At 46.1% G+C, this 72,089-nt stretch overlaps 1 long non-coding RNA gene across 1 annotated transcript; it reads right to left on the minus strand.

Annotated features, from left to right (window-relative positions):
- Positions 1-3,990: 3,990 nt before the first annotated feature.
- On the minus strand, positions 3,991-53,230 carry LOC138801710 (uncharacterized). Its single transcript, XR_011364648.1, has 3 exons — positions 53,166-53,230; positions 39,009-39,129; positions 3,991-4,103 (listed from the first exon to the last, which is right to left on the minus strand). It is a non-coding gene; the product is annotated as an uncharacterized lncRNA (long non-coding RNA).
- Between the last annotated feature and the right edge of the window lie 18,859 nt (positions 53,231-72,089).

The raw sequence follows: 72,089 nt of genomic DNA on the forward strand, positions 1-72,089 counted from the left end.
TGATCTGCAACGTGTTCACAAGAGGGAAGGATCTCTGTTCATATTAACCTAGAAATAAGACGATCCTGGGGACGTGGACCTCTCCTACCATCTCAGTCCCTCATCTTCTCATCTAGAATCAGGACCACCTATTGCTTATAGCTCCTTTGTTGGGAAACAATGATCCCAGTCCATGCAAATCACTTGGATTTTTGGAGAAAGGAGGCCACCCCTCCCCCATCATTTACATAAGAAGAGAAAGAGGCAAAAAGTTCCAGAGGACTACGGATAGTTTCTCGACAGTCCCTGTGATTGAGTTGGAATCCATTAACTTGTTAATAGTCCAATAACTTGTTTTCATAAATTGAGGACAGATGAGCGAACCGAACTTCACCAACTGAGATTCGCTACAAACTTTGCAAAAAGTTTGGTTTGTTACAGAAATTAACTTTTTCCATAGTTACAGGTAAGTTGTAATAAGCGAACTTGCTGATCATTTAGCTGTTTTTGTGCAGTTGGATTAAAGGGGCACTCCACTTAAACATAACCTTTGATATGTAGCTGCCCATGGTGAGACTATGAATTCCTCTCATACTTGTTATTATCTATTCAGTCTCCTTCCCCCAGTTCTCAGCTGCTGCTTTTTGCTGAGGACACAAAAATCTGTGTGTGAGCTTTTCTCTCCATCTCCCCCTCCTTCCCCCTCCCTTCTGAGATAGGTGATGTAAATAAGTCCCTGGCAGGCTTTATCTGCAACATTGTAGCTTCTCTGTAATGCTGTGAGGGTTATTCTGAGGTCAAGTTGCTGATAAACTCACTGTCATTAATCCTCCCAGCATTACAAAGAAACTGATTGATCGACAATAATATCAGGGACATAAAGTAGTAAAAACCCAACATATGGCTCGGCCCAAGTCTAGATGGGGTTTTTAGGGTTCCTGGCCATGTAGCTGTTGCCCATATAGTCAAGAACTATACAGGACACAGTTTTACTGCTGCAATTTCCAGCTGACAGTCCGTACACATGAAGCACATTGAATCCATCTTCATCCGTCCATGTCGAGCCGCACAGATTGTCTGAAATAACAGGAAAACCAGAAACAGTAATGAAAATAGTTCTACATGTACAAGCGACCTAATGCTTGAAATACCCATCCTGTGTAATGTAAGGCAGCCACAGCTCTGTGATATCTAATATAGCGCCAACCTATTCCACAGCGCTGTACAGAGATCACCATCAGTCACATCGGTCCCCATCACCACTAGGGGGCACCATGTTAGATACACACACTAATCTAATCACACTACCCATGCAAGGGGACTGTTGAGTCTAGACCCTTGAGTTTTCTGTCCTCTGACGTTCATACTGGTTAGCTCCCAGTGGGTGACTGGAGTTGTAGCGCTCACTATGGCTGAGCTGCAGTGTCATATCACAGGATGCAGGTCTGAGACATGAGTTGATAGTCATGAGTTGTGGTCCTGGCCTGAAGGCTGTGCAGGTCCCAGGAGCTATGAGGTCCTTGGGGAGCTTACTCTTGAGGCCTTGATTGATGCTGGTCCCCTTGAGATAGAGGCCACGATTGATGCTGGTCGTTATCTGCAAAAATCCTTCGGACAGGAGTCAGGTGGATATTTCATTTCACCTTGAATGGATGATGTGTCTTGATTCTCCTCTGTCCTCTGTGACAATTGATCTGGTTCTAACTCCGACTTAACTCAAAAATTTAATACCACAAGATCCAACACGGCTGGCTTTTTATGGACTTTTCCTCTTCTCCAGAACTTTTTGTAATGTTCTATATGTAATATATATATATATATATATGTAACCGTATTCACTTAAGTATAGGTGGTTCTGCTTTAAGCGGAAGGAATATATGCCTAGTGTATTGCTATGAGGAGGGTTGGATATATATATATATATATATATATATATATACAGTGGTGCCTTGGATTACTGCAGGGAGCATAAAGGAATAAGCAGGGCAGATGTGGGCACATACATGCAGCACTCTCTGTCCTGGGAGAGAGGGGATACAGCTATGGAAAGATTACCCCCCACAGTCCTGTCCCCTGATGCAAGCCCCAGCCTGAAGTGGATCTGCTATGATTTGGAAGGTGAGGGAGACTTCCTGGGTCAGAGTACAGCGCTGTAGACCCCACTATACAGGCCATGCCCCTCCTCCACTTCCGCTGTCACCCAGAACATGGAGCTCTTAAACCAAAGCAATGCTCTTAAACCAAGTCACAATTTTGAAAAACTGTGAGCTCTTAAACCAAAACGCTCTTAAACCAAGTTACTCTTAAACCAAGGTACCACTGTATATATACTATAAGGGGGGTGGAGTAAAATCACTATATATATATATATATATATATATATATATATATATATATATATTGTCTATTACTATGAGGAGGGTGGGGTGTGTATATATAGTGTATTACTATGAGGAGGGTGGGGGTACCTTCAGCCATGGTTTCTTAGAGGTTTCCTCCACAGGGTTTTTTTCCTCTCCTGAATGCTGGAGGATACCTTGAGAGTTAGCTTTCTTTTGCACAACTTTCATACTTTTTGCCTGGACTTGAAGTTCTAAGTTATATGTTCATAACACTGAATAAGGTGTGCAAAAAATGCAAAAATGTGTAAAAGATTTTTTTATTTTTTTTAAGGTAATTAATATACATCAGCCTTGGTTTGGTGGTTTAGGAGTCAGGTAGAAGTTATTTATTAATAACACAGGTTGTGCTACACCAAACCAACCATAAGTAACGTGGCAATGGACATTGCAGGAGGAACGGAGAGAATACTGGGAGAACATACTGACTCCTCACAGACGTGGCCCCTTGGATGGAATCAAACACAGGGCCCCAGCGCAGCAAGTCAGCACTGCTAACCTCTGAGCCGCCCGGGAGAAGAGCGAATCTTATCTCATATATAGCAATGTATAAAACTAATCTGTTCTCAGCCCTGACTAATCCGCGCAGCTCATCCCTGTACTGCATCATATTTACTGCTATGTTCTCTAAAACCCACATTTATTACATGTTCCTGGCCGTTCTCTCAGCCGCTGTTGTTGTTGCCGACCCCAATGACATTTCTAGAAGGTCAGATCTCTCTGTGACAGAAGTCTATGAGGAGTAGAGGAAATGTTTAATCTAGAAACAGGATCCATGGTCGTTTCCTGCAGCCGCCTCACTTGTTCTGATTTGTTGGGTTTTTAGCCCTTTCGAGGACTTCGAGGACAGTTTTTAATACTTTTATACTCTTTTTATACTTTAGGTTGGTGAAGGTTTATAAAGCAAACAATAACAATAGTGCACACCGGAGTTCATGCACTAGTAGTCGTCCTGGAGGACCGCGCCAAAGATGCAAAGACACTCAGCCGGCTACATGAAGAACAGAAGACGTCCGGGACAATTCCAGTGTGAAATCTCTCATCTGATCTCCCTATCGCCCACACAGAGCCTGGCAGCAGTAGGAGCAGTGGGACCACCATTAAGTTGCTACTGCCCTGTCTTATTATGGGCACCACAACAAAGGACAAGTCAAGAGTATCTACTTGAACTGTGTAGATGGACTGTACAGCAATGGTGGCACGGGCTCAGAAGGACGCTGTCCCCACAAGAGTAACGGTCTGAGTGCAGCTACACGGGAGTGCCGGGGTTTATTTTAGAGATTTTTCACAGTCAAGATTAGGATAGAGCTAACTATATAAACCTGCAACCCCCAGGGGTGCTTAGTGGTCAGTGCAATAGTCCCTGGGGTCTGGTGGTTATACAGTATGTAACGATCCCTGGTGTCTGGTGGTTAGATATAGTTGTGTCTGGTGGTTAGATATAGTGATCCCTGGTGTCTCGTGGCTACATGTTAGGATCTCTGGTGTCTGGTGGTTACATATAGTGATACATCGTAATGAAAGAATGTCCGAGTGCACTCACCAATTCTGCAGAAAAGTGTTCCTTTATTCAGATCTTGTGCTTATAATAGCATAGTGCGAGCAGGTGGAGGACGCCAACACCTTCCACTAATGATGACAGCTGTTTCTGACTACTGATCGGCGCTTCCTCAGATCCCGCCCCTTCAGTCACGTCACATCATATAGTCGTAGATCGTGAAATGTCTGGATAGTGGGTGTTACAATGTGAGTTAAAACAAGAAAACATTACATTCATAAAAAGATATATCTAAGACAGGTATTTACAAGAACATGCTTAGGTCAGTACGGTCATTTAGACCCATGTGACCCTGTGCTTTTGTAGCGAGTATCCAGCGCGATCCACATTGGAGTAACTGCCGATTGGCATCTCCATTGCCCTTGCAATAAACACGCTGCAGCCCCATGAATTTGAGATCTTTTATATTACCTCTATGTTTATTGTAAACATGTTCTATTAATCGCGGGGCTCCCTCTTTCTAAGCTTTGTCTGATTGATGCACCACAGATAGCAGTATTTTCTATAGAGCACAGCTATATGCATGCGGCACGTGAGGCTAATTGTAGCCAGAGAAGCTTGAGTAGTGCCGACCCCCATTGCCTATTCATTGACTTTGTTAGATATAGTGATCCCTGGTGTCTGGTGGTTACATGTTAGGATCCTTGGTGTCTGGTGGTTAGATATAGTGATCCCTGGGGTCTGGTGGTTAGATATAGTGATCCCTGGTGTCTGGTGGTTACATGTTAGGATCCCTGGTGTCTGGTGGTTAGATATAGTGATCCCTGGGGTCTGGTGGTTAGATATAGTGATCCCTGGGGTCTGGTGGTTAGATATAGTGATCCCTGGTGTCTGGTGGTTAGATATAGTGATCCCTGGTGTCTGGTGGTTACATGTTAGGATCCCTGGTGTCTGGTGGTTAGATATAGTGATCCCTGGGGTCTGATGGTTAGATATAGTGATCCCTGGGGTCTGGTGGTTAGATATAGTGATCCCTGGTGTCTGGTGGTTACATGTTAGGATCCCTGGTGTCTGGTGGTTAGATACAGTGATCCCTGGGGTCTGGTGGTTAGATATAGTGATCCCTGGGGTCTGGTGGTTAGATATAGTGATCCCTGGGGTCTGGTGGTTAGATATAGTGATCCCTGGTGTCTGGTGGTTAGATATAGTGATCCCTGGGGTCTGGTGGTTAGATATAGTGATCTCTGGGGTCTGGTGGTTAGATATAGTGATCTCTGGGGTCTGGTGGTTAGATATAGTGATCCCTGGGGTCTGGTGGTTAGATATAGTGATCCCTGGTGTCTGGTGGTTAGATATAGTGATCTCTGGTGTCTGGTGGTTACATGTAATGATCTCTGTGTCTGGTGGTTATATGAAACGATCCCTGGTGTCTAGTGGTTACATGTTAGGATCCCTGTGTCTGGTGGTTAGATACAGTGATCCCTGGTGTCTGGTGGTTACATGTTAGGATCCCTGGTGTCTGGTGGTTACATGTAATGATCTCTGGTGTCTGGTGGTTACATAAAAAGTCTGTTGTGGTCACATTCAACACCTCCTGATGTCTACTGGGTACATGCAACAGTCCCTTGTGTTTGGTCTTTACAATTACAGTCCCTGGTGTCCGGTCAATACACTCAGTCATGCTGTCGGATGGTTACATGCAAAAATGTATTTTGTTTGGTGGTTATATGCAGCAGTCTTTGGTTTATGCTAGTTACACACTGCAGTATCTTGTGCATGCTAGTTATGTGCAACAGTCTCTGATGTCTTGTTACAATATATACTGCCATCTCTGGTGCATGCTGGTTACATACTGCAGTCCCTGGCGCATGCTGGTTGCATACTGCTATCTCTGGTGCATGCTGGTTACATACTTCAGTCTCTTGTGCATGCTGGTTGCATACTGCAGTTTTTGGTGCATGCTGGTTACATACTGCAGTCTCTGGTGCATGCTAGTTACATACTGCAGCCTCTGGTGCATGCTGATTTCATACTGCAGTCTCTGGTGCATGCTAGTTACAGTACATACTGCAGTCTCTGGTGAATGCTAGTTATGTGCAATAGTCTCTGATGTCTTGTCGTTACAATATATACTGCCATCTCTGGTGCATGCTGGTTACAAACTGCAGTCCCTAGTGCATGCTGGTTGCATACTTCAGTCTCTTGTGAATGCTGGTTACATACTTCAGTCTCTGGTGCATGCTGGTTACACACTGCAGTGTCTGGTGCATGTTGGTTATATACTGCAGTCTCTGGTGCATGCTGGTTACATACTGCAGTCTCTGGTGCATGCTGGTTACATACTGCAGTCTCTTGTGTCTGCTGGTTAAATACTGCCATCTTGGGTGCATGCTGGTTTCATACTGCCCTCTCTGGTGCATGCTAGTTACATACAGCAGTCTCCAGTGTTTGCTGGTTACATACTGCAGCCTCAGGTGCATGCTGGTTTCATACTGCCATCTTGGGTGCATGCTGGTTAAATACTGCCATGTCTGGTGCATGCTAGTTACATACTGCAGTCTGCGGTGTTTGCTAGTTACATACTGCAGCCTCAGGTGCATGCTGGTTACATACTGCAGCCTTAGGTGCATGCTGGTTACATACTGCAGTCTGCGGTGTTTGCTGGTTACATACTGCAGCGTTAGGTGCATGCTGGTTACATACTGCCATGTCTGGTGCATGCTAGTTACATACTGCAGTCTGAGGTGTTTGCTAGTTACATACTGCAGCCTCAGGTGCATGCTGGTTACATACTGCAGCCTTAGGTGCATGCTGGTTACATACTGCAGTCTGCGGTGTTTGCTGGTTACATACTGCAGCCTTAGGTGCATGCTGGTTACATACTGCCATGTCTGGTGCATGCTGGTTACATACTGCCATGTCTGGTGCATGCTGGTTACATACTGCATTCTGCGGTGTTTGCTGGTTACATACTGCAGCCTTAGGTGCATGCTGGTTACATACTGCAGTCTGCGGGGTTTGCTGGTTACATACTGTAGCCTTAGGTGCATGCTGGTTACATACTGCCATGTCTGGTGCATGCTGGTTACATACTGCAGTCTCCGGTGTTTGCTGGTTACATACTGCAGCCTCCGGTGTTTGCTGGTTACATACTGCCCTGTCTGGTGCATGCTGGTTACATACTGCAGTCTCTGGTGTTTCTGGTTACATACTGCAGCCTCAGGTGCATGCTGGTTACATACTGCCATGTCTGGTGCATGCTGGTTACATACTGCAGTCTCCGGTGTTTGCTGGTTACATACTGCAGCCACTGGTTGTGCCCAATGTCACGTAGAGTATTCCTTTTGTCTAGTTATTTTTAACTTTCCATTAAGATTTTGTTTCAGTGTTCTGATCTTCTGATCGGCCAAGTGTTTAGGTGATCCGACGGAACGATCCAATGGCCCCATGTCCCTGGTGTAAGTTATGGTGCACATAACATGAGTCCCTGTTGGCCGTTGGGTTACACACAATCAGAGCGATGAAGTACTGTTGGAGTGACATTTACATCTTATGACGACTTTGGGCATCTTCAGTCGTCGCCCTCTTTCCAGTCTTTTCGATCACGACCCAGAATAATCGTACAAAATATTAAAGATGATTTAGAGATGTAAAATATTACATTGCTGTGACACAAAGACTCTGCGGTGACTTTCATGTGCCCCTCTCCTTGGGGACAAAGTTCCATCAATCTTTATTCACCACTCACAGATGGTCGTGTTTCATGGGACCGGCGGCTCGTATCTTTTCCAATACAAGCGCTAATCAGCAAAAACTTTACCAAACAACAATCTGCGCCGGATTAATTAGGCGCCTTGTTTTCCTATGCATGAAATGTCTTGGTTTGTGTTCATAGGAAGAACATACTTCTCCATAATTCAGCGGGGAGTTCCCTTAGGATGTGATTGTGCATAATCAATGTGGTTAGTGAAGTGTTTCTCTAGAACTCGGCTCTCGAAACAATCCAAAGGCTGCTGCACCGTCTGAATCCATCAATGCCGGGTAAATGGATCAGACTTTATGCAGCTCTTCAAGGTCTATCGAAATATAACAGGCGCCGACGCATGAACTGGTATCCGCCTGTGTCTGGTGAATAACAGACCGTATTAGAGGGCAATGGAGTCCCTGATGGGTGTGATAGGGTTGATAGGGCATAGGACTAGTAGCATTGGGGTCAGAGATAAACAAATCAATAAAAAAATCTGTCAAACCCATTCAGAATTTCCCCTAAAATTTGGATTCATTCAGAAAAATCGCTCAAATATGGCGGCTACTATGTTAGTCATTAGAAGAAGGTGCTGACTAGTGTTTGGTGGACTTGCCAAAGTGTCAACGTTCTCCGAACCCAAAGACTCAGTGTTTGAGGAAGACTCAGCAGAGAGGAGGATGTCGTGAGAGTCCCAACCCAAGTAGTACTGTGCTCTCCTGGGAGGTTGGAGGATGAGGTAGAGGAATACTTAGAAGAAGAAGAAGAATACTAAGGCTGGGTTAACACTGAGTTTTTGCAATCCGTTTTTTTTTTTTTTTCAAAAAACGAATGAAAAACGGATTGCAAAAAACGGATGCATGTGCATTTGTGTGCATCCGTTTTGATCCGTTTTTCCATTGACTTCCATTATAAAAAAAAAAAAAAACGGATCCGTTTTTTTGACGGACACTATTGACACTATTTTTTTGTCCGTTAAAAAAAACGGATCCGTTAAACATATGCTGAAAACGCAGTGTGAACCCAGCCTTACAGAGGCGGAGAGGAGAAGAAATACATGATGTCACAATATACAACAATACCAACCAAAGATTCCCCTATAAAAAATAGGCCCCCTTCACAAAACTATGTCTAACAGTCACAGGGTTTATATACTGTTTATTCGTTTTTCTACTCTCGGATCCTCAGCCTTCTGACTAGTATCGTGGTTTATAGCAGCGCTTCTCAAACTGTGACGCGTGCCTCACTGGTGAGGCGCAGCTCGCAGTCTGGTGAGGCGCAGCTCGCAGTCTGGTGAGGCGCAGCTCGCAGTCTGGTGAGGCGCAGCTCGCAGTCTGGTGAGGCGCAGGGTCCCGGTCTGTGTCCGACATCGGCACACAGCAGGGACTCCAGGATTTATGACCTGCTGATTAAATACTTTTGTTTAGGGTGCCGGGACACTGCAATCACTCAGCAATGTCCCGGCACCTATCCCCGCCGCTGCGCTCACATCCTTCCCCCAGCAGCAGCTCACCAGCAATCTGAGGGGTAGGGGACTTGGTGAGGCTGCTGGAGGAAGGATGAAGTCGGAGGATCGGGCTGCCGGAACGGGGGCTCAAGGAGGATTTGCGGCAGCCTGGGGAGTCTCAGGCAGGCTGGCTGAGGTGACCGGCACTGGCGGAGAGGAGCTGCCGCGGCAGCAGGCTGCTATCCCCGCAGTTGACCGCCGGACCAGCAGGGCCTTCAAGAAAGTCAGTGGCTAAGGGGAGGTTGTGGTGCGCGAGGCTACCCCGCCGGCTCCTGCATTGGATTGTGGACCGGGGGATGGGGCCCCCCACGTCCTACGGCTGCCGGTGGAAGTGTGGTGCCACATCTGCCGGTCCACAATCCACTGCAGGAGCCGGCAGGGTAGCCTCGCGCACCACAACCCCCTCGCTGACCTGCTTCCCTTACCGGAAGCTGGCCAGACCCCTCTCAGTAATAGCACATCCCCCTGCCTCCCAACTCAAAATCCACCCCCCTCCACCTCTTCTCTAGCTCCTCTTTACCCCCGTCATCTCCTCTCTCCCCCTCCTCTCTACCCCCATCATCTCCTGTCTACCCCTATCATCTCCTCTCTACCCCCCATCATCTCCTCTCTCCACCTCCTCTCTATCCCCATCATCTCCTCTGTACCCCTATCATCTCTCTCCACCTCCTCTCTACCCCCCATCATCTCCTCTGTACCCCTATCATCTCCTCTGTACCCCTATCATCTCCTCTGTACCCCTATCATCTCTCTCCACCTCCTCTCTACCCCCATCATCTCCTATCTACCCCCCATCATCTCCTCTCTACCCCTATCATCTCCTCTCTACCCCTATCATCTCTCTCCACCTCCTCTCTACCTCCCATCATCTCCTCTCTACCCCCATCATCTCCTCTCTACCCCCATCATCTCCTCTCTACCCCCATCATCTCCTCTCTACCCCCATCATCTCCTCTCTACCCCTCCATCTCCTCTCTACCCCATCATCTTCTCTGTACACCCATCATCTCCTCTGTACCCCCAACATCTCGTCTCTCCCCCTCCTCTGTACCCCGTCATATCTTCTCTACCCCCATCATCTCCTCTCTCCCCCTCCTCTCTACCCCCTTTACTTCCTCTCTCCCCATCATCTCTTCTTTCCCTCCTCCCTCCCCCTCACCCCCTTCTTACCTCCTCTCTTTATCTCCCCCTTTACCTCCTCCCCCCCCTCACCTCCATTACCTTTCCCCCATCACCTCCTTTTTCCCTTCTCTCTCCCCCCCACCCTTTCTCTTGTCCTCTCCCCATCACCTCCTCTTTCCCTTCTCTCTCCCCCACACCCCCTTTATCTCCTCTCTCTTCATCTCCCCCTTTACCTCCTCTCTCCCCCTTAACCTCCTTTTTCCATCCTCCTCTCCTCCATAACCTCCATTTTCCTCCCCCTTTTACCCCCTTCACCTCATCTACCCCTTTACCTCCTTTCTCTTCATCTTCCCCTTCACTTTCTGTGGCTCAGAAGCTGGAGAAGAGAGGAAGACCAGCTCCCTGCCCAGATTAGGCGAGTATGACTTTTTTGTGTTATGGTGGGGGAAGTGGAACAGTGGGTATTGCTATGGGGGCACAGTAGGGCAGGGGGCATTCACTATGGGGCCACAGCAGGACACATTATTACTATATGGAGGCACAGCAGGGGGACATTATTACTATATGGAGGACACGGCAGGAGACATTATTGCTGTATGGAGGCACAGCAGGAGACATTATTACTATATGGAGGACACAGCAGGGGGACATTATTACTATATGGAGGACACAGCAAGAGACATTATTGCTGTATGGAGGCACAGCAGGGGGACATTATTACTATATGGAGGACACAGCAGGAGGTATTATTACTATATGGAGACACAGCAGGAGACATTATTACTATATGGAGGACACAGCAGGAGACATTATTGCTGTATGGAGGCACAGCAGGGGGACATTATTACTATATGGAGGACACAGCAGGGGGACATTATTACTATATGGAGGACACAGCAGGGGGACATTATTACTATATGGAGGACACAGCAGGGGGACATTATTACTATATGGAGGACACAGCAGGGGGACATTATTACTATATGGAGGGCAAAGCAGGAGACATAATTACTATATAAGGGTATAGCAGCGGGCATTATTATTGTATGAGTGTCACAGTCGGGGAATTATTAGTATATGGGGAAAAGCAGGGAGCTATTATGGGAATACCTACTACTTTGACAGTGCCAGGAACACTGCACATGCCAAATGTACAGAAATGGAGAAATGAGGGGAAAGGGAGCTACCCGAGAAGAGGAGGTTAAGAGTACAAATCATGCTAGTGTGTGTGTGTAAGCTGCCAGGTGGGTTATGGAGAAAGAAATGCTGCATTGTGGGGCTGGTATACAGGTGGAGCAGTATGTGGTGATGGGTTACTGCAGGTGGAGCAGTATGTATTTTCTGCACTGTGCCGATAGTTTACAAAAGGTGAAGCAACATTAATTTCTGCAGTTGGTGTTGTTTTGACGCTGCTCTGAGATATTATGTGCACTACATGGCGGTATCTGGTGCTTCACAGTTGTATATGTTTGTTGGTGAGGCCTGAGCATCAACATGGATTGCCGGGTGAGGCCCGAGAACAAGAAGTTTGAGAAGCACTGGTTTATAGCATATATCTCATAGGTGAATGATCATTGTAGAATCCCAGCTCTCCGCTAATCCAAACCGTTCTGCATCACAGATGTCTGTCTGTCGCCCATAGAGAAATGGTTTCCGCGTTGCTGTCATGTTACATACATGGCTGATCTCACATACAGGGTTCAGGCTCCGGCTCGGGGGGATTTGAAATATTTATTCCTGGTCAGAAGAGGCCGGGGAGCGAGGCGCCAAAGGGCAAATGGAGGCGAGATGGTTCAGCAGCCATGTGGAACCGTGTTAACCCCGAATCACAATTCACCGGAACGACATCTGCAACAACGTGACACCAAATATATGTGAGGAAGGATAGACGTCTGCAACAACGTGACACCAAATATATGGAAAGATAGACGACTGCAACAACGTGACACCAAATATACGGAAAGATAGACGACTGCAACAACGTGACACCAAATATACGGAAAGATAGACGACTGCAACAACGTGACATCAAATATATGGAGGAAGGATAGACGTCTGCAACAACGTGACACCAAATATATGTGAGGAAGGATAGACGTCTGCAACAACGTGACACCAAATATACGGAAAGATAGACGTCTGCAACAACGTGGCACCAAATATACGGAAAGATAGACGTCTGCAACAACGTGACACCAAATATACGGAAAGATAGACGTCTGCAACAACGTGACACCAAATACATGTGAGGAAGGATAGACGTCTGTAACAACGTGACACCAAATATACGGAAAGATAGACGTCTGCAACAACGTGACACCAAATATATGTGAGGAAGGATAGACATCTGCAACAACGTGACATCAAATATACGGAAAGATAGACGTCTGCAACAACGTGACATCAAATATATGGAGGAAGGATAGACGTCTGCAACAACGTGACACCAAATATATGTGAGGAAGGATAGACGTCTGCAACAACGTGACACCAAATATACGGAAAAATAGACGTCTGCAACAATGTGACATCAAATATACGGAAAGATAGACGACTGCAACAACGTGACACCAAATATATGTGAGGAAGGATAGACGTCTGCAACAACGTGACACCAAATATATGTGAGGAAGGATAGACGTCTGCAACAACGTGACACCAAATATACGGAAAAATAGACGTCTGCAACAATGTGACATCAAATATACGGAAAGATAGACGACTGCAACAACGTGACACCAAATATATGTGAGGAAGGATAGATGTCTGCAACAACGTGACACCAAATATATGGAAAGATAGACGTCTGCAACAACGTGACACCAAATATACGGAAAGATAGACGTCTGCAACAACGTGACACCAAATATACGGAAAGATAGACGTCTGCAACAACGTGACACCAAATATACGGAAAGATAGACGTCTGCAACAACGTGACACCAAATATATGTGAGGAAGGATAGACGTCTGCAACAACGTGGCACCAAATATATGTGAGGAAGGATAGACGTCTGCAACAACGTGGCACCAAATATATGTGAGGAAGGATAGACGTCTGCAACAACGTGACACCAAATATACGGAAAGATAGACGTCTGCACCAACGTGACACCAAATATACGGAAAGATAGACGTCTGCAACAACCTGACACCAAATATATGGAAAGATAGACGTCTGCAACAACGTGACACCAAATATACGGAAAGATAGACGTCTGCAACAACGTGACACCAAATATACGGAAAGATAGACGTCTGCAACAACGTGACACCAAATATACGGAAAGATAGACGTCTGTAACAACGTGACACCAAATATATGGAAAGATAGACGTCTGCAACAACGTGACACCAAATATACGGAAAGATAGACGTCTGCAACAACGTGACACCAAATATATGGAAAGATAGACGTCTGCAACAACGTGACACCAAATATACGGAAAGATAGACGTCTGCACCAACGTGGCACCAAATATACGGAAAGATAGACGTCTGCAACAACCTGACACCAAATATATGGAAAGATAGACGTCTGCAACAACGTGACACCAAATATACGGAAAGATAGACGTCTGCAACAACGTGACACCAAATATACGGAAAGATAGACGTCTGTAACAACGTGACACCAAATATATGGAAAGATAGACGTCTGCAACAACGTGACACCAAATATATGTGAGGAAGGATAGACGTCTGCAACAATTTGCATTAAACATTAAAACATCCTAAAATTCTGCAGTTTTTACTAAGATCAGTTATTAGCAAAGATAACACAGGTTCCCTAGCTGATAATAAGCAGTGATCAGAGCTTAGCTCCCTGCACTCTAATCTCTGCACAGGTCACAGAGCATGCACACTACACTCTCCGATAGAGGTCAGCAGGTGATGCTATAGCTCACCCCCTCTTGCCTGCACACTGATCTCTACACAGGTCACAGAGCATGCATACTACACTCTACGATAGAGGTCAGCAGGTGATGCTATAGCTCACCCCCTCTTGCCTGCACACTGATCTCTACACAGGTCACAGAGCATGCATACTACTTTCTCCGACAGAGGTCAGCAGGTGATGCTATAGCTCACCTTCTCTTGCCTGCACACTGATCTCTACACAGGTCACAGAGCATGCATACTACACTCTCTGATAGAGGTCAGCAGGTGATGCTATAGCTCACCCCCTCTTGCCTGCCCACTGATCTCTGCACAGGTCATAGAGCATGCACACTACACTTTCCCTTACTAAGTAAAAGATAACATTGTCAGAGAGGCTGTTTTGTCCCTGATTATTTCCCCACCTCCACCCTATATAATAAAGTTACTATGCAGCGGCCGGCTATGCTGGTATCATGTATTAAAGCTAAATCTTTGCTTTATACAAGTCTATTGATTCCTATTTCTTCCCGATTGGCTTTTGTTTCCATGTCAACCAATTCCACGAGTTCTCCGATCCTGGCAGAGGATTACAGAGAGGAGCTGATTATGATACGAGACATCACAACATGCGCCACATCAATCTCCATAAACGGTAACCGTATTGGGGGGACGGTAAGCGGCAGCCAGGACCCTATAGGATACGGCCCGATGACTAGAGAGCTCCGGTAGAAATTGATGGGCGATCCTCCATCCGACCTCCGGTCATTTGCATATATATAGCTTTTAAGATTCGCTCTAATTTGCCATTTGTTTTCTCTCTGAATAATACTTAATGCCCAGACATAAATCACAGAAATATGACACGCAGATATATTAACGTCCGTCCGGCCAGAAAGTATGCTTTCCCGTGTCGCCGCAGAACGCGCCACGCAGCTAAAAATAAACGGTTAAAGGTCCGGGCTAAACATTATGTACAAATGATTCATTTCCATAATTTCATGTAACAGTTTGTGCCCTATAAACCTACAATCTATTCTCCGAGACTGAGAGAATGTAGGATACAATGTATCAGCAAATATGGAGCAACATCTGCGGAGCCTCATTACTTCACCACCGAAAGGACGCTGAATTATTTCTGATATCGAGAAGTGGAGAGGAGGACGAGGGGAGACGCTCCATGGAGACGGCCAAGACTGCCGGCCCCGGGAAGAGATCAATCCATCTCCTCCATGGATGGCGGCAACATGTGCAAAGCTTCGGCTCTGCAAGGATCTCAGCAGCTGAGGACCACAAGTCTCTTAAAGGGGCACTCCGACTAAAATCTTTTTTTTTTTTTTTTATTAACTTTCAATTTTTCAATATATAGATTTGTAATTTACTTTTGTTTACAAATCTCTAATCTTCCAGTACTTATCAGCTGATGTATGTCCTGCAGGAAGTGGTGTATTCTCTCCAGTCTGACACAGTGCTCTCTGCTGCCACCCCTGTCCATGTCAGGAACTGTCCAGAGCAGGAGAGAGTTTCTATGGGGATTTGCTGCTGTTTTGGACATGGAAACAAATGCCTGGCAGGCTGTATCTGTAACAATGTAGTTTCTTTGCAATGTCAGGAGGAATAACCACATTTTCTAACATGGACAGAGCTGGCAGCAGAGACCACTGTGTCAGACTGGAGAGAATACACCACTTCCTGCAGGACATACAGCAGCTGATAAGTCTTGTAAGACTGGAGATTTTTAAATAGAAGTAAATTACAAATTGAGATAACTTTCTGAAACCAGTTGATTTGACAGAAAAAGATGTTCGCCAGTGTTCCCCTTTAATGTTGTAGGAGATGTATAGAAGGATTGATGCCTCCCAGCAGCTATGTCACCAAGAGGAGGACCTCCATTTATATCTATGGGGCGCTCTCCTCTATGTCTACAAAGAAGCCGAGTCCTTCAAACACGGCGGCAAAGCGACTGGAAGAAAGGTAAAGTTTATCTAACGTTCGCCCAGACATCAAACTTCCCATTTATTTCATCTTGTGCAAACATTTTGGCATTTAGGAAAGGATTACACGTCCCAAGGCAAACAGGGTTCAGACTGCGAACGTGTTTGGCTCAAGCTTTTCTCTTATGTCAAGATGTTTTACCAAGATGAAGGACGAGAGAAGATTTACTTCTGCAGGATTTCTGTGGAGCTGCTTCTCTTTAAGCTTCTCCGGTGGATTGTCTGTGCCCAGAGAGCCGGAGAAGTCGTAATAGTAACATTGGTGCGTGCCATCAACTGATAAGCACCGGGACATCTGGAAGATGTGGTGGAGATGGATGGAGGGAAGAGCTGGGGGTATGAGAGGTGACTGGGCGAGGGCATCACCAGCTGTGAGACTGGCAGAGGGAAAGAGAGTTGTGATTTAGGAGTCTCACTCTAGACTGGGAAGAAGCGCGGTCAGATGGAGAGAACAAGGGTGGAGTCTTCCTCCTGGCGGATCGCCATTTTATAGAACAAGAGCAGAGAGAAGTTGGTGCGAGGACTATTGGGTGAGCACATGCTGAGAGGTCGCCTATGGACATGGTGCAGTGTCCCACTACAAAACCTGCCTCCAGGATGGATGGTGGCAGTCAGGTCATAATGTAGTGTGGTCTCTCTGGCCTATGGGTAATGTATACATTGTGCTGAGTGCTCCTCTACTGTGCTGCCATCTAGTGGAGTTACTGAGGGTCTCTTTTCGTGGACGACCTGCCTCTTTCTGCCTAGGGGCTTATTCACAACTCCCGTGAAGCTGCGGATTCGTGATCAAGGACGATTTTAGGACCCGTTGAACCTTATTTGTCTATTCAGATGAACCGTTCCTCAAAAAAACAAGATATGTCCTAGTGAGGAGTGGGATTGCTGCACAGATTCCCCAATAGAAGTCTGCTGGAGAAGTGTAGCATCCGTGGAATCCCGGGAAAACACTGATGTCATGGCACCAGTAGGAAATTGGGTGGGTGCGGGTGGTGGCAGCTGCCCCCGAGCCCCCACAGGCAGGGGCCCCCTGGTTATTAGCAGCCTGTGACTCCCTGGCTCCCCTATTCTGCCGCACCTCACAGGGGCCCCCGTTGCTGCACTGACAGCCTGCTCAGGGGTCAGCTGACCCAAGGTGTTGGCCATGACAATTATTCTTGTGTCCAGAAGCGTTCTACTTCTAGCCACAAGAAGCCCCTCCCTTCCCCTGCGTCATGGCATACACGTGATGTCACGCACACGCAAAGCGGGGAGAGAGACGACACCGGAGGCCTACAGTACCGAGCACTAGGCTAGCTAGCCGACCTAAATCACAGTCCTTAAAAATCACTGGACATGTGACTGAAGCCTAACAGACACTGTGGATAGACACCATGTAATGCTTCATCTCGCCTGTGGTGGCGCTATGGAAACTGTAATCTTACTGCCAAGCTTGCCTGCAGCTCCAAACTGACCATAGAGGAGAAGGACGTGTGAGATCTGCTTGTTGTTCCCTTTCAGAGAGCAGAGACCCCTTGGATGTGGAGCCGTGCTCGCGGGGGCTCGACGTGACTATTTCATGATGAATCCGTAAACCAGATACAACAACAATGCGTGGAGTATTTGCTTTACTTATCTCCATTATGAAGTCCTTCATTCTCCCTCCTCTATAATCCTTTCTATTCTTTCCCAGTAATCAGCACAATACGTAAACGGCACGCCGCGCTCCTCTAATTAACAATGTGCCGCGCCGTCGTGTTTACCTGAGAACGTTATATAACAAAGTAACAATGGATCCGGAACATGGAGACAATGAGAAAAAAATCCCCATCCAAAGAACAGGTGTAAAATAAGCCGCTAAGCCAAGCATCTGTCACCTTGTAATTACGGGGAAAGGTTTCGCTAACTACGGTAAGACGGCTGATAAACTCCTCCATAAACACTGTGGAGATGGGGAACGCTGTGCGCAAATATCACAAGGCAACGAGGCGTACTGAAAGGTGGAAAGATTATAACTGTAGGGGAGCTCGAAGCAGGTCCCGTATCCAGAAGCCAAACCAAAACCCAGAAGGAAGCAAAACCTCCCCCGACTATGTGCTGCTCATAATAATGGAGAGGTCGCCGGGCTCCGGTAGGTTTTAGGGCCCGGTTGCAGCTGCCACTTCTGCTTCTTTGCCCAAATCTACTGTAGTTTGTGTAAAGGCCCTATTACATGGAACGATCAATAATCAATGTATTAGTTTAGCTCCTAGAACGCTGCTATATACTATGGGCCACCCAGACGATCTAGCAATCACCCGGGCAGGCCCCCCACCCTGTAGATTGTTCCCCTTTAAATGCGGTGAATATTTATAAGGTCAGGATGTATAATCTGAGCCGGAACAGAACATTGGCTCTTTGTTTCAGATACAATGAATCACATCTAATACATTGATTTTTACACGGCTTCGTGGTGGTGCCAGCGAGCGCTGAACCAGCTGCTTATCTCACTTGAGTAAATTTACTATAAAGAGTCTCAGCAAACAATGGTCCCTGTCAGTGTGCGGCGACGTCCATGTAACGGCCCCTCATAGAGCGCACAGATCCTGCTCGCTGAGCTGTGTATGATCAGTCAGTGACCGCCATTCATCCAGACCAGACATTTAATGGGACATTAATTCACCCTGCGACACAAATTATTTCTGTTGGGACAATAGAGTCTTGTGCCGTAATGAGACTTATATGAGACAACGAAGCAGAAAGAAATCCCCTCCGCTCCTTCTGCTCCTTCCTCCCAGATATTAGGTAATCGGTCAAAGTCACTGAAACAAAACAATCTTCTTGGTTACAATTCTCAGTAGAGGCACAAAAACTTAGTGGTTACATTCACACCAGGTGGCGCTAGACTCTGAATATTTTCCAGAAATACAATATTAAAGGGGTATTCCACTCAAAAAAAAACTTCTGATATGTTGCTGCCCATGGTGAGACTAACAATTCCTTCCATACTTATTATCTATTCAGTATCCTTCTCCCAGTTCTCAGCTGCTGCTTTCTACTGCAGACACAAAAACCTGTGTGTGAGCTTTTCTCTCTGTCTCTCCCTCCTCCTGAGACAGCTGATGTAAACAAGTCCCTGGCAGGCTGTATCTGCAACATTGTAGCTTCTTTGTAATGCTGGGAGGGTTAATCACAGTGAGTTCATTATCAATTTGACCTCAGAAAAACCCTCAGCATTACAAAGAAGCTACAATGTTGCAGATACAGCCTTCCAGGGACTTGTTTATATCATCGGGGGGATGAGGGGAAGACAAATTTTTGTGAGTGAGGGCCCGGCTTTAACAACTAGAGTTGTACCAACGCTAGCAATGGTGTAAGCCACACCAGGGAGCGGAGTCTATGGGGCCGCTGGTCTTCACCAGTGCCTGCCACAAGGCGGCACTGGCTTGCTGCGGCAGGCGACCATCGGGTCGCTACCCCTGGCTAGGCTTGCTAACGGCGGTGGGCGAGGTGCAACTGGAGACACGTGGGCAGGCTGTAACACAGCATGGCTGGAAGCGCAGGCAGCAGGAACACAGCGGGGTTCAGGGCTGGTACCTCAGACCGCAGGGAACCACTGGCAGGGGTCACAGGGAGGAATCACAACCAGGGGACCACAGCCAGGAATAACGGGCAGGAATCACAGAGAGCTGGGACCACACTTTGGGAAGCATGCAAAGTCTTCAACACTAGAGTCAGGACAGGACAGGAGTGTATAGGGAAGGTGCGTAGGGGCATAACCAATTAGGGATGTACTGTCCCTTTAAATCTCACGGGGCCAGCACACACACCCTGGAAGTCGGGGACGTGCGTTCCGGCGACAAGGGGCAAGAGAGTGGTCAGGTCAGTTAGACTGCGGGGGAGCCAGCGTGCAGGCAGAACCGCACCCCGGCATTAATGAGCGGTGTCCACCGCACGAGGGGCAGGAGAGGAGCAGGGGCGGCCGCGGCTTGTAACACAAGTCACAGCTGCATCTGTGACACCGGCTGCCCTCACCCTTCATGACGGACTGCAGCGATCGCAGCATTTTTGCCCAATTATTAATTTATTTCTGGGATTCCGTCATACATTTTTGGTAGATTAAAAGGCCCCATTAGGAAGTACACCTGTCCCTGAAATAAAGCAAGCCCTTACATAGCCCTGTAGATGGAGAAATAAAGGTGAGGAGGAAAACAACAAAAGTGAAAAAAAAAAGAAAATTGGAGCGGTCATTTAGGGCTGGGTCATGAAGGGGTTAACTGGGACTGTGTGATTACTGGAGTGCACCTATACACTACAGGGACACAGGCCTCCTTTAACAGGCGATTGTTTGGGTCCCAGGGACGGCATATCCCACTCTGAGCCCGGTGACAAGTCCCGCAGCCCCAGCTAACACCCCCCATGGGAGACCACACGACTATAATACAGTATAATGAAGGGAATGAGGCTCCCGGCTCGGGGATCACTGCCCTCCACTAATTATACTGCTATAGGTTCCTCATATATTTGCCGGTAATTGCCGGAATTCCAGATAATTAAAGATATTGATTCCAATTCACGGAGCTAAATGTTGATCATTACGGGAGAGTTCAGGGTCGGGGCCGTTTCTTGACCTCAGTCAAATGAGCGTGAGAAATTATAGTCGCCAATCGTGATGGTGACACGTAATAACGGGAAATCTTTACTTCTAATGGTTTAACCTTTCAGCAGAAAACAAAAGACGACGACACTGTCTATCTAGTTGACCTTAACATTGTTATTATTATATATTTTTTTTACACCGTGTGTCCGTCCCAGGCAGGTTTACATCCACTTACTAAGGATTTACCAACCACATCTGCTGGGAGCTTTATCATGTATTGTAGTGTTAGAATTTAGTTTTTTAGAATATTTTTGATGTTTTTTTTAATAATGTGGGCATGCTTTACAACTAACAGTCTATACAAGCCTGCCCGATCCCTGCAGCTGGCGTTATGGTGTCTCCTGGGCCCCAGTGACCCCTCAGCCCGTGATGACCCACCTCTGCCAGTGATTGGTTTTGTGGGCATCTCCTGCAGGGTAAACACCATGGAGGACATTCATTAGGTCCGTCCTTTTCTGCGCCAGGGGGTAAAAATCTCCCTGCAGCGCCGACAGTACGGAGATTTATGTACAGACGCACTGTGTGCGCCAGGAAACCAGCTCAGGGCTGGCGCAGGTTTCCTTATCATTTGTCGGCGAGAAAAATGATAAATGAAGCGGACCCCGAGTTCGCACCCCCCGTTCCACTCCCCTTCCTGCGCCCCCTAGCAAAGCTGGCGTAAAACGGCCAGATGCAAATATTTATTCGCAAAACGGACATTTGCGAAAAAATGTATTCACATTTGCCCATTTTAGGCAAAAAAATACAACTTTTTCCTCCATGACTTGACACAAAGTCACATGGTTCTGAAGTGGCCATTGAAGTGAATGAAGCTAAATTGCAATACCACACACAACCTGAGGGCAGGGGGGCACTGTTTTTGCAAGAAAGTAGCATCGGCTATTAAAGAAGAATGGCCGCTTCGTCCCATATGTTCCATTGAAAGCAAATATTAACAAACTGAGACTTTATCTCATTCTTCACAGATTCTATGAAATCCTCAATCATTGGAGAAGACAATCATGGTGGAATAGATGATGGAAAAAGAGAAAGAGGCTCCGCAAACACCAAGATGGATGGAGGTGATCAGTGGATTCAGGATGGGTTGTAGCTATACATCACCCCTTAGGTAGCAGAGTAACCCCCTGCCGTGGAATGATAGAAGATATAGGTCCAATTGCCTCAGGACTCCCAAGACAGTGATCTATGGAATAAGGAATGATCAAGATGACAAGACATCCTGGAGCAATAGTCTGCATACAGTCAGGGTTGTGATGGCTGCATATAATGATCCATGGATGAGGGGTCAGGATAGCAGCCTGCGCGCATTGTGGGGAGACGTCGCTGTTCATCTTCCTTTTTATTATGTGCATTAACATTGTTTGTTACATTGGCATCAGCATCATAGGAACTAACCAGCTAAGAGCTTCAGCAAGTTTACTGCAGGTTAAGTAAAACACCCGCCCTGTCATCTCCGTCAATTTAGCGCAGCCTGTTATCCCTGAAGAATGGTAGCGGTTCTAGTAGGGACGGCTGAGGACGCCGCTCACTTAGCCATTATTTTCCATTACTCGGCATTAATGTGAAGCCGCAGTGTGTTTTTATTCCAGGAAATTGCTGTGTTTTCTTTTTAGCCGCGTAATAAATGTCATCGGTAATTAGTAAAAGCTGAAGAGCTCTAATTCCTAACAAAGAATTATTAAGTGAGAATACGCAGAGCCATCCGACTGCGGCTCAGGTCCTCAGCAACAAACCGAGGCAATAAAAGGAGGAGAAAGAGAAGAAGGAGAACAGCGACGGGTAATAGAAGGAGGGAGAAGGAGAACAGGGACAGGTAATAGAAGGAGGGAGAAGGAGAACAGGGACAGGTAATAGAAGGAGGGAGAAGGAGAACAGGGACGGGTAATAGAAGGAGGGAGAAGAGAAGGAGAACAGGGACGGGTAATAGAAGGAGGGAGAAGGAGAACAGGGACGGCTAATAGAAGGAGGGAGAAGAGAAGGAGAACAGGGACGGGTAATAAAAGGAGGGAGAAGGAGAACAGGGACGGCTAATAGAAGGAGGGAGAAGAGAAGGAGAACAGGGACGGGTAATAGAAGGAGGGAGAAGAGAAGGAGAACAGGGACAGGTAATAGAAGGAGGGAGAAGGAGAACAGGGACAGGTAATAGAAGGAGGGAGAAGGAGAACAGGGACAGGTAATAGAAGGAGGGAGAAGGAGAACAGGGACAGGTAATAGAAGGAGGGAGAAGAGAAGGAGAACAGGGACGGGTAATAAAAGGAGGGAGAAGGAGAACAGGGACGGCTAATAGAAGGAGGGAGAAGAGAAGGAGAACAGGGACAGGTAATAGAAGGAGGAAGAAGGAGAACAGGGACAGGTAATAGAAGGAGGGAGAAGGAGAACAGGGACAGGTAATAGAAGGAGGGAGAAGGAGAACAGGGACAGGTAATAGAAGGAGGGAGAAGGAGAACAGGGACAGGTAATAGAAGGAGGGAGAAGAGAAGGAGAACAGGGACAGGTAATAGAAGGAGGGAGAAGGAGAAGAAGGAGAACAGGGACGGGTAATAGAAGGAGGGAGAAGAGAACAGGGACTGGTAAAAGAAGGAGGGAGAAGAGAAGGAGAACAGGGACGGGTAATAGAAGGAGGGAGAAGAAAAGGAGAACAGGGACAGGTAATAGAAGGAGGGAGAAGAGAAGGAGAACAGGGACAGGTAATAGAAGGAGGGAGAAGAGAAGGAGAACAGGGACAGGTAATAGAAGGAGGGAGAAGGAGAACAGGGACGGCTAATAGAAGGAGGGAGGAGAGAAGGAGAACAGGGACGGGTAATAGAAGGAGGGAGAAGAGAAGGAGAACAGGGACAGGTAATAGAAGGAGGGAGAAGAGAAGGAGAACAGGGACGGGTAATAGAAGGAGGGAGAAGAGAAGGAGAACAGGGACGGGTAATAGAAGGAGGGAGAAGAGAAGGAGAACAGGGACAGGTAATAGAAGGAGGGAGAAGAGAAGGAGAACAGGGACAGGTAATAGAAGGAGGGAGAAGGAGAAGAAGGAGAACAGGGACAGGTAATAGAAGGAGGGAGAAGGAGAAGAAGGAGAACAGGGACAGGTAATAGAAGGAGGGAGAAGAGAAGGAGAACAGGGACAGGTAATAGAAGGAGGGAGAAGAGAAGGAGAACAGGGACAGGTAATAGAAGGAGGGAGAAGAGAAGGAGAACAGGGACAGGTAATAGAAGGAGGGAGAAGGAGAAGAAGGAGAACAGGGACGGGTAATAGAAGGAGGGAGAAGGAGAAGAGGGACAGGTAATAGAAGGAGGGAGAAGAGAAGGAGAACAGGGACAGGTAATAGAAGGAGGGAGAAGAGAAGGAGAACAGGGACAGGTAATAGAAGGAGGGAGAAGGAGAAGAAGGAGAACAGGGACGGGTAATAGAAGGAGGGAGAAGGAGAAGAAGGAGAACAGGGACAGGTAATAGAAGGAGGGAGAAGAAGAATAAGGAGAACAAGGACAGGTAATAGAAGGAGGGAGAAGAGAAGGAGAACAGGGACAGGTAATAGAAGGAGGGAGAAGGAGAAGAAGGAGAACAGGGACAGGTAATAGAAGGAGGGAGAAGAGAAGGAGAACAGGGACAGGTAATAGAAGGAGGGAGAAGGAGAAGAAGGAGAACAGGGACAGGTAATAGAAGGAGGGAGAAGAGAAGGAGAACAGGGACAGGTAATAGAAGGAGGGAGAAGAGAAGGAGAACAGGGACAGGTAATAGAAGGAGGGAGAAGGAGAAGAAGGAGAACAGGGACGGGTAATAGAAGGAGGGAGAAGGAGAAGAAGGAGAACAGGGACAGGTAATAGAAGGAGGGAGAAGAGAAGGAGAACAGGGACAGGTAATAGAAGGAGGGAGAAGAGAAGGAGAACAGGGACAGGTAATAGAAGGAGGGAGAAGGAGAAGAAGGAGAACAGGGACAGGTAATAGAAGGAGGGAGAAGGAGAAGAAGGAGAACAGGGACAGGTAATAGAAGAAGGGAGAAGAGAAGGAGAACAGGGACAGGTAATAGAAGAAGGAGGAAGAAGGAGAAGAAGGAGAACAGGGACAGGTAATAGAAGGAGGGAGAAGAGAAGGAGAACAGGGACAGGAAATAGAAGGAGGGAGAAGGAGAAGAAGGAGAACAGGGACGGGTAATAGAAGGAGGGAGAAGGAGAAGAAGGAGAACAGGGACGGGTAATAGAAGGAGGGAGAAGAGAAGGAGAACAGGGACAGGTAATAGAAGAAGGAGGAAAAGGGAGAAGAAGGAGAACAGGGACAGGTAATAGAAGGAGGGAGAAGAGAAGGAGAAGGAGGAGAACAGGGACAGGTAATAGAAGGAGGGAGAAGAGAAGGAGAAGGAGAACAGGGACAGGTAATAGAAGGAGAGAGAAGAAGGAGAAGAAGGAGAACAGGGACGGGTAATAGAAGGAGGGAGAAGAGAAGGAGAAGGAGAACAAGGACATGTAATAGTAGGAGGGAGAAGGAGAAGAAGGAGAACAGGGACAGGTAATAGAAGGAGGGAGAAGGAGAAGAAGGAGAACAGGGACAGGTAATAGAAGGAGGGAGAAGGAGAAGAAGGAGAACAGGGACAGGTAATAGAAGAAGGAGGAAGAAGGAGAAGAAGGAGAACAGGGACAGGTAATAGAAGGAGGAAGAAGGAGAAGAAAAACAGGGACAGGTAATAGAAGGAGGGAGAAGGAGATGAAGAACAGGGACAGGTAATAGAAGGAGGGAGAAGGAGAAGAAGAAGAACAGGGACAGGTAATAGAAATAGGGAGAGGGAGAAGAAGAAGAACAGGGACGGGTAATAGAAGGAAGGAGAAGAAGGAGAACAGGGATGGGTAATAGAAAGAAGGAGAAGAAAGAGAAGAAGGAGAACAGGGACAGGTAATAGAAGGAGGGAGAAGGAGAAGAAGAAGAACAGTGACAGGTAATAGAAATAGGGAGAGGGAGAAGAAGAAGAACAGGGACGGGTAATAGAAGGAAGGAGAAGAAGGAGAACAGGGATGGGTAATAGAAAGAAGGAGAAGAAAGAGAAGAAGGAGAACAGGGACGGGTAATAGAAGGAGGGAAAAGGAGAAGAAGAACAGGGATGGGTAATAGAAGGAGGGAGAAGGAGAAGAAGAACAGGGACGGGAAATAGAAGGAGGGAGAAAGAAGGAGGGACAGGAGGAAAGAAAGAGAAGAAGAAGAAGAAGAACAGGGACGGGTAATAGAATGAGGGAGAAGGACAAGAAGGAGAACAGGGACGGGTAATAAAAGGAGGGAGAAAGAAGGAGGGACAGGAGGAAAGAAAGAGAAGAAGAACAGGGACGGGTAATAGAATGAGGGAGAAGGACAAGAAGGAGAACAGGGACGGGTAATAAAAGGAGGGAGAAGAAAGAGAAGAAGAACAGGGACAGGTAATAGAAGGAGAGAGAAGAAAAAGAAGGAGAAGAACAGGGACAGGTAATAAAAGAAGGGAGAAGAAAGAGAAGAACAGGGACAGGTAATAAAAGGAGGGAGAAGAAAGAGAAGAAGAACAGAGACAGGAAATAAAAGAAGTGGAGAGAAGAAGGAGAAGAAGGGTATTGGGTCTGTATCTTGCCATTAGTTGTGAGCTGTTACATTTTTTGTGTTTTTGTGTGTTTGTAGTTATAAGCCATAGCAATGTGCTCCTGCCTAGTGTGAATGGCTGACCAAATTTGTTTTTTTATCTTTATAAGTTCAGGCCATCTATTGGTTGGTTTACTTTACAAAGTTTTGGGGCAATATTTTAGCACAATGTAAGTCACAGCCCGTTGTCTATTTCATTGTGGCCAACAAGGGAGGATATAAAAGGCCCTATTACACCAAGCGGTTATCGGTCATATTAAAGATCATCTGGGCCGCCCCTCCCGCAGCTGCCCACCCACCCCCACAATCTTACCCACTCGCTGTCAGCACGTGTAATATATATATCAATCTGCTCAGCTCCTCCTGCTCTATAACAAGATGGCGTTAGATTAGATATCATTGTCTTGGTGACAGGTTCCCTTTAACATGAGGGGGAGGTTTCTATCAGTCTTCCACTTTGCCTATACACAGGATCTTGCTAGCTCTTCACTAAAAGTTGCTCGGCACTTCATAAGTTTGATTCTTTTTAAAGGAGTTATCCAGAAGTAAACTTGGCCGCTTTCTTCAGACAGGTCATCCCAGTTTGAATGTAGTTTTGCAACTTTAGGTTTAGGTGAATGGAACCGAATTTTACTAGCACACAGTGTACAGAAGAGAAGCCATATTGGTAGAGGGAGATTGGGGCCACCACCACACAACATCGTTTTTTTTTGGCTGTCTGACTTCCAATTTTTTGGACTGCCAAAATTTTGGACCAAATTAATGGCTGCTATTTGGGTGGTGGTGGCCCATGAGCCCTGAGTGCTCCCCCTGCCTCTTTTCCTTCCCTTTAAGCTCTGTGGGGAGGGGTCCTTGTACAGGTTCTCCGTTCCTCCTATAACTTCATACACCTGAGCAGCAGACAATAATCCACCCTACGAGCCCCGGCGCTGAGTTTGCAGTTAATGTTGTTTTTCACCAGCTGCTTCTAATGAGATTTCACCTAAATTCTCACATTTTTAATTAACTTGTTTCTTCTTCTACGTTTCCACCTTCAACGACCTACTTAACCGCAGCCTGCGAATGACAAAAGTTTCGCTAAATGTTTCTGCCAAGTAAAAAGGCTTAGACGACAAGAAATATAAATCCTCTCCCTGACAATGAGTCTCCATGCAGACAAAAGAGCAAAAGGGAAAATTGCAGGGAAATCTGTCAAACAAAAGACTCGAAACTGCGGTTCTGTGATAATCCTGAACTAGATTCAAAAAGTCACTCTGTAGCCCAAAAATCCAAGACTTTGGCATCGGAAAAACTTTGTGAACCAGAATGGACTAAATTGACAAGATAATAGAATTGTACGCGTCTTGAATCTGTTTTTTCAAAAGAATTTGATTGATGGGTCAATGAGTCTAAGGGGTGGAGCTATCTCTAAATGAGTCTAAGGGGTGGAGCTATCTCTAAATGAGTCTAAAGGGTAGGCCTACCTCTAAAGGAGCCTAAGGAGTGTGCATATCTCTAAATGAGTCTGAGGTATGGGATTATTTCTAAATGAGTCTAAGGGGTGTGCCTATCTCTAAGTGAGTCTAAGGGGTGTGCCCATCTCTAAGCGAGTCTAAGGGGTGTGCCTATCTCTAAGTGAGTCTAAGAGGTGTGCCTATCTCTAAATGAGTCTAAGGGGTGGGCCTATCTATAAATGAGTCTAAGGTATGGGATTATCTCTAAATGAGTCTAAGGGATGGGCCTATCTCTAAGTGAGTCTAAGGGGTGTGCCTATCTCTAAGTGAGTCTAAGGGGTGGGCCTATCTCTAAATGAGTCTGAGGTATGGGATTATCTCTAAATGAGTCTAAGGGGTGGGCCTATCTCTAAGTGAGTCTGAAGTATGGGATTATCTCTAAATGAGCCTAAGGAGTGGGATTATTTCTAAATGAGTCTAAGGGGTGGGCCTATCTCTACGTGAGTCTAAGGGGTGTGCTTATATCTAAGTGAGTCTAAGAGGTGTTCCTATCTCTAAGTGAGTCTAAGGGGTGGGCCTATCTCTAAATGAGTCTAAGGGTTGAGACTATTTCTAAATGAGTCTAGGGGGTGGGCCTATCTGTAAATAAGTCTGATGTGTGGGCCTAAGGGGTGGGACTATCTCTAAATGAGTCTAAGGGGTGGGGCTAGGGGTGGGCTTATCTCTAAATGAGTCCATGGGGTTTTATAACTTTGTGTTAATGTGTGTAATTAAGGGAGGGGGGTACCACGCTTCTCAGGATTACCTAGAGCAACATCTAACCTCTGCAGCCGATGGGAGTCAAATGATGAGCGCTCTGGTTCGGAGAATGTTGCTGAACTTGATCAGTTCATCCTCTCTGCTCAACACTAGTTCTGAGTATTGGTTTGTGTCAGTCATCTGCTCTTTTTCTTCTAGTATTCATCCCAAATGGACCAAACCACATCAGAAGAGACCCACAGATTGCTGATCAGAGATGTTGATTCATCCTTTCTCAGTTCCATCTGAGAAGGGAGAGCGTGCTGCCTCCATTATCTGCAATGGCTTCAGTAAGTCTATGCATAATCAGCCCAAGCGTCTTCTCACCCATCAGAGAGGAATAGACATTCGCATTGTAACATTTTTTTTCCCACATTCTTCAGAAGAAATCCTTAAAGGAGAAGTCCAAGGTCCCCGGGAGGAGGTGGCTGAACATAACAACATGCACCTACCTCCCCGGCTCCAGCACTGGGGTCCGCTGTCCTCCGCTCACACTCCCGGTTCACACTCCCTGGTCTGTGGGGAGGTAAGTCCATGATATTATATCCAGCCACCTCCTCCCTGGCTCTTTTGGGGAAAAAACGTCCAACCCTGGAGACACATGACTTGTAGTAGAAAGAATATGGGGGGAAAAACGCTGCTCACAAAGTGCCCATAGCCCCAAAAAATCTGGAGAGAAGAGACTCAAGGGCACTAACATTAATAGGTTTCACCAACATGGAGTCACATTAGGAACCTGTATGAACCTGTGTGAATGTGTATGAAGCTGTATAAATCTATATGAACGAGTATGAACCTAAATGAACGTGTATGAACCTAAATGAACGTGTATGAACCTAAATGAACGAGTATGAACCTAAATGAACGTGTATGAACCTGTAAGAACCTGCATGAACGTGTTGTTCTCTCAGCGAGGAGCGAGGAGACTGCGGTCCATTCGGACAATCTGTTTCTAATTGTCAGTTTTTAACAGTTTTGTAAATGACTGTGACATTTGTGTGCGGAGGCCGCGTTCTTCCCGCCGGGGTCACAGCGACATGGCTGTTATTTATTCTTTTGAGGACGGAGCGCTGAAAACAATTTAGAGACCAAAGGTTCTTCATACTGAAATAAACATTGTACGATTTGTTACATTTTATTGTGAAAAAAATATGGGGGGGGGGGAATGCTGCTTAAAAAAATACCCATAACCCCACAAATCTGGAGAGAGAAGAGACTTAAGGCCATGAACATTCATAAGTTTCATCAACACGGACCTGTATGAACGTGTATGAATGTGTATGAATGTGTATGAAGGTATATTAGCCTGCATGAATGTGTATAAACCTATATAAGGCTATGTTCACACAACATATTTTTTCATATTTTTACAGCCGTTGTTGCCGATTGCAACAGCGGCCGTAGTTAATACGAAAAAATATGTTGCCTATTTGTCTATGGGATCCCGGCTGCAGTTCTGGCTGGGATGATCTTTTCAGAGACCGGCCGCTCCGTGTCCCAGCTGGGTCACGGAACGCCGGTCTCTTACGCCATGTGAACATGGCCTAAATGTGAATGATCCTGTATGAATGTGTATCAAACTGTATAAGGCTAAGTTCACACAACGTAAATTTTCTATTAATCACAGTAGTTGTTTCTGATTTGCAACAACATCAGCCATTAATAGAGAATTTACGTTGTACTGCAGTCAATGGAATCCACATAGTTTACACTCCGGCCGGGATCCCTAGCGGCTGCAGGAAAAACTGACATGTCAGTTTTGTGTGGGCGCTATTCATTGAATAGCGGCCGCACAACACTCACAGCAAACACAATGGAAAGTGCAGCTCCGGCTGCATGCTCCATTGTGTGATATGGTGAAATGGGATGCGGGTGCGCATGGATGCCCAATTAAGCATGAATGAAGTTTATCCGGACGATATTGCAGTACTGGCTAGGATGATCTTCACGGATGTGTGAACTTTAACTAAGGCTATGTTCACACTACGTAAAAGTACGGTCGTTGTTGCCGATGGCCGGGTCACGCAGTTGAATACCGGCAGCCATGTTTTTCAGGACTCTCTAGGGCTGCATCCACCTTCTTCAAATGCCAAACCATCGGACTGGAGCACGCCCGTCTCTAGCTTTACTCTATGGGTTCCCTTTGGCGTGCATCCCCAGCGGGAGTGATGTCACTAACAGGATGTCATGTTCTTGTTGGTTGGGGCATGGGATACTAGATTTAGGCTACTAATATGGTATAATGACATAAGTGCTGATCAGCAGGATCGGCAATCGTTTGCACAGCCCTTACAAGGCTTGAATGATGGTGTGGCCCATGGTAAGTGACACTGTGTGCTTTATATAGACTTTAATAGGAATGTTCTGATTGTCATTGCTGTGTGTAGGGCGTGTTTTTTTTTTGTTTGTTTGTTTTTTGTGGCCCAGCAGCTCGGTCATGTGTTGGCAGAGGAAAAGATCATTCACACAAAGTCAAAAATGCCAGGAAAAAGCACAAATGCATGAAAAAAAGAGCCATGCCACATTGGCGTTTTTACTGGCTTTTTTTTTTTGGTCTGCAAAATGCCAGAGAAAAAGTGTGTGTGACGGCACCCGAAGGCATTTCTTTAAAAGTGTACCTGTCATGGTTGGCCCATTTCATCCTCTGCTAATCTAAGGCTGGGTCTTCATGGATACGGAGATTCAATCAGATGATAATCCATGGAGATTCGATGAGATCCTTCGCTAATCTAAGTGTATGGGGGGATAATACTTACCTCTCTGGTCTTCTATCTGTCTTCACTGTTACCGCTCAGCTCCAATCAGCAGCTGAGGCGGGACACCACTGCAGTCCCTGATTGGCTGCACAAAGATAGAAGACCAGAGCGGTCAGTATACACCCCACCAGCAGAACACAGTCTGGCCCCCAGGGGGGTTAACTTAACCCATTGGGGGCCAGACTCTCACTTTTAGATTAAGCAGGTACCCTCCGCTCTGCCAAGTGTGGAGGGGGACACCTGGTTAAATACCCAAGTCTCCCATTGTTTTAATTACTCGAGTCAAGCATTTAAGCATTTTTGTGCTCGCTGAACTTTAGTCCCGTGAAAAATCCCTTTAAATGATATGTCCGAATGTTTTATATAATGCTGGTACACTGGCCCTTTTTTTTAAATAATCTTTAGTTTTCTTTTTACTATTAGAAATGGGAGGATTGATTCATTTACAATCAGGTTAGCTCAGAATTTTTGAAATAATTTAGATTCGTCCGAATCCAATTTCTTTTTTGCATTCAGGTGAGGGAACCTATCAAAAGCGTCCTGTACACTGAGCAGGGCGGCCCAGCGGAGGGTAAGGGCCCTATTACACGGGAGGATTATCGTGCAAAAAATCGTTATATCGTTCGAATTCAAACGATAATCGTTCTGTGTAATTGCAGGCAACGATCGAAAAATCATTCATATGTTGTTGATTTAGATCTGAACCTAAAATTATCGTTAATCGTTCGCTGTAATTCCGCATTTTTTCACTAATCGTTCAGTGTAATTGCACATTGCCCATTATTTTCCTTAGATCAGAAGGAATAAATAATCAATTGCAATAACGATCGTAATAACGATCGTAATAACGATCATATCTAACAACCATCGTTCTGTGTAATATGGTGCACAATTTCAGGTTAACGATAAACAATCTTGTTTGCAATCGTTTATGGTTAGTCGTTAATCGTTAAAAATCGCTCTGTGTAATAGGACCCTAACTGAGCAGAGAGGCGTCAGTGCTCAGTGTGCCGGAGCAGGGACTTCTGTCATCAACATCAAATCCCATAATCCCATAGCCGACGGAGCAAATCCTCCCAAATAGAAATTATTTCTTATTTACTGATATTATTTAATAAATTATTATTATTATTGTATTTAATTATTATTATTTTTTTTTTGCATATTATTTCATTTTTTATTATTATTATTATTATTATTATTTTTTTATTATTATTATTTCGCAGCTCTTTAAGACCTTTCCAATCTCTTAGAATACTACTTTACATTTTGGATTTGCTTTCCTCTAAGGAATCCTTCTATAAATATTGTGCCCCGACTCCTAAAAACATTTGCCGACAATTCCCTGTCCGCCATCAGGAAATTGCGCAGCGCGGCAGGAATTCCCGCTCTCTCCATGATTGTCCGAGACCCTCGGGCTCCCACATCTTATGGGATCGGCCGCTGGGACAAGAAACAAATCTGAAGCCTAAAAATGTGAAAAGTTATTTTATCAAGGACGCGTCAGACAGGCCCCCAGGGGGCAGCGCAGGGGCAGCGCGGGGGCAGCGCGGGGGCAGCCAGGGGCAGGCGGGAATTCAGACATTTTTCTCATGTCAAGGTGAGATGTGTGAGATGAGCCGGGAAAGATGAAGACGCTACGAGAGGAATCCGAGATAAGTGCTGAGAAATGAGCAGTAGGTGGTGACGTGGTGTGACAATGGCGACTCATGTCAGGCGGACGCTGCTCCACGATGTTTAGCCTCTAGAAACACAAGTTATGGGGCCGGAGAAGGGATTAACTCTAAAGATGCCGATACAGACTCGCTCCTCACTCCAGGCACACAGGTTATCATGCACTGGGGTAAGCTGCAATAAACATTGTAGCTTGTGTAAGCCTACCCGCAGGATAGGAAATAGAGCCTACCCGCAGGATAGGAAACAGAGCCTACCCGCAGGATAGGAAACAGAGCCTACCCGCAGGATAGGAAACAGAGCCTACCCGCAGGATAGGAAATAGAGCATACCCGCAGAATAGGGGACAGAGCATACCCGCAGGATAGGAAATAGAGCATACCCGCAGGATAGGGGACAGAGCCTACCCGCAGGATAGGGGACAGAGCCTACCCACAGGATAGGAAACAGAGCCTACCCGCAGGATAGGAAACAGAGCCTACCCGCAGGATAGGAAACAGAGCATACCCGCAGGATAGGAAACAGAGCATACCCGCAGGATAGGAAATAGAGCATACCCGCAGGATAGGGGACAGAGCCTACCCGCAGGATAGGGGACAGAGCCTACCCACAGGATAGGAAACAGAGCCTACCCGCAGGATAGGAAACAGAGCCTACCCGCAGGATAGGAAACAGAGCATACCCGCAGGATAGGAAACAGAGCATACCCGCAGGATAGGAAACAGAGCATACCCGCAGGATAGGAAATAGAGCATACCTGCAGGATAGGGGACAGAGCCTACCCACAGGATAGGAAACAGAGCATACCTGCAGGATAGGAAACAGAGCCTACCCACAGGATAGGAAACAGAGTATACCTGCAGGATAGGGGACAGAGCCTACCCGCAGGATAGGAAACAGAGCATACCTGCAGGATAGGAAACAGAGCCTACCCACAGGATAGGAAACAGAGCATACCTGCAGGATAGGAAACAGAGCCTACCCGCAGGATAGGAAACAGAGCATACCTGCAGGATAGGAAACAGAGCCTACCCACAGGATAGGAAACAGAGCCTACCCACAGGATAGGGGACAGAGCCTACCCACAGGATAGGAAACAGAGCCTACCCACAGGATAGGAAACAGAGCCTACCCACAGGATAGGAAACAGAGCCTACCCGCAGGATAGGAAACAGAGCCTACCCGCAGGATAGGAAACAGAGCCTACCCACAGGATAGGAAACAGAGCATTCCCGCAGGATAGGAAATAGAGCATACCCGCAGGATAGGAAACAGAGCATACCCGCAGGATAGGAAACAGAGCATACCCGCAGGATAGAGGACAGAGCCTACCCACAGGATAGGGGACAGAGCCTACCCACAGGATAGGAAACAGAGCATACCCGCAGGATAGGAAACAGAGCCTACCCGCAGGATAGGGGACAGAGCCTACCCACAGGATAGGAAACAGAGCCTACCTGCAGGATAGGAAACAGAGCCTACCCACAGGATAGGAAACAGAGCCTACCCGCAGGATAGGAAACAGAGCATACCCGCAGGATAGGAAACAGAGCATACCCGCAGGATAGGAAACAGAGCATACCTGCAGGATAGGGGACAGAGCCTACCCACAGGATAGAGGACAGAGCATACCCGCAGGATAGGAAACAGAGCCTACCCGCAGGATAGGAAACAGAGCATACCTGCAGGATAGGAAGCAGAGCCTACCCACAGGATAGAGGACAGAGCCTACCCGCAGGATAGGAAACAGAGCATACCCGCAGGATAGGAAACAGAGCTTACCCGCAGGATAGGGGACAGAGCCTACCCGCAGGATAGGAAACAGAGCATACCCGCAGGATAGGGGACAGAGCCTACCCACAGGATAGGAAACAGAGCCTACCCGCAGGATAGGGGACAGAGCCTACCCACAGGATAGGAAACAGAGCCTACCCACAGGATAGGAAACAGAGCCTACCCACAGGATAGGAAACAGAGCCTACCTGCTGGATAGGAAACAGAGCTTACCCGCAGGATAGGAAACAGAGCCTACCCGCAGGATAGGAAACAGAGCATACCTGCAGGATAGGGGACAGAGCCTACCCACAGGATAGGGGACAGAGCCTACCCGCAGGATAGGAAACAGAGCATACCAGCAGGATAGGAAACAGAGCTTACCCGCAGGATAGGGGACAGAGCCTACCCGCAGGATAGGAAACAGAGCCTACCCGCAGGATAGGGGACAGAGCATACCCGCAGGATAGGGGACAGAGCCTACCCACAGGATAGGAAACAGAGCATACCCGCAGGATAGGGGACAGAGCCTACCTGCAGGATAGGGGACAGAGCCTACCCGCAGGATAGAGGACAGAGCATACCTGCAGGATAGGAAACAGAGCCTACCCGCAGGATAGGAAACAGAGCATACCTGCAGGATAGGAAGCAGAGCCTACCCACAGGATAGAGGACAGAGCCTACCCGCAGGATAGGAAACAGAGCATACCCGCAGGATAGGAAACAGAGCTTACCCGCAGGATAGGGGACAGAGCCTTCCCGCAGGATAGGAAACAGAGCATACCCGCAGGATAGGGGACAGAGCCTACCCACAGGATAGGAAACAGAGCCTACCCGCAGGATAGGGGACAGAGCCTACCCACAGGATAGGAAACAGAGCATACCTGCTGGATAGGAAACAGAGCTTACCCGCAGGATAGGAAACAGAGCCTACCCGCAGGATAGGAAACAGAGCATACCTGCAGGATAGGGGACAGAGCCTACCCACAGGATAGGGGACAGAGCCTACCCGCAGGATAGGAAACAGAGCATACCAGCAGGATAGGAAACAGAGCTTACCCGCAGGATAGGAAACAGAGCATACCCGCAGGATAGGGGACAGAGCATACCCGCAGGATAGGGGACAGAGCCTACCCACAGGATAGGAAACAGAGCATACCCGCAGGATAGGGGACAGAGCCTACCTGCAGGATAGGGGACAGAGCCTACCCGCAGGATAGAGAACAGAGCCTACCCACAGGATAGGGGACAGAGCCTACCCAAAGCATAGGGGACAGAGCCTACCCACAGCATAGCATACAGAGACTACCCACAGGATAGGGGAAAGAGCCTACCCACAGGATAGGGGACAGAGCCTACCCACAGGATAGGGGACAGAGCCTACAAACAGGATAGGGCACAGAGCCTACCCACAGCATAGGGGACAGAGCTTACCCGCAGGATAGAGAACAGAGCCTACCCACAGGATAGGGGACAGAGCCTACAAACAGGATAGGGGACAGAGCCTACCCACAGCATAGGGGACAGAGCCTACCCGCAGGATAGGAGACAAATATGAGAGTGCAGGGGCCGACTTCCATGCCCCATAGAGAATGATTGGAGTTGCAGGTCAAGCACCGACCCATGGTTCCATTCATAACAAAGAGATGTGGGGGTCGATCTAGAGATCCCTGGGGGGGGGGGGGGGGCATGGAGGTCGGACCCCTCCTGTGGCTAGGGGACAAGTAAGTTTCAATTGGAAAACCCCTTTAATTCCATGAGCCAAGTGCAAAATGCCAAACCCAGTGACTGACTCTATATTGTCAGAGTAATCAGCAATCTGTAATCGGCAATGTATAGTAGATCTCTGCTTACTGTACAGAGCTGGGACTCCTTTTATGATGAAAGGTCTCCCTGCTCTCTGTGTAGTTACTGTGACGTCCTATGCTAGGGCACCATGGGAACAACGTGCAGTGTCTCAGTACAGATCCTGCTGCTAAAACTGTATTGGTTATAGAATGGTTGCAGTGTCTATTATTGAAGGTACTGGATGTCCGTAATATGTAAAAAAATTTATGTTTTTTATAGTATGCAACATATGGCGGTATTCAATAGACATTGTATGATAATATTGTGTAGATAGAGCATGCTTGTTTGGACATCATAATATAATAATAGAGATGAGCTATACCGTATCTTAATAGTAAAAATACACATTATTGTTATTATTTGTATACATTTTATTCTAGTATAACACTCTACTGTATATTCCTGTTATCATAGGCACAGTATGGTGCTATTATGTGTGCACCATATGGCAGTATTACATGAACATAATATATCTTGGGAATAAATGGCAGTAGTGTGTTGTGCTAATACTGTACAGGAGTTTTTAGCATTGGTCTATAGGTATTGGATGATGCTATTATGTAGGCCTTGCATTGTGGTTATATAGGAGCACCATATGTTACTATTATGTAGGCTCTGTATGGCGGTACTATGTGTAGGTGATGTATTGCTATTTGTATGACACTATAAGGCAGTAGTATATTGTGGTATTATCTTAGCACTGTATGGCGGTACTATGTGTAGATGATGTATTGCTATTTGTATAGACACTATAGGGCAGTAGTATATTGTGGCATTATATTAGCACTGTATGGCGGTACTATGTGTAGATGATGTATTGCTATTTGTATAGACACTATAGGGCAGTAGTATATTGTAGCATTATATAAGCACTGTATGGCTGTATTATGTGTAGATGTATTACTATTTGTATAGACACTATAGGGCAATAGTATATTGTGGCATTATATTAGCACTGTATGGCGGTACTATGTGTAGATGATGTATTGCTATTTGTACAGACACTATAGGGCAGTAGTATATTGTGGCATTATATTAGCACTGTATGGTGATATTCTCTCACTATTATAGTTGGTGGGGTTGATCTACACGCTGTCCCCTGGGGCCCTGACAGCAGTACATGACGATAAGCACAAATCTATCTCCAGAGTCTGGGATGAGAGGCGTCGGGTGCGGCAGCGGGGAGAGAAATCTAACCGGGAAACATGCAAATTATTGCCCTTTTAAAATGGAATTTGTTAATACAATGTCATTCTGATTGAATTTCTATTTATAGCCCCAATCTGACTACAGACTCCGCCATCGCCGCATTCCGCTAAGTAAACGCAACCACTTTCATTTGCTAAATTTAATTTCCCTGGATCGCGTTAATGGAACTGAACAAATAGATTCTAATAGGACAGAAATTAAGCGTCTTTATGTTTCTTGTTTTTATTCATATTCTCTAACAATTTACCCGTTTCTTCACCGATTGCAGAGACGGGAAACAGCGCTGAGCGGGATTCTGTATGATCAGTACCAGCCAGAAGGTGTGAAGACAGGAGAATGAGGGGCGGGGGACCCCAGAGTGGATTAAAGTACAGCTTAAAGGGGCACTGAAAGTTATACAGATCTGTAAATTACTTCAATTTAAGAATTTCCAGTCTTCCAGGACTTATCAGCTACTGTACGTCCTGCAGGAAGTGGACTATTCTCTCCAGTCTGACACAGTGCTCTCTGCTGCCACCTCTGTCCATGTCAGGAACTGTCCAGAGCAGCAGAGGTTTTCTATGGGGAATTGCTGCTGCTCTGGACAGTTCCTGACATGGACAGAGGGGGCAGCAGAGAGCACTGTGTCACACTGGAGAGAATACACCACTTCCTGCAGGACAAACAGCAGTTGCAACACTATGACACCAGATCAATTAAATACATCACTTTCTTTCTCAGGAGTACCCCTTTAAGACCGCTCCTTTGTATATTGCAACAGGAACACTAGGACACTGGTCATAGAACAGGAGAGAGGGGTGTAGGGGCAGCATGGTGGACGGACCAGCAAAGCCCCCAGCTCTGATACTACACTGATCTATAGGCAGTCCCATAACTGTCCGTACACTGGCGCCAAACTGCCGCCATCGCTGTATCTGCCTGTCCTCCATCTAATTTTACAGCATCTCCCCCATTCTAATGCTTGTCCCAGTGACAGATCCCCGGTAATTGCTGTAATATAATTCTCAGATTCGCACATTCTGCCATCAAGCGTCTCTCTCCTCAGCCACTCATGTCCTAAGATTAACCCCACAGATTTCCCGCACCTTCATGTTGTCTCACAATAGACATACAGAGCACGATCAATACTTTTATTCTATAGAAGGCGGCAAAAAGCTGATTGGTGTCACATTGACTTCTCCTCAAGAGCTCTTACCTGAGATATAATGCAATCAGAAGCCATCACTGATATCAATGAACTGCACACAGAGCGAGCGGGAGGCGGATGGAGCAGAGCCCAACATGGCCGCTTATTCCTGTAACAGGTTCCCCAGCGACTGTACAGAAAATAAGAGGGCAAAATAATAACTATAAACCGATATATACTGATGGAAAGTATTATAGTAGTATATTCCTGTATATAGGGGGCAGTATTATAGTAGTTATATTCCTGTATATAGGGGGCAGTATTATAGTAGTTATATCCCTGTATATAGGGGCAGTATTATAGTAGTTATATCCCTGTATATAGGAGCAGTATTATAGTAGTATATTCCTGTATATAGGGAGCAGTATTATAGTAGTTATATTCTTGTATATAGGAGCAGTATTATAGTAGTTATATTCCTGTATATAGGAGCAGTATTATAGTAGTTATATCCCTGTGTATAGGAGCAGTATTACAGTAGTTATATTCCTGTATAGAGGGGGCAGTATTATAGTAGTTATATTCCTGTATATAGGAGCAGTATTATAGTAGTTATATTCCTGTATATAGGGGGCAGTATTATAGTAGTTATATTCTTGTATATAGGAACAGTATTATAGTAGTATATTCCTGTATATAGGGGCAGTATTATAGTAGTTATATTCCTGTATATAGGGGCAGTATTATAGTAGTTATATTCCTGTATATAGGGGGCAGTATTATAGTAGTTATATCCCTGTATATAGGAGCAGTATTATAGTAGTTATATTCCTGTACATAGGAGCAGTATTATAGTAGTTATATTCCTGTATATAGGAGCAGTATTATAGTAATTATATTCCTGTATATAGGAGCAGTAATATAGTAGTTATATTCCTGTATATAGGAGCAGTATTATAGTAGTTATATTCCTGTATATAGGAGCAGTATTATAGTAGTTATATTCCTGTATATAGGAGCAGTATTATAGTGGTTATATTCCTGTATATAGGAGGAGTATTATAGTAGTTATATTTGTGTATATAGGGAGCAGTATTACTATAGTTATATTCTTGTACAATACATAGGGGGCAGTATTATAGGTATATGTAATACAACACATAGTGAATGTGAATTTCCCCCTAGATAATGACTATAAATCTTTGCTCCATCCTCAGTCATAGGTACAGGGACGTTCCGTATTATATTCTCAGTTTTTTTATATGTTTTTTGCTGTGTTAGGCCTCAGATCTACGCACATCAAACACTTTCTGTGAAGTGAACACCTATTGAAATGCTAATGTTACAACCCTTTATCTGCTGCATAAATATCTAATCTTTCTATAGTTGGAGATTCCAGGTGGTCTGCGGATACTCGGATCCCCTACAGCGGGAGCAGAAAGACTGGAGATGATAATAACTGCTGGATCGGCAGGACGCCGTCTATCTCTGGGATTATTAATAACAGTTGGTTATGTGGATATTGAATATTAGATTTAATACAATTAATTTTCCAAATAAGCCCTTAAAGGATAATAATGGGAAATCTCATCTCAAACAATTCATTATGTGCAAATATACCACGAATATAATGGAATAAAGAATCGCCATAATGCAAAATTTCTGTCTATTATAACACACAGTAGCCAGGATAAATCATAAAGACGTTGCATGTAGTGGGCGGCCATTGTTATGGGGCCGAATCCTTCCCATATGCTGTTCATCATCTCTGACACTGACGCTTATAAATTTTTCTCCACCTCTACCCCTTTATATGCTACCAACGGGGGAAGTGGTGGTTGACCATGGCCGTGCAGTGGAAGGAGGAAGAAGTGGGGGGGGTTAAAAAATCCTTCTTCCTCTCCAGTTAAAGGTGTTGTTAACCAAAAAAAAATCAATTAGTGCCAATTATCGGACATTTACATGGCTTTCATTACTACACTAAGAATAAACCCACCAGCTTGTCTTGGCGTCTTGGTTCTACGATCCCCTCCCCGACGCTTTCCTAGAAATGCCAAGATGTAATCCTGACCTCTAATCACACATCCTAGGAGTCAGCAGCCGCCTGGAGATCAGCGAAACGCATTGAGTCACAGATCTCGCCTCTTAAGTGTGAAGCATCTTTCTACCTTCTTGAAGGATAATGAGGGGCTGGTGTCTCTCCGGGGCCCCCCACCGCTGCTCATTAGTGGCCCCGCCGTCTCCATTGTCACCCATCCGCTTGGAGAGTTATTGAGTCGTTTTATCGCTGATTTAACGTGTGAATTATCTCGTTCTCGCTCCGTATGGGATCACAGGTTCCTACTCACATGTGACCGCTGACTTTCACATAGCTGAGCAGTTATTATTGTGTTCCTCATTCCCAATGCAGGAGGCAATTATCGTGGCCCATGGTTTATTTAGGATGGAGAATACTAATAGAGACAACTCTACTCTATGCAATGGATCCGAGGGAGCAGGTGAGACCCAAATGGATAGGTTTGGCATCCCATTATCCATAGGCACCATGAGATTGGTGGGGGAAGAAGGAGCCAGCGGCAGGTCATACGTGTACTGGTGAGCGGAGATCATACAGGCTTAGAGCACGGTATGTGGCGGATTTAAAGGTGAACTACAGTCAAATTCTTTTTCTTTCGAATCAACTGGTGTCAGAAGGTTATAGAGATTAGTAATTTACTTCTATTAAAAATCTCCAGTCTTCCAGTACTTATCAGCTACTGTATGTCCTGCAGGAAGTGGTGTATTCTCTCCAGTCTGACAAACTAATTTTCTGATGTTTCACTATGTCCTACCCTATCACATGTATGAGAGTCTGTAGGTCTGGCCACCAACCCTCCCATCACTTACTCTCATAGTCACCTCATGTCTCTTGCTGTATCACTATGGCAGACCCTGTCACATGTATGAGAGTCTGTCAGTCTGGTCACCACCCCTCCAGATATATTACTGTCATAGTCACCTCATGTCTCTTACTGTATCACTATGGCACACCCTGTCACATGTATGAGAGTCTGTCAGTCTGGTCACCACCCCTTTCTATAATATTACTCTCATAGTCACCTCATGTCTCTTACTGTATCACTATGGCACACCCTGTCACATGTATGAGAGTCTGTCAGTCTGGTCACCACCCCTCCCATCACCTCATTTACACAGATGACAGAAGTCGGTTCCGGTTCCTTACAAACAACTAGAAAGCTAAAATTTTCCCTTTTTTTCCCCTTTCTTACTTTTTCAGTAATTGATGTTATGTTCAATATTATATTATACCACAATGTTGATCGGGACAGAGATACTTACATACTGGTCTGAACCAGTGCTGCATGGACTCCCGTTATCGGTCATATGTCTATTGGAAGCAGGCGAGGCTCCGCACAACGGACGGATTTACGAGAGCTCAGAAAACCATCCTTTTTGGTCCATTTTGCTGTTTCAGGCTCCTTCATCCTAAACACAAGTTCTTGTACAAGTGGCAGATCCCTCGGAACACATATTTATCTCGGAGAGGTCAGAGACAGCTCGGCCCTTCCAGGAAATGTGTTTGTCACACTCCGCCTGCTCCGCGCTGGCTGGAAAGTGAATTCTTCAAGTAGTTCATAAGTTAGCAGCAGAACAGATGATGAAATATGGCCGGTCACAGCTGAGGCGGCGGCGCTGAATGATCTGTCACTCCCGGCTCACTCTACCAGTTACAGCACTTTTCTCCATTTCTCACAGCATGAATTTATGTCACAGAAAGCTGAATAAATGCACGGTGATATGTGACACCGGCTTCACCTGGTTGCCGCCTTGCACCATTTTGTGGACTATAGAAGCCGTGAGACGCTATGAGAATAACATTAACATAATGCAGGGAGACAGTAAGGTCAATGGAGACGTAAGGGCGAGTGGAGGGCTCAAGCTCATGGAGGAACTTGGCTGGACGGGCCACACCACAATGGTAGACCACAAAAACAATCTATTGCCTCCACAAGAGGAACACGTTTCAAGGTGTTAAAAGGGATTTACTGGATATTGACAATTGGGGATTTAGGGTACAAACACACACACCGTATACGCAGCAGATACGCAGCAGATTTGATGGTGCAGATTTGATGCTGTGTTCAGTTATTTAGATCTAATCTGCTGCGTATTTGCTGCGTATCGCAGCAGTAAATACGCTGCGTATACGGTGTGTGTGTTTATACCCTCACAATTCTCAGCCCCCTCATGTGCGCTCTGTGTTCCCGTCCGTGTTCTATTTCAGGTCTATAAACCAAGCTGCAGTACTGAGAATAGCCACAACTAGGTGTATGGCACTGTGCTGCAGCTAGAGGAGTGCTGAGGGCTGGAGGTTATAACTATATATATACTGCAGCCATCTGTCACTATTTCAGTTGTATGAACCAAGCTGCAGTACTGAGAATAGCCACAACTAGGTGTATGGCACTGTGCTGCAGCTAGAGGAGTGCTGAGGGCTGGAGGTTATAACTATATATACTGCAGCCATCTGTCACTATTTCAGGTCTATAAACCAAGCTGCAGTACTGAGAATAGCCACAACTAGGTGTATGGCACTGTGCTGCAGCTAGAGGAGTGCTGAGGGCTGGAGGTTATAACTATATATATACTGCAGCCATCTGTCACTATTTCAGTTGTATGAACCAAGCTGCAGTACTGAGAATAGCCACAACTAGGCGTATGGCACTGTGCTGCAGCTAGAGGAGTGCTGAGGGCTGGAGGTTATAACTATATATATACTGCAGCCATCTGTCACTATTTCAGTTGTATGAACCAAGCTGCAGTACTGAGAATAGCCACAACTATGTGTATGGCACTGTGCTGCAGCTAGAGGAGTGCTGAGGGCTGGAGGTTATAACTATATATACTGCAGCCATCTGTCACTATTTCAGTTGTATGAACCAAGCTGCAGTACTGAGAATAGCCACAACTATGTGTATGGCACTGTGCTGCAGCTAGAGGAGTGCTGAGGGCTGGAGGTTATAACTATATATACTGCAGCCATCTGTCACTATTTCAGTTGTATGAACCAAGCTGCAGTACTGAGAATAGCCACAACTATGTGTATGGCACTGTGCTGCAGCTAGAGGAGTGCTGAGGGCTGGAGGTTATAACTATATATATACTGCAGCCATCTGTCACTATTTCAGTTGTATGAACCAAGCTGCAGTACTGAGAATAGCCACAACTATGTGTATGGCACTGTGCTGCAGCTAGAGGAGTGCTGAGGGCTGGAGGTTATAACTATATATACTGCAGCCATCTGTCACTATTTCAGTTGTATGAACCAAGCTGCAGTACTGAGAATAGCCACAACTATGTGTATGGCACTGTGCAGCAGCTAGAGGAGTGCTGAGGGCTGGAGGTTATAACTATATATACTGCAGCCATCTGTCACTATTTCAGGTCTATAAACCAAGCTGCAGTACTGAGAATAGCCACAACTATGTGTATGGCACTGTGCTGCAACTAGAGGAGTGCTGAGGGCTGGAGGTTATAACTATATATACTGCAGCCATCTGTCACTATTTCAGGTCTATAAACCAAGCTGCAGTACTGAGAATAGCCACAACTATGTGTATGGCACTGTGCAGCAGCTAGAGGAGTGCTGAGAGCTGGACTCCCATCCATCAAAATAATGATGTTTCCTAATATAGTGGGAGGTTTTCTCCACTCACGTGCAATAAATGCAGCTGTCAGGGAAAACAATGGTCCACAGCTCGGTTTCATATGATAATAGGTAGACCAAATCATCCACACACCCAGGCACATCCAGTGCGGCCACCATTGATCCAGTGTGGGTGATAAGTCCCAATCTATGCCGCTTCTGTCCATGTCAGGAACTGCCCAGAGCAGGAGAGGTTTTCTATGGGGATTTGCTGCTGCTCTGGACAGTTCCTGACATGGACAGAGGTGGCAGCAGAGAGCACTGTGTCAGACTGGAGAGAATACACCACTTCCTGCAGGACATACAGCAGCTGATAAGTACTGGAAGGCTGGAGATTTCTAATAGAAGAAATTTACAAATTTGTATAACTTTTTGTCACCAGCTGATTTAAAAAATAAATCTCTGGAGTACCCCTTTAAGGTTGTGATGTATATACGGCGATAGATCGACAACTAGTTGATATGTACCTGATTACAGCAGCAGATGGGATTACGGATGTGTCAGAAGTTTAGGGCCATTTGCATTTCTATCACTCCAGAGAAAATTCACAGGCAATAGCTCTTGGGATGGCTTCCCATCATCCAGGAGACAGAGATGGAGCAGGGTGATGGGGAGATGTCAGGTCACCTTGTCTATTACCCACAAATGTTTGAAACACTTCATCCCAAAGGACGAGTTCCACAACACTGATGGAGAGGCCGTCTGTATAACCGTCCCAGGAAGCCCCTCAATGTGTGGGAAGATGGGGTGGGTGGTCGGAAATGCTTTATTACATCATTGGAGACAGGCTGATCTTGTGGAGATCCAGCAGGAGATACAGACAATGCACCCTGGGAAAAATGTATGCAAATGAGCTCATCTCTAAAAGGAAGAAAGTTGTCTCTCTAGCGCCACCTGGAGGTAACTACTCTGTTACTACCGATTGACCCACAGGGTAACTGCCTATAGGTGGCACAAGAGAGACAGGTTTATAGCTTATGAAGAATTTACAGACTGGATTCTATCTGCATTATCTGATTCCTCTACAGAGTTGGTTCTCTCACTTTAACATAATTAACCTAATAATAAACTATAATTTATGGGGCATGGGAGGCAAACGTCAGATCAGACTCACTGTAAGGCGACAGAGTGAAGCACGATCCCTTTCCCGCTGCAGCATCTTCTAGTGGGAGACAAGCCATGATAAGCCCCACCCCTCAGTGAAGCCACGCCTCCTCTAAAATGAACATCTTTTTGAAACTTGCCCCTTTAAATCTTTTTCAATAAGAGCAGTAAATGCAGCACGATGCAGACCTGTAAGTCTATAGCAATAGCTGACAATTCCAGTCATGGCAGCCATGTTGGTTCTGTGGGCAACATCCCAGAACAGGGGTACATTGCTGTTCTGTATGTCTGTGTAGGTTGGTACTACCTGGGCTAAAGGTGTAGTGCTGCACTTCCACCACTAGATGTCTCAGCTGAAGGGAAAGGTAGTAAAGGTGGCTTAAAGGTGGCTAAAGTCGAGTACGGTGTACATTTTTGCCCCCAGAGAGTGGTCTGAGATGCAATCCCTGGCGAGGTTACCTAACACTAGTTCTTACTCTTTTAGTTAAATTACCACAGGTCAGACCGGCAGTCCTCCTATGGCTTCTCCACCGAGTTAGCTCCCTGAGGCCTTTCTATAGTGGTGGAGTAGATTGTTCTGGGTCTTTCAGTCAATTTCCTGTCAGTGTCAGAGAACAAGATCATTTGGGTCCTGCTGAGAAGCTCTTCAGAGCCCACCTGTAGGATACTACTGCACCTTGAGTCAGAGAGTGTGTGCAGATCCTTGCTTAAATAATATTAAAGGGGTTGTTCACAAAAAAAGATCTTTCAGATGAACTGGTCCCAGAAATTGCCAGAGATTTGTAATTTACTTCTATTAAAAATTTCCAGTACTTATCAGCTGCTGTATGTCCTGCAGGAAGTGGTGTTTTCCCCCCAGTCTGACACAGCGCTCTCTGCTGCCACCTCTGTCCATGTCAGATACTGCCCAGAGCAGGAGAGGTTTTCTATGGGGACTTGCTGCTGCTCTGGACAGTTCCTGACATGGACAGAGGTGGCAGCAGAGAGCACTGTGTCAGACTGGAGAGAATACACCACTTCCTGCAGGACATCCAGCAGCTGATAAGTACTGGAAGACTGGAGAGAATATACCACTTCCTGCAGGACATACAGCAACTAATAAGTATTGGAAGACTGGAAGTTTAAAAAAAAAAAAAAAGAAGTACATTAGAGTTGATTTGAGATAAAAAATATTTTTTGTTGAACAACCCCTTTAAGAACTTGACAGAAGAAAACAACCTTGAGATTTATATTTACTGTATTTATAAAAAAAAAAAAAAAAAAAAACAAAAAAAAACTTAATTTTAATGTTCAAGGGAGATGCCCTTTAAGGCTGGCGGCCCCATGTCTATGCACTGGAGTGTGGTGTTGCGGCTCAGCGCTCCTGACTCGCCGCCGCCCCTTACAAGCTCATTGAAGGCGTCCGTTCGGCTTAATTTCATGTTTGGCCAAGGAGCTGATGTCTGAGGATGCGCCATCTGCGAGGAATATTGTGGACTCCAAGGAGGTGTCATGCTTGATAAAGCTGCTAATGATGACGACTGTCTGAGGAGCTCAGGAATATTTCACATCCCGAGCAACAGAGACGAAGGAAGAGAAGAAAGAAGTCCTGGGAGAGCGGAGAAGGCGAGGCAGCACCACCGATAAGAAGTGATGAGCGGCACCGGCGCCTCCTATCACAAGGTTTCTTCTCAAGCCGGTGTTTACGAAGAAGAAGAGGGGCCCCGGCTGTGTGCTAAAAATACTCCTCGTCTCGGGGCTCCTCATGGAGGATTAAGAGGCGCTGGAGATCTCAAATACATTTAACCATTTAAAGGGGAAAAAAACTCCAGTACTTATCAGCTGCTGTATGTCCTGCAGGAAGTGGTGTATTCTCTCCAGTCTGACACAGTGCTCTCTGCTGCCACCTCTGTCCATGTCAGGAACTGTCCAGAGCAGCAGCAATTCACCATAGAAAACCTCTCCTGCTCTGGACAGTTCCTGACATGGACAGAGGTGGCAGCAGAGAGCACTGTGTCAGACTGTAGAGAATACTCCACTTCCTGCAGGACATACAGCAGCTGATAAGTACTGGAAAGCTGGAGATTTATAAATAGAAGTAAATTACAAATCTGTATAACCTTCTGACACCAGTTTATTTGAAAGAGAAAATTTTGCCAAAGTACCCCTTTAATCAGTAAGCCTGTAACATCTGTCGGAGTGATCTGGGGGCGCAGATGTGCAATAATGGGGGGGGCATTATATTCTCCTATGTGATCAATGCTGAGGGTGAGCGAGGATCGGCTCCTGGGCCGCTATTGTATCCTTTCCAGCACTGGGATATTAGATATATTACACTATTAGATATTACAGCTGCTGCACCGCTTGTGGCTACAGAGGACGTGTAGAGGAATTTACACATGTGCAGCGATCCGGAACCTTCCAGATGGGGAACCACATGCAGAACCTGCATCCATTCTAAGCCGAGCCCCTGAGGCTGATGGGGTGCAGCGCTGGACCTACAGATGATGGGCCGGATGGAGAAACCCCTGCATGCACCAAGGCAGCCATGTCAGATGGGCGGATATACGTGACCCTAGCGCCTTCACCGGTGTGCAGCGCAGCGCTGGGGCTTCCTCCAAGCCAAGCACATTCATTCAAATTGGAACTGCATGGAAAGCAGTGACATCTTTTCTATTTCATGTTGTTCACCAAGTCCCATTGACGTCAATGGGAGATTTTTTTTGACGTGGTTTATGCCCATGGGAACATGCTTTTAGTCTCTCTGTAACATCAGCACAGTCCTCGCTCAGGCTGTTATCACCGCTGAAACACTCTGTGCTGCTGAGGAGCCTACTCCTTCCATTATGAGGCATTATCCTTCCAATCTGACAGCACCCGCTTGTCTCCATTCCCCATACCGACATCACTAACATCACCATCATCCACAGGATCTGCACCATCCTCCCCTGAAACACTCTGTGCTGCTCTATACTGTACACACCGTATACCTATTGATTAGGGATAATCTGTCCTGTGCACCAGCATCCTATAACCTGTATATCACATTGTTCACCAGTTAGGTGCATCCACCTCTAATAACTATTTGTCCTGATGTGGTGGGTGCAGACTATCTGCTATGATGTCTCCATACACTGCACACACAGGAGAGAGGATCCTGCGCCCCTATATCTCTATAGCAGCAGCATAAAGGACATTATAGAGCAGTACTGAGCAGTATAAGCTGTGACTCCGGCACTGGGGGAGATATAACTCTCAGTCTTTCAGCACTTTTCTTATATCTCTGTCTCGTCTGCAGCTGCTCTCTCCTCTTCCCCCTCCTCTCTCCATAGAATTCTATGAGCAGCTGTAACCTTAGAAAACCGACTTGATCCCTCTGCAGTTCTTCAGACTAAATGATAAGTTTTGGCAGCAGAGGGTTGAGAGAAGGAAACATTTAAGAGAGAAGGAAACATTTTCCTCTGACAAGACCTCTTCTTGTTCTATTGTTTTCTGTAAAGGTTGGCACCTGGGTGAGCACAGAGGCCCAGATCTCCATGTATACAGTATATATATATCTGATCTGTCTCAGTACATCAATGGTTATACGCGTGTGATCAGCAATTAGTCGGCTCGGCATGACGCATGGTATAGAAGCATATGCTTGTCATGATAGATTTGCATCAAACAACTGTCCCAGAGAAGACGTCTTCCCAAGCCGGAGACATCAATGACTGCCGCAGATTCCCAGGAAGCATATGCAGCATTGTATCGGGGACTGCGCTAATGAAGACATCAGTAACCGTCACCGCAGAAGACGTATGTCTTGTTTACTGACTGCTCACATGTTCAGAGACGGCCCATTAATCTCGGCGGGATGGCGGCTGTGATCTATTGTGTCACCGCATCCCGGTTCTATCAGATTACAGAGAGCATCTAAGGCGAATGGGACGTAATGAGATGGAAATCCTCTGTGGTATAGAGAGCAAAGGAAACCATGTTAGCAAGTGAAGTCACCCGGAACAGCCAGATATTGATCCCTCCTGTATGTGCGATTAGCGTCCTCCCCTGAAGGGCCGGCTACAGCTCCAGATTAATGGGGCCTGATGCTAAACCGCTATGTTACTCTCTATCTCCCTCCCATCAGGCCGCAAGATAGAGAAGGCCCAGTTCACACTGCATTTCTGTAATCTGTTTTTGCAAAGAACGGATGAAAATACGGCTGCATTTGTGTGCATCGGTTTTGATCTGTTTTTCCATTGACTTCCATTTTTAAAAATAAAAAAAGGATCAAAATGCGTGGTCGACCACATTCTTGTGTACAGTAAAAGAAAGGACGAGTTTGAATCTGTTTTATGATCCTTTTTTTATAATAGAAGTCAGTGGGAAAACGGATCAAAATGGATGCACACAAATGCATCGGAGTAGATACATTCGTAGCCCAGGCCTTTAGAGGTTTAGGCTATGTGAGTGAAGGAAATAGAGTCGTGCTGGACTTGTGGTGAATATGTGGTGGGCTTGTGGTGGATATGTGGTGGGCTTGTGGTGGACTTGTGGTGCGCATGCGGTGGGCTTAAGGTGGGCCTGTACGGGGAATGTGCAGGGCATGGGGTGGGCTTGTGGTGCGCATGTGGTGGGCTTGTGGTGGACACGTACTGGGCATGTGCTGGGCTTGTGGCAGGAATGTGCTGGGCTTGTGGTGGGAATGTACTGGGCTTAAGGTGGGCATGTGCTGGGAATGTGGTGGGCATGTGCTGGGCTTGTGGTGGGCATCTGCTGGACTTGTGGTGGGCATGTCCGCATGTGCTGGGAATGTGGTGGCTTTTGGTGGGCCTGTACTGGGAATGTGGTGGGCATGTGCTGGACTTGTGGTGGGCATGTCCTGGGCTTGTGGTGGGCATGTGCTGGGAATGTGGTGGCTTTTGGTGGGCATGTGCTGGGAATGTGGTGGGCATGTGCTGGGAATGTGGTGGCTTCTGGTGGGCATGTGGTGGGCATGTGCTAAGAATGTGCTGGGAATGTGGTGGGTATGTGCTGGGAATGTGGTTGGCATGTGCTGGGAATGGGGTTGGCATATGCTGGGAATGTGCTGGGCATGTGGTGGGAATGTGCTGGGCTTGTGGTGGGCATGTGCTGGGAATGTGGTGGCTTTTGGTGGGCATGTGCTGGGAATGTGGTTGGCATGTGCTGGGAATGGGGTTGGCATATGCTGGGAATGTGGTGGGCATGTGCTGGGAATGTGGTGGCTTTTGGTGGGCATGTGCTGGGAATGTGGTGGGCATGTGCTGGGCTTGTGGTGGGCATGTGCTGGGAATGTGGTGGGCATGTGCTGGGAATGTGCTGGGCTTGTGGTGGGCATGTGCTGGGAATGTGGTGGCTTTTGGTGGGCATGTGCTAAGAATGTGCTGGGAATGTGGTGGGAATGTGGTGGCTTTTGGTGGGCATGTGCTGGGAATGTGGTGGGCATGTGCTGGGAATGTGGTGGGCATGTGCAGGGCTTTTGGTGGGCATGTGCTGGGAATGTGGTGGGAATGTGGTGGCTTTTGGTGGGCATGTGCTGGATTTGTGGTGGGCATGTGCTGGATTTGTGGTGGGCATGTGCTGGGAATGTGGTGGGCATGTGCTGGGAATGTGGTGGGCATGTGCTGAGAATATGTTGGGCATGTGCAGGGCTTTTGGTGGGCATGTGCTGGATTTGTGGTGGGCAAGTGATTGGTAGTGATGAGAAATCTAGTTTATTTGGGGATTAGGTCACTATGATCTAGTTCATTTAAAAGACAGGTTTAGAATATCGGTTCCTATAGTTCCTTATATCTCGGGCTCTGGGATCCTGATAAGACGTCACTAGTCACAGATCTCTGTTATACTCGGAGCCCTCAGTGACGGCTGCTGGATGAGAGTTTAGGTTGGTAAAACGATGACATTTCGGTATTATTTTTGGTAATGCGGCCACTTCTATAACAATCACCTGGTGCCATCATACTGACCTCTGTGATATTATCAGTTTATATACTATGTAATATACAAATGGCTGCAAGATTTTTTTCTGCTTTTAAAACTTTATTGCATTTTTTTTTGCCCAAAAACCCTGCAGCTATAAATCAGCTGGGAGTCAATAGAGTAATATGAGATGTAATACCCACATTCATACCCCTCATACCCACAATTGCACCCCTCATACCCACATGCCCCTCATACCATCATTCGTGCCCCTCATACCATCATTCATACCCCTCATACCCTCATACATAACCCTCATACCCACATACATACCCCTCATACCCACATACATACCCCTCATACCCACATTCAAGCCCTCATACCCGCATACATACCCCTCATTCATTCATTCCCTTCATACGCACATCCATACCCCTCATACCATCATTCATACCCCTCATACCCACATATATACCCCTCATACCCACATACATACCCCTCATACCCACATTCATGCCCCTCATACCCACATTCATGCCCCTCATACCCACATTCATGCCCCTCATACCCACATACATGCCCCTTATACCATCATTCATACCCCTCCTACCCACATACATGCCCCTCATACCCACATTCATGCCCCTTATACCATCATTCATACCCCTCATACCCACATACATGCCCCTCATACCCACATACATGCCCCTCATACATACACACATACCCCTCATACCCACATACATGCCCCTCATACATACACACATACCCCTCATACCCACATACATGCCCCTCATACCCACATACATACCCCTCATACCCACATACATCCCCCTCATACCCACATACATGCCCCTCATACATACCCACATACATACCCCTCATACATACATACATACATACCCCTCATACCCACATACATGCCCCTCATACATACCCACATACATACCCCTCATACATACCCCTCATACATACACACATACCTCTCATACCCACATACATGCCCCTCATACATACCCCTCATACCCACACACATACCCCTCATACCCACATACATCCCCCTCATACCCACATACATGCCCCTCATACATACCCACATACATACCCCTCATACATACATACATACATACCCCTCATACCCACATACATGCCCCTCATACATACCCACATACATACCCCTCATACATACCCCTCATACATACACACATACCTCTCATACCCACATACATGCCCCTCATACATACCCCTCATACCCACATACATACCCCTCATACCCACATACATACCCCTCATACCCACATACATACCTCTCATACCCACATACATACCTCTCATACCCACATACATGCCCCTCATACATACACACATACCTCTCATACCCACATAACATTTTTATATTTGCCATCTTTTAGCTCAGGGATAGTTTTTCAGAATAATTCCTGCTCCGGCTGTGACATTTTCCAGGCTGCAAAATGTCAGAAAAACACTGATAAAAGCCTGTAATAAGATGGAGATACCTGGTGGATTATAGAGAACTACAGTACAGGCTCCAACATGGCCGCAGCTCACAGCTCTGTGTCCTCATAGGTGGTGGAGCATCATGTGACCTGTGACCTACTAAGTTACAAGAGAACCAATCAGCAGTCTAGCTCACTCAGGAGAACCAATCAGGAGTCTCGTTCAATCACATGACAGAGCCAGGAGATCAGGAGAATCTAGCTCGTCTCTGTGTCCTGAGGAGCCCCTTATAGGTGATACAGCATCATGTGACCTGTGACCTACTGACCTACAGGAGAATGAATCCAATCTAGTGAGCGGCCAGGAGAAGGAATCAGGAGAGTCTGATCAATCACATGGATATGTGCTCAGCAGTGACACCTGTGGTGGTTACAGGTACTGACCCATAGTCAAAGTGTGAGGGAGCAGGAAAGCTGCAGGCAGTATATATATATACATCACAGTGAGGATACAGGAGCCAGTGCTGGCAACAAGACTGGAGCTCTGGGCTACCAAGATGGCCGCACTACAGCAGGATACTCTCTCACACAGGCAGTGTATAGGCCGTGTACTGTAGTTTCAAAGTTTTAGCTTTCTAAGGGTGTGTTCACACATAACGTATGCGCCGTGGATCCATTCCCTGTCATCTTCAATGAGATTACATACAGCGGGTGGTTATGGGGGCCGCCGCTTACATACTTGCAGACAATTCCGCTGTATGTAATCTCATTGAAGATGACAGGGAATGCGCATAAGTTATGTGTGAACACACCCTGAGGGTACGTGCACACTCCAGAATCCCAACGGAAAACATATTGCGGATTCCGCAGCTCGCAGCCACTTGCGGACTCTGGGCGCGCCTGTGCCATAGACTCCATTCTATGAACCTGTTTATACTTGGGACAGACGGCAGAATCCACCCGTGCATAGAGCGGAGTTTTATTACTCTCATTTTCCAGCATGGGGAACTGAGAAGCAGATGGCAGTGTGACAGTGATAGAGGGGGAGCTGCTGGGCTGGACTCTCTGTCACCCCCATGGATGCTGTGCTGGACTCTCTGTCACCCCCATGGATGCTGTGCTGGACTCTCTGTCGCCCCCCTGGCTGCTGTGCTGGACTCTCTGTCACCCCCGACTGCTGTGCTGGTCTTTCTGTCACCCCCCCACACACACACACACACACACACACCTGCAGTGCTGGACTCTGTGGCCCCCTGGCTGCTGGGCTGGACTCTCTGTGGCCCCCTTCTGCTGTACTGGTCTTTCTGGCTGCTGGGCTGGACTCTCTGTGGCCCCCTGGCTGCTGGGCTGGACTCTCTGTGGCCCTTTTTTGCTGTACTGGTCTTTCTGGCTGCTGGGCTGGACTCTCTGTTGCCCCCTGGCTGCTGGGCTGGACTCTCTGTGGCCCCCTTCTGCTGTACTGGTCTTTCTGGCTACTGGGCTGGACTCTCTGTGGCCCCCTGGCTACTGGGCTGGACTCTCTGTGGCCCCCTGGCTGCTGGGCTGGACTCTCTGTTGCCCCCTGGCTTTTGTTCATTTTGAACTAATCGTTGCCAGGAAAGTGAGCTTAATCATTTAGTTCACTTTAAAGATTAGCTCATAGTGAACTGATCATTCACAGACTCCCCATCACTAGTGCTGAGCTTGTGCTGGGAATGTGCGGTGGGTATGCAGGGGCATGTGGTGGCCATGTGCTGGCTTGTGATGGGCATGCGGAGGGTATGTACTAGGCTTGCAGTAGGTATGCAGGGGCATGTGGTGGCCATGTGCTGGCTTGTGATGGGCATGCGGTGGGTATGTACTAGGCTTGCAGTAGGTATGCAGGGGCATGTGGAGGGTATGTACTGGACATTCAGGGCATATGGTGGGTATGTGCTGGGCATGTGGTTGGCACATGAGCCACGGCTTCTGCAGTTGTCTGACATATCTGAAATATTACAGTGATTAAGCGGCATTAAATTCCCCTCGTCTGTCTATAAATCATCCTCCCGGCTCTCAGGCTGACACTTGTTAAAGCCAAAAAAAAAACATTTAGTCAGCCCCTAATGTTATAATGTAACTTTACAGATGATCTTCCACCACATCCAGAGCTGCATTCACAATTCTGCCTGCGGTTCTCTCCTATTTATACAGCAGAACATCGTTCATAGCAGTGTATGTACCAGACAAGTCAGAGCGGACCGGGGTGGGGGATCCATGTCCCACAATGCACAATGTACACATTCAGGGAAGCTGAACTCTGAATACAGCTCTGGAGGTGACTGGGATGCAGGCAGGACGGAGAATCATTACATCATTTCATCACATCATTTCATCAATAACAATGAGCAGCAGATTATATGAAGCGATTATCAAAGCGTCTCCAGTGAAAACGTCCCCAACACGTTCCCCAGAAATCATAACAAACTGATCACTAATAAGTGTTTACAGCCGCTCCATCGTGTACATTGGCCTTCGTGATAGTGAGCGAGGTGAGTGGGGTCCAGGGAGAGGCCAGAACGCCAGGCACCTCGGGTTATCGGTTACCCTTATTACAGGGAGAAGGGACCTTTAGCTGGCCAGGCATTATGGGACTTGTAGTTCTGCAGCTGGAGGGCCATCTCTGCTCTATCGGGATGCAGCACCAGCCCTGGACATCCCAGCACTGCCCAGATGCTTCCTGCTGTGCCACAAAGTGAGAGGATGCCAATACAACATGCCATCTGCGCCAAGACTTCACAGACTCTCCACAGGGTTAGGTGAGTTATAGTTTTAGGGACTTCATTATAGGGGGACCATGATTTTCTAAGGACATACAGGGGGACCATTACTTTCTAAGGACATACAGCGGGACCATTACTTTCTAAGGACATACAGGGGGACCATTACTTTCTAAGGACATACAGGGGGACCATTACTTTCTAGGGGGCACAGAAGGAGCCATTACTTTCTAGGGGGCACAGAGGGAACCATTACTTTCTAGGTGGCACGGGGGAGCCATTACTTTCTAGGGGGCACAGAGGGAACCATTACTTTCTAGGTGGCACGGGGGAGCCATTACTTTCTAGGTGGCACAGGGGGAGCCATTACTTTCTAGGTGGCACAGGGGGAGCCATTACTTTCTAGGGGGCTCAGGAGGAACCATTACTTTCTAGGTGGCACGGGGGAGCCATTACTTTCTAGGTGGCACAGGGGGAGCCATTACTTTCTAGGTGGCACAGGGGGAGCCATTACTTTCTAGGGGGCACAGAGGGAACCATTACTTTCTAGGTGGCACGGGGGAGCCATTACTTTCTAGGTGGCACAGGGGGAGCCATTACTTTCTAGGTGGCACAGGGGGAGCCATTACTTTCTAGGGGGCTCAGGAGGAACCATTACTTTCTAGGTGGCACGGGGGAGCCATTACTTTCTAGGTGGCACGGGGGAGCCATTACTTTCTAGGGGGCACAGGGGGAGCCATTACTTTCTAGGGGGCTCAGGAGGAACCATTACTTTCTAGGGGGCAAAGGGGGTATTACTATTTCCTGGGCTTTATTACATTGCCAGGTGAACAATACGGGCGTTTTTCCACTGTGGAACTATTTTTTGTGGTGGAGGTCAGTAGCTTTGGGGGTTGTGTAAGTCCTACCACCCCAGCAGTGCTCTGGATATCAGGTAATATGGGGCTGGAGATTGGGTTGTGTCGGCAGAGTAGCCCCGTCAGGCTGGTGATCGCCGCTGTCCGTGGTGCTGATCCCCCCTCTCCGCTGATCTCCGGCTGAAGCACAGGGTTCACGTCTAATGTTTTCAGATCTGAGTGACATCAGGGAGGGGAGTCAGTGGTTCCGTGTGTTCAGCGCTTGATCCTAATGGTATCGGACAGCTATGACAAGAGCTTGTTTAAAGTTCATATCCCATTAGATTTTACCCCGGGACATTATGCAGAGATTCCTTACAGACTGACAGATGAAAACTTCACTCCGCATTGTACTTTGTGTCCGTGATTCTCCGCAGAGACTCAATGTGTGTTCATCAAACAGAACAGGTTGTGTGCGACACGGTGGATGTAAGAGGAGACGTGAGGGCCTGACGCCACCTCTCTGAGCGTTTACTGGGAACAGATAGTGACGAGATCTCAGGAAGAGTCAAATAAAATCTTCTGAAACCGCTGGAGACGGAAAAACCATCAAAGATCTAAAGATATTGTAGCTGATGCTTATTGCACTATAATACATTAGCAGAGCTACTTGGTGAGTGCCGGGTCTTCTCTACTACCTGTATGGATACAATAGAAACGGCAACTCCGTCATACAATCACAGTCCTGCGAGGACTCTATGACTTGTCCACTCATCCTCTATATACCATGTGTAAGGGATGTTACAGTGTATGTACGGTGAGAACGGAGCCTCGTGTCACTACATAGTGATCCTTCTATAGATACATTGTGATCCCTATAATATAGTATAAATACAGCTTCATGAACATACATTACAACTAGAGATGAGCAAACCCGCGAAAGTTGCGGAAGTCTTTGTACTGTGACATCACTGTGTGTAGTATCCCTGTACTGTGACATCACTGTGTGTAGTATCCCTGTACTGTGACATCACTGTGTGTAGTATCCCTGTACTGTGACATCACTGTGTGTAGTATCCCTGTACTGTGACATCACTGTGTGTATTATCCCCCTGTACTGTGACATCACTGTGTGTAGTATCCCTGTACTGTGACATCACTGTTTGTAGTATCCCTGTACTGTGACATCACTGTGTGTAGTATCCCTGTACTGTGACATCACTGTGTGTATTATCCCCGTACTGTGACATCACTGTGTGTATTATCCCTGTACTGTGACATCACTGTGTATTATCCCTGTACTGTGACATCACTGTGTGTATTATCCCTGTACTGTGACATCACTGTGTGTATTATGCCCCCTGTACTGTGACATCACTGTGTGTAGTATCCCTGTACTGTGACATCACTGTGTGTAGTATCCCTGTACTGTGACATCACTGTGTGTAGTATCCCTGTACTGTGACATCACGGTGTGTAGTATCCCTGTACTGTGATATCACTGTGTGTATTATCCCCCCTGTACTGTGACATCACTGTGTGTAGTATCCCTGTACTGTGACATCACTGTGTGTAGTATCCCTGTACTGTGACATCACTGTGTGTAGTATCCCTGTACTGTGACATCACTGTGTGTATTATCCCCCCTGTACTGTGACATCACTGTGTGTAGTATCCCTGTACTGTGACATCACTGTGTGTAGTATCCCTGTACTGTGACATCACTGTGTGTAGTATCCCTGTACTGTGACATCACTGTGTGTATTATCCCCCCTGTACTGTGACATCACTGTGTGTAGTATCCCTGTACTGTGACATCACTGTGTGTAGTATCCCTGTACTGTGACATCACTGTGTGTAGTATTCCTGTACTGTGATATCACTGTGTGTATTTTCCCTGTACTGTGACATCACTGTGTGTATTATCCCCCCTGTACTGTGACATCACTTTGTGTATTATCCCCCCCTGTACTGTGACATCACCATGTGTATTATCCCCCCTGTACTGTGACATCACTGTGTGTATTATCCCCCCTGTACTGTGACATCACTGTGTGTAGTATCCCTGTACTGTGACATCACTGTGTATTATCTCTGTACTGTGACATCACTGTGTGTATTTTCCCTGTACTGTGACATCACTGTGTGTATTATCCCTGTACTGTGACATCACTGTGTGTAGTATCCCTGTACTGTGACATCACTGTGTGTAGTATCCCTGTACTGTGACATCACTGTGTGTATTATCCCCCCTGTACTGTGATATCACTGTGTGTATTTTCCCTGTACTGTGACATCACTGTGTGTATTATACCTGTACTGTGACATCACTGTGTGTATTATCCCTGTACTGTGACATCACTGTGTGTAGTATCCCTGTACTGTGACATCACTGTGTGTATTATCCATGTACTGTGACATCACTGTGTGTATTATCCCTGTACTGTGACATCACTGTGTGTAGTATCCCTGTACTGTGATATCACTGTGTGTATTATACCTGTACTGTGACATCACTGTGTATTATCTCTGTACTGTGACATCACTGTGTGTATTTTCCCTGTACTGTGACATCACTGTGTGTATTATACCTGTACTGTGACATCACTGTGTGTATTATCCCCCCCCTGTACTGTGACATCACCATGTGTATTATCCCCCCTGTACTGTGACATCACTGTGTATTATCCATGTACTGTGACATCACTGTGTGTATTATCCCTGTACTGTAACATCACTGTGTATTATCCCTGTACTGTAACATCACTGTGTATTATCCCTGTACTGTGACATCACTGTGTGTATTATCCCCCCTGTACTGTGACATCACTGTGTGTAGTATCCCTGTACTGTGATATCACTGTGTGTATTATACCCTTACTGTGACATCACTGTGTATTATCCCTGTACTGTGACATCACTGTGTGTATTATCCCTGTACTGTGACATCACTGTGTGTATTATCCCTGTACTGTGACATCACTGTGTATTATCCCTGTACTGTGACATCACTGTGTGTATTATCCCACCTGTACTGTGACATCACTGTGTGTATTATCCTACCTGTACTGTGACATCACTGTGTGTATTATCCTGTACTGTGACATCACTGTGTGTATTATCCCTGTACTGTGACATCACTGTGTGTATTATCTCTGTACTGTGACATCACTGTGTGTATTTTCCCTGTACTGTGACATCACTGTGTGTATTATCCCTGTACTGTGACATCACTGTGTGTATTATACCTGTACTGTGACATCACTGTGTATTATCTCTGTACTGTGACATCACTGTGTGTATTCTCCCTGTACTGTGACATCACTGTGTGTTATCTCTGTACTGTGACATCACTGTGTATTATCCCTGTACTGTGACATCACTGTGTATTATCCCTGTACTGTGACATCACTGTGTGTATTATCCCTGTACTGTGACATCACTGTGTATTATCCCTGTACTGTGACATCACTGTGTGTATTATCCCTGTACTGTGACATCACTGTGTGTAGTATCCCTGTGCTGTGACATCACTGTGTGTATTATCCCTGTACTGTGACATCACTGTGTGTATTCTCCCTGTACTGTGACATCACTGTGTATTATCCCCCCTGTACTGTGATATCACTGTGTGTATTATCCCTGTACTGTGACATCACTGTGTATTATCCCTGTACTGTGACATCACTGTGTAGTATCCTCCTGTACTGTGACATCACTGTGTATTATCCCTGTACCGTGACATCACTGTGTATTATCCCTGTACTGTGACATCACTGTGTGTATTATCCCTGTACTGTGACATCACTGTGAGTATTCTCCCTGTACTGTGACATCACTGTGTATTATCCCCCCTGTACTGTGATATCACTGTGTGTATTATCCCTGTACTGTGACATCACTGTGTATTATCCCTGTACTGTGACATCACTGTGTGTAGTATCCTCCTGTACTGTGACATCACTGTGTATTATCCCTGTACCGTGACATCACTGTGTATTATCCCTGTACTGTGTCATCACTGTGTGTAGTATCCCTGTACTGTGACATCACTGTGTATTATCCCCCCTGTACTGTGACATCACTGTGTATTATCCCTGTACTGTGACATCACTGTGTATTATCCCCCCTGTACTGTGACATCACTGTGTAGTATCCCTGTACTGTGACATCACTGTGTATTATCACTGTACTGTGACATCACTGTGTGTAGTATCCTCCAGTTCTGTGACATCACTGTGTATTATCCCTGTACCGTGACATCACTGTGTATTATCCCTGTACTGTGTCCCTATGTCCATAATTACTTTACATTAAGGAAAATAGAAAGCACAAGGTGGAGACCCACATAACCACCATCTTTGCATGTTTAGAATTTGCTGATCATCATGTTGATGGAGTTGGGTCACATCCTCTTCTTATACAGCCCTCTGGTTATTTGCTTTGTAGTATTGTACCCCCCTCCCCCGTTCCATTGCTCCTCCGTAGAGCTTGTATGTACAGTACGGTAGATGGCAGGTTCTACAGTCTTATAAAACACAATTTCCCCTTTATATACACTGTTTACCCTCGCTTTCCAGAAAATATAAAAAATGGCAAAAAGGAGCGACCCGATATATTTATCATTTCATTTTTCAGCGAAGCCGTACAATAGACTCCGGGATTTGGTGCAGACAAGTGGGAAAATTGTATTGGGGTTATGTGAGGAGGGAGCGTTCTCTGCAGCCGCGATAGACGCAGTGTATTATTCCAGGGCCGCCAAGAACCTGCAGAAACGTACAAGAGGCAAAGCCACAGAACATAAAGTATATTTCATTTGCAGCCAAACTCGCACTGACAAGATTCATACAGCCAATGAAAAAAGCAAACAGGCATGTCTGGAGTAGCCCAGGAGCTACAATATTAGCTGCCATGATAAATAGATCTGCTCCCAAGAATTGCTGCCTTTAATGAGATCCTATAAATGTGCTTTTGAAAGCTCGTTCCCGTTGGTTGGCAGAATTCTCAAGGCTACCTGAAATTTCGACTGTCTGAGGAAACTTCAGTCATTTCAGCTGGTTACGGCCTTGTTACTTGTTAACTCCTTGAGCTGAAAGCCTCCGCTCCTCCTCCTTCCCCCATAAATCCCGTATTAGCAGGGACTTCAGGATGATGGATGGCCTCCTCGGGGAGCTCGGATGTTAGGAGAAGTCTAGTCGTGCCATGATGTCGCTGATGACCACCCTGCAGGAAACTAACGTCGGATCTGGTGTCTTATGGATCCTGGTGCATAATCCCTTATCGACACACTGAGAAAATGACTTGTCTTCTTACGTGATATTGTCACCATTGGGGTCACTTTGGTCAATGGCCCAGGCCAACTGTTCAAAGTATAACAGAGCCACTCACTACTCCTGGATACGTCTGTATCTCTGGTCACTACAAGGACTGTGGACAAAGGCATGAGGACCATGCTCAACTTTGGTAGCCAATTAATGTTGAGCAAACTTGCCAAACAGTTCAACATTCTTTTGAAACCGAACGCTCGGCTTTCAACTGCCTGGAGAAGTTGGATGTCATCCTAGGGAGTCCTGGAAAATATGGATACAGCCTATGTCTTATGGTTGTATCCATGTTTTTCTGGCAGCCCTAAGATGGCATCTAACTTCTCCAGGCAGAAGGAGTCAATGATTGCTGAATCCAACCAGTTTGGCAAGTTAACACTATAGCCAATGTCCATACAACTATGACTTGGGCCGTTGTATGGTGTCACAGTGTTGCCTGTATGCTGTAACCATAACATGGTAAAGCGTCCATACAAGATTCACTTTCAGAAAACCCAAAGCAATAATTGTAGATGGATCAACAGGTCGGGATGGGGTAAAGGTTATGTTTTCTTCCATAGTTGGAGAAGAAGAAAAGATCTGGCACATAGAGTGGGAGAGGTTAGCCCAATTCCTTAATGGCTTGTGCCAGTTAATGCAGCTGCTGCTTCTTACCCCAGCACACTCGGTGGCACCCCCTATGGCACATCCCCCTGTAGCCTCCTCCTCAGCTGCACCCTTGACTTCCAGGTCTGTAGATGGAAATTATCCCGACTAGTCACTAATCTGCACCGTACAATATATCTCTATAACGGCTGCTGCAGAAAGATCTATCTAGAAGTTACTCCGGTGTTTTCTTATTTCACAACAATCGAGTCTTTCGCTTTCTGGACATCACAAAGAATCTCATCAATATGCCAGAGGAGCGGGCGATGTGCTACAGGCGACTGGTGTAATGAAGTACAGAGAGCGGAAACCAGACCGCCGGGGGAGGAAAGAGAAAAATGGAGACAGGAGAGAAGATAGCTGGGGAAACAAGAGGTATATACCGGGGGGGGGGGTCCTTATGTAAGTGATACAACAAGAAGGGGACATGGACACCACCTCGTATGAAGAGTGCAGTCCGACATACAATAATAACCACAATCCAAGAAGAAGAGGACAGCTGGATGTTATAAAATAATGCACATCCAAAAGATATAAAACCAATGATGTACCGTTATTAAACAACAGAATCTGGAAGGGTGAAATGCATAGCACAGTCACAAGGTCATGACAGTACAAAAAACACTTAAAAACCAAAAACAAGATAGGTACTGTAGGTCCTGCTCATCCCTGTAAGTGAAGCAGAAAGCAGGATAGAGGTGTCACCCACCCAGAGAGGGAAAAACCAACCCATGTGCATGGCCTCGAGGCTTCATCAGGAGATATACACAAATAGGTCTCTCATTTATAAGAAAAATAAATATGCAATAATAAATCTAAGATAATGGAAAGTACGACGAGATGTAGACGCGTACAGCGACTAGAGATGAGTGCAATCAGAGCATGCTCATTCAGTATTTCATTACCGGTGGCCGAAGAAGTTGGATACTTTAAGTCCTGCTGTTCTGCATCAACAGTGCACGTCATCCCATCTAATAACTTTGTCCGAGATGGTGCGCATGCACCCAAGCTAAACAGCATAATAAAGATGTCTCCCTCGTACTTCCAGTGCCCAATGTGCATGCACCAAAGCTAAACACCATAATAAAGATGGCTCCCTCGTACTTCCAGTGCCCAATGTGCATGCACCAAAGCTAAACACCATAATAAAGATGGCTCCCTCGTACTTCCAGTGCCCAATGCGCATGCACCCAAGCTAAACACCATAATAAAGATGGCTCCCTCATACTTCCAGTGCCCAATGTGCATGCACCCAAGCTAAACACCATAATAAAGATGGCTCCCTCATACTTCCAGTGCCCAATGTGCATGCACCCAAGCTAAACACCATAATAAAGATGGCTCCCTCGTACTTCCAGTGCCCAATGTGCATGCACCCAAGCTGAACACCATAATAAAGATGGCTCCCTCGTACTTCCAGTGCCCAATGTGCATGCACCCAAGCTGAACACCATAATAAAGATGGCTCCCTCGTACTTCCAGTGCCCAATGTGCATGCGTGTTTAGAGGGGAACTATCAGCTGGTTTGACAAATCTAAACTGCTAGTAGCTCCCAAGTGGGCACGGGGCACTAAGGATGAGGGTACAGTATGTCTCTTACCATCGTCGTCATTGCTGTTCCTGTGCTGTTAGTTGTGTCCGGTAAGCTGTTAGGAGCACTGGGGGCATGGACCCCCCCTTCGAGCACCGATCCAGCCGTATCACTAAGCAGCCTATAGTCTTTGCTAGTGTTGAGGGGAGTGGCCAAACTATTCAGGTTCTGCAACATTTTTCAAACCCAAACGCTCGGTATTTGACTCCTGGCATCTGGAGAAGTTGGCTGCCACCCTACTGGGTCAAGGAAAACATGGATACAGTATATGGCCTATGGCTGTATCCACATTTTCCAGGTCTTCCTAGAACAGCATCTAACTTCCTCAGGTGTTGGGATTCAAATGCCGCGCGTTTGGGTTCAAAGAGCGTTGCCGAATCCGAATAGCTTTGCAATTCGGCTGACTACTAGTCTTTACCATTAGAGAATAAAATAACTGACTGAGGCGATAACTTTAGATACGTAAAGTGAGGCGACAGAGGACCCCACCTGCTCCGGAGACAACACCAAAAACCCGCGCGGCCGACCTGATAAAACTTGCTGAAGACGACACTTCTTGACACATCGTGGCGGAATGACTTTTTATTACACTCTGTTTATTTTTCCATTCCTTTGTCTTTAACCTTGGTTTGTATATTCAGCCGCGGCTCATTCGATGTGATGTACAGGTATCTGGCATCAGCAGAATATTACAATGTATCATTGTGTCGGCTGACACACATTCTACGCATCAATGCATTAGATTCTGGAGAAATAAAATCATTGTCCACAAAAACGCTGGAAATTACTGAAATGTATCTTTTGACACCAAGCAATTTGATACGAGAAGCGCGCTCAAGGTGAAGCACTGCGGCAGCCTTTTTAGTAAGTGCTAATATAGAGCGGCGCCGGCCGCCTGAGGCTTATTTATGAATATAAACACGCGGGGGGGGGACTCCGGTATTTTTCATTATGCCTTTTTATGGCCGAGTCTCTTCATAAAATAAACATTCGGGGGTTTTATACCCGCTCTATAGGAACAGGCGAGAAGTCTTATGCAATGTGTGAGTAATGCGCACCTCCTGCAAGTCACTCGCCAAAAATAACCTTCTCACCTTAAATAAAATTTACGTCTTGTGCTTTGTCTTATTGCGGGATGATTGTCGGCGTTTAATGAAAGGTTTAAGGACGGAAGGAGCCGCTGGTTTGGGAGATTTACTCAAGGCATTTCTATGGCGGCTCACAAAGTTATTGTCAAATGTCAAGGACCATTTTAGCGTAAGGTAATGATTATTAATGTCTGTCGTCTCGGCCCCGCCATGCTTTATGGATTCTTCCGAGAAGCTTTTGTCACTCAAAACCCGGACACTTCAATAAAATTTAAATCTTTTGTTCTTTGAGGCTTGACGAAGCGGCGCAAAGTCCATTGTCCCAGATGCATGGTACGTATTATTCCGGATCTCCTTCGTCATCTTTAATTTATATTGAAAGCAGAATCAGAGAAAGACATTCACCAAGTTCTACTTCTAAGCTCCTGAGTCCTGCTCCACTGATCCAGAGGAATAATAATACCGAGATGAGGGCACTGAGGATACCTAAGAGATAGCCTGATATGACCTGATAGCTGGATACCAGTGTAATAGAGGGCCCCAATAGCAGTACCAATGTAATAAAGGGCCCCAATAGCAGTACCAATGTATTAGGGTGCTCTAATAGCAGTACCAGTGTAATAAGGTGCTCTAATAGCAGTACCAATGTAATAGGGTGCTCTAATAACAGTACCAGTGTAATAAAGGGCCCTAATAACAGTACCAGTGTAATAGGGTGCTCTAATAGCAGTACCAGTGTAATAGAGGGCCCCAATAGTAGTACCAATATAATAGAGTGCTCTAATAGCAGTACCAGTATAATAGAGGGCCCCAATAACAGTACCAATGTAATAGAGTGCTCTAATAGCAGTACCAGTGTAATAGAGGGCTCTAAAAACAGTAGCAGTGTAATAGGGTGTTCTAATTACAGTACCAGTGTATTAGGATGCTCTAATAACAGTATCAATCTAATAGAGGGCCTTAATAACAGTACCAGTGTAATAGAGTGCCCCAATAGCAGTACTAATGTAATAGGGTGCTCTAATAACAGTACCAGTATAGTAGAGTGCTCTAATTACAGTACAGTACAATAAAGGGCCATAATAGCAGTACCAATGTAATAGAGGGCCATAATAAAAGTACCAGTGTAATAGGGTGCTCTAATACCAGTATCAGTGTAATATTGGGCTCTAATAACAGTACCAGTATAATAGAGGGCTTTGGTAACAGTACCAGTGTAATATAGTGCTCTAATAACAGTACCGATGTAATAGAGGGCCCCAATAGCATTAACAGTGTAATATGGTGCTCTAATAACAATACCAGGGTAATAGAGTGCCCCAATAGCAGTACCAGTGTAATAGAGGGCCATAATAACAGTACCAGTGTAATAGGGTGCTCAAATAACAGTAACTGTGTCATAGGGTGCTCTAATAATAGTACCAATGTAATAGGGGGCCCTAATAACAGTACCAGTGTAATAGGGTGCTCTAATAACAGTACCAGTGTAATAAAGGGCCCTAATAACAGTACCAGTGTAATAGGGTGCTCTAATAACAGTACAAGTGTAATAAAGTGCCCTAATAACAGTACCAGTGTAATACAGGGCTCTAATACCAGTACCAGCAGAAGTGTATGTGTAAAATTCATCCTCTATTCTGACAGATGGGTAATTGGGTACTGTATATTCTGTGTAAAAAAATAGATCCCATAATAAACATCTCCGATGGAAAGTTTGGGGGGAGCACTACCTGCTCACCCCATAGGGTTCCAAACAGTTTTGGTGTACGGTAAACAGCCAGTGAATAATAACATGTACCCCAAATGTATATAGGGAAAACATCCTGAAAAACATCTAACATGTGCAGGTAATATTTACATGTCACATTGCAATGGGCCATTGGGGCTCCGGTCTGACATGGAATTATACAGTAATGAGGTACTGGGGAAACTGCCCCCGCACCCCCATCTATCCACTCAGAGGGATGAACTGCAGCGGGATTGTGTAACCTTTTCCCATTGCCCTCTCTATTGTCTTGTTCATTACTCCGATCCCCGGGCAGCTGTTCTCTCCAGTAGTTTAAGCAGAAGCGCAATAGCCTGTCAGTGATCACTGCAAGAAGCCGCTCCGCTAAATCTATAGTTAGTGCCTCCGCCGCTCTGTGATCCTTCTGCAAGAGCGGAAAACCAAGCCTGAAGTGTAGATACAGGACAGACAGCGAGCCATCAGCCGCCGATATCACTATCATCTGTGCGAATGTTCCTTTGTTCCTCCATAAAACATCGCTGCATTGCTGCAAATGGCATCGAGGAAGAAGAAAGCAAATGTCACCCGCTGAGGAGTGACTTTAATAAAAATTCCATCAAACCATATTGCTGGTATCAATTCTACGTATTCATAAAATAAAAGTGCGGATTCATCTGTGCACAAAGGCACCTTGGGGGGAAGAAAGGAGCCGGTGCGCCTATCATAGCACATAGAAGCGCATTCATCCCGCCAGCCATAGGGCTTCACGAACAAACATGGCCCAGGGGTCAGCAAACAGCGCACACATCCCTTCCTGTCTCTGAGTGGCCGCTCCTTCAAGCTCCACACAAAGTCATTAACGCTCCAAGTGGCTTCTGTTTTGCAACGATAAAGCTGCAACGTCCGAAGACAAAGGCGTTCGCGAAGATCTTCGGCTGTTTGATGGTTTTAGGAGCTGAAAAGCCTCTCAGACTGGTGGAAACATCTTCAGACTTCCTGTAATTAGAAGAAATAAGAAATGCGGCTTTTGTAAGAGTAAAGATGATTGTGAGGATAGCCGGAGAGGTTATCTAAGGATGACTTAAAGGGCTTTTTCGGCGTAAGAAAAACATGGCTGCTTTCTGTTAGAAACAGCACCCCTCTTGTCTTCAGGCTGGATGTGGTATTGCAGCTCAGTTCCATTGAAATGTATGGAGCTTAATTGCAACTTCGAACACAACCTGAGGATGAGGGTGGCGCTGTTTTTGCTCTGCTGTTTTTTTTTATTATTATTATTATTTTAGATTACTCCTTTAAAGGGGAATTCCACCTGTATGGTTAATTCCACAAATAAGGCTCATGCTTTATATCTATGATTTCAAACCTGTTGGGGTCAGTATGCCCTGACAGAATCAGGCACAGATGCAGGTTCCTTAAAGATACAGTAGCAGGTAGTCAGGACTCCTCTCCTAACCATAAAAAGTAAACTATGAGAAGGAGTAAATACGGCCTACAATGTACAATGTCTTATAGCATTGACGTCAGTCAGATTAAAGGGGTACTCCGGTGAAAAAAACATGTTTTTAAATCAACTGGTGTCAGAAAGTTATACAAATCACTGAATTACTTCTATTTAAAATTCTCCAGTCTCCCAGTACTTATCAGCTGCTGTATGTCCTGCAGGAAGTGGTGTAATCTCTCCAGTCTGACATAGTGATCTCTGTTGCCACCTCTGTCCATGTCAGGAACTGTCCAGAGCAGCAGCAAATCCCCATACAAAACCTCCTCTGCTCTGGACAGTTCCTGACATGGACAGAGGTGGCAGCAGAGAGCACTGTGTCAGACTGGAGAGAATACACTACTTCCTGCAGGACATGCAGCAGCTTATAAGTACTTATTTTTTTACTTGAAGAGTTTTTTTTAATAGAAGTTATTCACAAATCCTTATAACTGATACCAGCTGATTTGAATATTTTTTTTCTCCAGGGTACCCCTTTAAACCAAATTACTTTATGCATTTTAGTCCAACTTAGAGTTACTTTATTACTATTCTCAAATGAAAAAGTTATAACAAGCAAATCAGTGGCGGTATGACTGAGATGTCATCGATCATGTGAATGAAGGTAAGCTTTCCCCTGTATGAATGGGGCCAGCCAGGTTTGCTTGGCACAAGCACCTTTTACTAACCTGCCAAACAGTGTGCTGCTCTATTACAATATTGGCTACAATATTTGACTGTTAGTCACTGTTAGGAGGGGGCCAACTACAGATGGAGTCAAAAAGGCAGCCTAATTACAAATGAGGACACAAAGAAGAGACAACTACAGATGGGGACATAAAGAGGTATTCTCTCTACAGATGAAGGGCACAAAGAGGGAGCCTAACTACAGATGAGGGCACAAAGAGGGAGCCTAACTACAGATGAGGGCACAAAGAGGGAGCCTAACTACAGATAGAGGCACAAAGAGGTATTCGCTCTACAGATGGGGTCACAAAGAGGGAACCTAACTACAGATGAGGGCACACAGAAGAAGCCTATCCACAGATGAGGGCAAAGAAGTATTCTCTCTACACATTTGGACGCAAAGAGGGAGTCTAACTACAAATAGGGACACAAAGAAAAAGTCTAACTACAGATGAGGGCACAAAGAGAAAACCTAACTGCAGATGGGGACACAAAGAGGGAGCCTAACTAAAGATGGAGACACAAAGAGGGAGCCTAACTACAGATGAGGGCACAAAGAGGGGGCAAAACTACAGATAGGGGCACAAAGAGGGAACCTAACTACAGATGAGGGCACACAGAAGAAGCCTATCTACAAATGGGGGCAAATAAGTATTTTCTCTACAGATTGGGACACAAAGAGGGAACCTAACTACAAAGAGGGAGCCTAACTACAGATGAGGGCACAAAGAGGAAGCCTAACTACAGATGGGTACACAAAGAGGGAGCCTAACTAAAGATGGGGACACAAAAAGTGAGCCTAACTACAGATGAGGGCACAAAGAGGTATTCTCCCTAGAGATGGGGACACAAAGAGGGAGCCTAACTACAGATGAAGGCAAAAGTGGGGGCCCAACTACAGATACAGGCATATAGAAGGTACCTAACTATAGCAGATGCACTATGATGGGAAGACTGTATAAAGGTGAGGAACATCTTGAAAAAGTAAGGTGGCTAAGATGTTTGTCAGACTCTGCTGAGATGAGTCATGACTGGAAAATTCATGAAAATAAAAGGAAATCTGACCAACTCTGCTCAGAGAAGCCGTCACCTGTAAGTCAGTGGATGTGTCTGTACTGTATGTACTTATATGGTTTGTAGTATACAGGGCTTGTGTACAGCTGGTATCTACCACTATTGGAGAAAAATTGGTCTGTGTATGCTGGTGGTTAGTACCAGCATGGTAGTAATGCACATGGTGTGATGGTATTATTTGGTACCCATTTATTATTTAGTTACTATGTGCTGGTATTACGTGGTCATGGTATGGCGGTATTATTTGTCCTTTGTACACTGGTATTTTTGCTAATATTAGTATGCAGGATTTGGTCTGTAAATGTATGATGGTAATGTGTATGGTGATATTTCCTTCTTGTATACTGGTATTATAGGTAGTGTTGGTCTCAGGGAGCAGAGTTTAAGGGCGGGCCCCAATAATTAATTCCTCTGGTGGGCCTGACTACTCCAGTTCAGCACTGAAGGAAGGGGTTAAGTGTTGCTGCACTGCATGCTTTTGGAGCCAATGTCCAACTTGTGCTGAACGCCCTGCGTCTGACTCAGCAAGGGGGGGACAGAACAGCAAACAAGGGGTTAAGTGACTTGATCCCTTCCCCACTGGGATGGATGCAGTGCTGCCCACCCACTATGCATTCTTCCCAGTATCCCTGTGGTAGTAGGTAATGGAGTAATAGTGCGGGGGTTAGTATTGGCCATCACTAGCTTAGTAATGGATTCTGTCTATCAGACGTCTTCCACTACTTGACTGAGGGAGAGGTGATGCCGTTACCCTAATCCCCCCCAACCCCGTTAAGACTTACCCAATAAGACACTGACACCAGGATTGTGGAAGAAAAAGGCCACGGCTTCTATATTCACAAAGGCATAAATATATAATTATATGAAACAGCTATAAAACAGTATAAGGCTATGTTCACACTGCGTATGAGTCCGACCGTAGTGCGAACCGCGAATATACGCACGTAGTTTTGAGGTTGATGCGTTCGTTTGAAAGTATACGATATACGCCCGCACAATGCACACTATGTATGAGCTTACGGCCGGATCGTATGTGGTGCCGTGAAAAATGAACAAGACCATTGTTTGAGGACGGAAATGTTCCAACTCATGGCCGTGGATTTCCATGCGGTCCCGTACGAAGTACTTATTTCAGCCAAATTGAACTTGATTTTTCGATCCAAAAGGTTCTGTGAGTTTTATTGGGCTGGACGAAGATTTCCAAGTAAATGACCTGTTTCAGATCGCTTCGAAACAAGCTAGGGAAGCAGAACTCTACTACGGGCGTATGTTTGTGGTTCGTACGCATCCGGACGCATGTCGATTTTTCCCACGCCCGTAGTTTCAGCCGCACATGTACGGCGGCGTACGAAATGCGGCCGGACTCATACGCAGTGTGAACATAGCCTAAATATATATAACTGAATCTCCAACCTTTCACAAATACAAACATGAAGGCATCATGTTCCTGAAGGCATCACACACCACCTCTGTTACTCAGTTTTACTGGTCTGGACTTATTGCCCTCAGCCGCATGCCACCTAACCCGAGGACACCCGTCTTCCAGACCCACCAACACACCCTCCTGGGGACCCTGCCCGACAGGAATTAACCATTTAAGCTGGAGAAACCGCCTCTCCAGCAACCATTAACTCTCATCCAGATGTGGGAAAAACCAGTTTAACTTTATCTCCTCTGCCTTCAAAGACCCCTTCTCCCTCCCCTTTTTACTCCCACCAAGGCGACTGCTTATGACCCTTTATAAGCGGTCGTCCCGCCACAACTGAAGGGCTTGCTCAAGGGCTTGCTCAACCCTTGC

Source organism: Dendropsophus ebraccatus, chromosome 9, assembly GCF_027789765.1.
Source record: "Dendropsophus ebraccatus isolate aDenEbr1 chromosome 9, aDenEbr1.pat, whole genome shotgun sequence".
NCBI classification, from domain to species: Eukaryota; Metazoa; Chordata; class Amphibia; order Anura; family Hylidae; genus Dendropsophus; species Dendropsophus ebraccatus.